A 72,089-nucleotide genomic window follows, 5' to 3' on the forward strand; every position below is an offset into this window, starting at 1 on the left:
AGTCAGTCAGTCAGAGAGAGAAGACGCTCCAAGTTCACAACAATGGCTTCAGTCCAAAGACGCCAATGGTCGGTGAAATGTTTTCTTTACTTTGATTTAGTGCTTGTTATTAACAATAACATATAAACATATAGAACCTAGCTTCTCCACCAGCAACCACAGCAAGAGCAACACGAGGGACAGAAGTGTCAGAGAGCATAGAGAACCTTGTTCAGTAGTTAGTTCAGCAGCCACACCATCAGGACCACAAAAATGTCATCACAAGAGTCAAGTTCATGTTTGCGACCAGATCGTGCCATTTGTCTTCATCATCACGTTCATCATCATCCCAGACATAGTTCTTAGTGCAGTGTGGGGGGTCCAAAGGTGGATCATAGGAATGAAGTCTCATAAGTCTTTTCAAGATCAGAGAAATCAGATAATCATAATCATCTATAGACAGCCAGGTTTAAGCAGAATAAGTCAATGGTTTTATCTGACATGAGTTCATTAATTAGTGCAGCTTTTGAGGATCGGATATTCAACAATCCACACTTAATTCTCCTCTACAATGGTAGTGCAAGTATTTATTTGATTCAGATTTATTTGAATTTTCTTTAACAGCTCTTCTACTGACATTTCTTCTTGTTTTTACTAAGTGGGTCAGATTGACCCTCTCTATGCGGTGAAAGGCAGGTGGCTGTTGTAGGAGCAGAAGAGGGTGAAGATGCAGTTCTTCTGATCTGTGCTCTGAGTCACGTTACACTAAAACTCTCAACACTGCTAGACAAGAGAGATGCTCCTTCCAACGTGGGATGGATCAGTCTCTCCTAAGCAGACCAGGTTTTCCCCAGAAGGTTTTCCAGTTGTTAACAAAGCCAACCCCATTTGCGGGGCAGCACTGCGACAACCAGCCATTAAATGATGAATAGCGACTAAACATATCATCATGTTGGGAAGAATCCAGAAAACACTACGGAGTCCGACATTGTTTGTGCGAACAAACACACCGACGCACTTCATCCAGCTGTGACGGAGAGAAACCAACGTGACGGAGCGAGAGAGAACGAGAAGGAAGACAGAAGAAGAAGTAAAGGAGGTCATTTAAGAACAAATAAAGAAGTGTTGAAGAAGAAATGACAAGAAAGAATGATAAGAAAAGAGAAGCAAGAATAAAAGAAAAATGAAGAATGATAAAGAAGAGAAATGGAACGAAGAAAAAGAAAAAGAAAAGGAGACCAAGAGGATGACGTCATAGAGTCTTCTCACCCTGGTTGAACTTTGACTGCAGCCTCCACACTGTTCCTCACGAACTCCTGTGTTGTTCTCAGTATTATCTTGATCTTTAAAGTATGTACTTTTTTGAGTATTGTTTTGATTGTTTAAGCGCTTTGTGACCCTGGTCTCGAAAAGCGCTATATAAATAAATATTACTTACTTACTTACTTCTCGCCTCCGTCAGGACAATACGCCACTGTGCCTCTGCCGCCCTCTGCTGCCGGCACCGCCACAGTGCAGCCGGACACGGACTGCAGGAAGGACTTGGGAGCGCTGGAGAGAAAGTTTATTTATTCATTTTCAATCATTTAATACTTTATTTAAAGGTTTATTTTTTAATATTTAATCATTTAATACTTTATTTAAAAGTTTATTTTTTAACATTTAATACTTTATTTAAAGGTTTATTTTTTAATATTAAATCATTTAATACTTTTGTTATGTCTCGTGTGTCTTTCTTGGTGTTTCCTGTTTTTATTTTGAAACCTGCTCCCTTCTGTGTCTTTGAGTTTCCTTTCCGGTCCCTTAACCTGCTGATTAGTTATTGTCTTCACCTGTCTTGTGTTCTCCTGCTGATTAGTTATTGTCTTCACCTGTCTTGTGTTCTCCTGCTGATTAGTTGTTGTCTTCACCTGTCTTGTGTTCTCCTGCTGATTAGTAATTGTCTTCACCTGGTCTTGTGTTCTCCTGCTGATTAGTTATTGTCTTCAACTATCTTGTGTTCTCCTGCTGACTGTAATTGTCTTCACCTGGTCTTGTGTTCTCCTGCTGATTAGTTATTGTCTTCACCTGTCTTGTGTTCTCCTGCTGACTGTAATTGTCTTCACCTGGTCTTGTGTTCTCCTGCTGATTAGTTATTGTCTTCACCTGGTCTTGTGTTCTCCTGCTGATTAGTTATTGTCTTCACCTGGTCTTGTGTTCTCCTGCTGATTAGTTATTGTCTTCACCTGTCTTGTGTTCTCCTGCTGATTTTTATTGTCTTCACCTGTCTTGTGTTCTCCTGCTGATTTTTATTGTCTTCACCTGTCTTGTGTTCTCCTGCTGATTAGTTATTGTCTTCACCTGGTCTTGTGTTCTCCTGCTGATTAGTTATTGTCTTCACCTGGTCTTGTGTTCTCCTGCTGATTAGTTATTGTCTTCACCTGTCTTGTGTTCTCCTGCTGATTTTTATTGTCTTCACCTGTCTTGTGTTCTCCTGCTGATTTTTATTGTCTTCACCTGTCTTGTGTTCTCTTGCTGATTAGTTATTGTCTTCACCTGGTCTTGTGTTCTCCTGCTGATTAGTTATTGTCTTCACCTGGTCTTGTGTTCTCCTGCTGATTAGTTATTGTTTTCACCTGTCTTGTGTTCTCCTGCTGATTTTTATTGTCTTCACCTGTCTTGTGTTCTCCTGCTGATTAGTTATTGTCTTCACCTGGTCTTGTGTTCTCCTGCTGATTGTTATTGCCTTCACCTGTCTTGTGTTCTCCTGCTGATTGTTATTGTCTTCACCTGTCTTGTGTTCTCCTGCTGATTAGTTATTGTCTTCACCTGGTCTTGTGTTCTCCTGCTGATTAGTTATTGTCTTCACCTGGTCTTGTGTTCTCCTGCTGATTGTTATTGTCTTCACCTGTCTTGTGTTCTCCTGCTGATTGTTATTGTCTTCACCTGTAAAGGTAGTAGTATGTCTCAAATCAAACTCTGCTGCTACACACTAGCAGGAAATGACGCGACAGCTTCTTCTTCTTCTACTAATTAACGATGATTGCAATCAGCTGTTGGAACGATATCGACACCTGCTGGCAGCACGTTTTGAAACTTTGGTAGAAAAAGAAATGAAGAAAAATATGAATAACGAAATATTCAAGAGTTATTTACGCCGCTATCAGCAGCGAAGACGTCTCATCCTTCTACTGCTGGCAGAAAATGTACCTGTAAGTATATGAATATATATGCATATATAAATTTATATATAGATAGATATGCATATATATGAGTTTTTGTTTTTTTTACCTGATAAACTGTTCTTTGCTAATAAACTTTATGTGAAGGAAGGAAAGAAGGGAAAAGGGAGGACAGACTAGAGGTAGGGAACAGATCAATCGGATAAAAAAAAGAAAAAACGTAGGTCTGTGATAAAGGGAAGGAAAAACTTATTGTGGATGGAAGAAGGAAACAGATTGGGTCAACTTGACCCAGAGGTATAACAGGTAAATATATTGTAAATAGGATATATAGACTTTGGTTATGCTCAAGATGAAAAAATAATCATAACAGGTGTTGGGAAAACATCTTCTAGTCCTACAGCAGTGACGGTGTTAATGTCCTTTGAAAACCAACTAGACAGTAACGTATAACTGCTGCCCTACCAGTCAAGCATAATTGTAAAACACAAGAAGATTTACTTAATATCACTTTATTAAAACATGAACTTTTTTTCCTCCAACAGGCTCCAAACCCCAGGCAGTACTGCCAAATAAATGCCACTTTACTGTACTTCGATAGTGGAGACCTCCGTCCCGACTTCCGCCTCTCCAGGCCATCTTTTAATGCCCTGATGGTTGCCCTCGGCGAGGCGAGTGACCATGGCTGGGGACCCGTCATTGAGGCCTTAATTTTTTTTCTTTGGTTAGCCAGTGGGACCTCTTACCTTGTGGTGGGAAGAGCCTTTGGCATGCACCGAGCCACAGTCCACCGTGCCATACACAAAACGAGCACAAAGGTCCTCACCCTCCTCTCCAAGGTCGTCCGTCACCCATCAGAAGAGGAACTGCCACTGGTGGGAGCTGGTTTTGCCCGTTTGGCTTGGACAGCAGCCTTCCACAATGTTGTTGGCAGCATAGACGGCTGCCACGTCCGGGTGAAGCCACCCACCCCTGGACGCAGACTGCTACCTTCATAGAAAATTGTTTTATTCTATTCAGTTTCAAGCTGTGTGTGACCCCACAGCTAGATTTATAGATTTTTGTGGGGTTCCCAGGCTCTGCCCATGATGTGAGGGTGCTGAAGCACAGCCCTCTTTATTATGAACGGAGGTACCCCCCACCAGGGTACTGCATCATTGGAGACGGTGGCTACCCCTGCCTGCGCCAGCCCGTCGCCCTGTTGACGCCGTACCGCCAGCCTCTCCACAACCATCTTCAGGCCCTCTACAACGCCCGCCTGGCAAAAGCCAGATGTGTTGTGGAGAGAGCCTTTGGCATTCTTAAAACAAGGTGGAGGTCCATCTTCATGAAGGCCTTGGAGGTGGACGTCCGTTATGTCCCGGAGGTGGTCGCCTGCTGCATCATGTTGCACAACATCTGCCTCAGCAACGGCGATGAGCTTGAGCCAGAGGATGCTGATGTGGAGGGAGCAGCAGGAGACCACCAGCCAGAACCAGCAGCCCCAGGTGCCATCTGTGGAGCCGACGACAGGCACAGCCTGAGCACGACGACATCTAATAATAAATAATGTACATAGCAGTCACGACTCCTTATTAAAATGTCTCACAAATATGTCCTTACACTCGCTTAAATGAACATTTATTTTTTTCTATAAAAAAAAATACACAAAATAAAAATTATTTTTTTGAAGATGCCAGAATGTCAAGTAGACGCTCCTCCCTGGCAGCAGTCTCCTTGTCTCTCCTCGCATCCCTCATTTCCATCAATATCCTCTCTTCTCTCTCCCTCATCTCCCTTATCATTCGCTCCTCTCTCTCCACGCTCTCCCTGTACCTCCTCTCCTCTTTCTCCGAATTATCTTTTCTTCTCTTCTCTACCCATAAGTTCTCTTGCGTTGGTTTGCTGGAGCTCCAAAAAGTGTCCATCTTTTTTTTGGAGCTCGTTCAGCGCATCCACAACGCCCTCAACGTACACAACTTCCTCAACGTCCACAACGTCCACAACGTCCACAACGTCCTCAACGTCCTCAACGTCCACAACGTCCACAACGTCCTCAACGTCCACAACGTCCTCAACGTCCACAACGTCCTCAACGTCCACAACGTCCTCAACGTCCACAACATCCTCAACGTCCACAACGTCCTCAATGTCCACAATGTCCAAAACGTCCTCAACGTCCACAACGTCCTCAACGTCCACAACGTCCTCAACGTCCATAACGTCCATAACGTCCACAACGTCCTCAACGTCCACAACGTCAATCGCCTCATCCATCGTCCTCAACGTCCACAACGTCCTCAACGTCCTCAACGTCCTCAACGTCCACAACGTCCACAACGTCCTCAACGTCCTCAACGTCCACAATGTCCACAACGTCCACAACGTCCTCAACGTCCACAACGTCCACAACGTCAATCGCCTCATCCATCGTCCTCAACGTCCACAACGTCCACAACGTCCTCAACGTCCACAATGTCCTCAACGTCCTCAACGTCCACAACGTCCTCAACGTCCACAACGTCCACAACGTCCACAACGTCCACAACGTCCTCAACGTCCACTACGTCAATCGCCTCATCCATCGTCCTCAACGTCCACAACGTCCTCAACGTCCACAACGTCCACAACGTCCACAACGTCCTCAACGTCCACAACGTCCACAACGTCCTCAACGTCCACAACGTCCTCAACGTCCACAACGTCCACAACGTCCTCAACGTCCACAACGTCAATCGCCTCATCCATCGTCCTCAACGTCCACAACGTGCTCAACGTCCACAACGTCCTCAACTTCCACAACGTCAATCGCCTCATCCATCGTCCTCAATGTCCACAACGTCCAAAACGTCCACAACGTCCTCAACGTCCTCAACGTCCACAAGGTCCTCAACGTCCTCAACGTCCACAACGTCCAGCGCCTCATCCATCGTCCTCAACGTCCACAACGTCCTCAACGTCCTTAACGTCCACAACGTCCACAACGTCCACAACGTCAATCGCCTCATCCATCGTCCTCAACGTCCACAACGTCCTCAACGTCCTCAACGTCAACAACGTCCTCAACGTCCTCAACGTCCACAACGTCCACAACATCCTCAACGTCCACAACGTCAATCGCCTCATCCATCGTCCTCAACGTCCACAACGTCCACAACGTCCACAACATCCTCAACGTCCTCAACGTCCACAACGTCCTCAACATCCACAACGTCCTCAACGTCCTCAACGTCCACAACGTCCACAATGTCCTCAACGTCCACAACGTCAATCGCCTCATCCATCGTCCTCAACGTCCACAACGTCCTCAACGTCCTCAACGTCCACAACGTCCACAACATCCTCAACGTCCACAACGTCAATCGCCTCATCCATCGTCCTCAACGTCCACAACGTCCACAACGTCCACAACATCCTCAACGTCCTCAACGTCCACAACGTCCTCAACGTCCACAACGTCCACAACGTCCTCAACGTCCACAACGTCAATCGCCTCATCCATCGTCCTCAACGTCCACAACGTCCACAACGTCCACAACATCCTCAACGTCCACAACGTCCTCAACGTCCTCAACGTCCTCAACGTCCTCAACGTCCACAACGTCCACAACGTCCTCAACGTCCTCAACGTCCACAACGTCCTCAACGTCCTCAACGTCCACAACGTCCACAACGTCCTCAACGTCCACAACGTCCTCAACGTCCACAACGTCCACAACGTCCTCAACGTCCACAACGTCAATCGCCTCATCCATCGTCCTCAACGTCCACAATGTCCTCAACGTCCACAACGTCCTCAACATCCACAACGTCCTCAACGTCCTCAACGTCCACAACGTCCTCAACGTCCACAACGTCCACAACGTCCTCAACGTCCACAACGTCAATCGCCTCATCCATCGTCCTCAACGTCCACAACGTCCTCAACGTCCACAACGTCCTCAACGTCCACTACGTCCACAACGTCCTCATCGTCCTCAACGTCCACTACGTCCACAACGCCCTCAAAGTCCTCAACGTCCTCAACGTCCACAACGTCAATCGCCTCATCTATCGCCCTCAACGTCCACAACGTCCTCACCATCCTCAACGTCCACAATGTCTTCAACGTCCACAACGTCCTCAATGTCCTCAACGTCCACAACGTCCACAACGTCCTCAACGTCCACAACGTCAATCGCCTCATCCATCGTCCACAACGTCCACAACGTCCACAACGTCCTCAACGTCCACAACGTCCTCAACGTCCACAACGTCTATCGCCTCATCCATCGTCCTCAACGTCCACAACGTACACAACGTCCTCAACGTCCACAACGTCCTCAACGTCTACAACGTCCACAACGTCCTCAACGTCCACAACGTCCACAACGTCCACAACGTCCTCAACGTCCTCAACGTCCACAACGTCCACAACGTCCTCAACGTCCTCAACGTCCACAACGTCCTCAACGTCCACAACGTCCACAACGTCCTCAACGTCCACAACGTCCTCAACGTCCACAACGTCCTCAATGTCCACAATGTCCAAAACGTCCTCAACGTCCAAACGTCCTCAACGTCCACAACGTCCTCAACGTCCATAACGTCCATAACGTCCACAACGTCCTCAACGTCCACAACGTCAATCGCCTCATCCATCGTCCTCAACGTCCACAACGTCCTCAACGTCCTCAACGTCCTCAACGTCCACAACGTCCACAACGTCCTCAACGTCCTCAACGTCCACAACGTCCTCAACGTCCACAACGTCCACAACGTCAATCGCCTCATCCATCGTCCTCAACGTCCACAACGTCCACAACGTCCTCAACGTCCACAATGTCCTCAACGTCCTCAACGTCCACAACGTCCTCAACGTCCACAACGTCCACAACGTCCTCAACGTCCACAACGTCCACAACGTCCTCAACGTCCACAACGTCAATCGCCTCATCCATCGTCCTCAACGTCCACAACGTCCTCAACGTCCACAACGTCCACAACGTCCACAACGTCCTCAACGTCCACAACGTCCACAACGTCCTCAACGTCCACAACGTCCTCAACGTCCTCAACGTCCTCAACGTCCACAACGTCCTCAACGTCCACAACGTCAATCGCCTCATCCATCGTCCTCAACGTCCACAACGTCCTCAACGTCCTCAACATCCTCAACGTCCACAACGTCCACAACGTCCTCAACGTCCTCAACGTCCACAACGTCCTCAACGTCCACAACGTCCACAACGTCAATCGCCTCATCCATCGTCCTCAACGTCCACAACGTCCACAACGTCCTCAACGTCCACAATGTCCTCAACGTCCTCAACGTCCACAACGTCCTCAACGTCCACAACGTCCACAACGTCCTCAACGTCCACAACGTCCACAACGTCCTCAACGTCCACAACGTCAATCGCCTCATCCATCGTCCTCAACGTCCACAACGTCCTCAACGTCCACAACGTCCACAACGTCCACAACGTCCACAACGTCCTCAACGTCCACAACGTCCACAACGTCCTCAACGTCCACAACGTCCTCAACGTCCTCAACGTCCACAACGTCCACAACGTCCACAACGTCCTCAACGTCCACAACGTCAATCGCCTCATCCATCGTCCTCAACGTCCACAACGTGCTCAACGTCCTCAACGTCCACAACGTCCTCAACTTCCACAACGTCAATCGCCTCATCCATCGTCCTCAATGTCCACAACGTCCAAAACGTCCACAACGTCCTCAACGTCCTCAACGTCCTCAACGTCCACAACGTCCTCAACGTCCTCAATGTCCACAACGTCCACAACGTCCACAACGTCCTCAACGTCCACAACGTCCAGCGCCTCATCCATCGTCCTCAACGTCCACAACGTCCTCAACGTCCTCAACGTCCTTAACGTCCACAACGTCCACAACGTCCACAACGTCAATCGCCTCATTAATCGTCCTCAACGTCCACAACGTCCTCAACGTCCACAACGTCCACAATATCCACAACGTCCACAACGTCAATCGCCTCATCCATCGTCCTCAACGTCCACAACGTCCACAACGTCCACAACATCCTCAACGTCCTCAACGTCCACAACGTCCTCAACGTCCACAACGTCCTCAACGTCCTCAACGTCCACAACGTCCACAATGTCCTCAACGTCCACAACGTCAATCGCCTCATCCATCGTCCTCAACGTCCACAACGTCCTCAACGTCCTCAACGTCCACAACGTCCACAACGTCCACAACGTCCTCAACGTCCACAACGTCAATCGCCTCATCCATCGTCCTCAACGTCCACAACGTCCACAACGTCCACAACATCCTCAACGTCCTCAACGTCCTCAACGTCCACAACGTCCTCAACGTCCTCAACGTCCACAACGTCCACAACGTCCTCAACGTCCACAACGTCCTCAACGTCCTCAACGTCCACAACGTCCTCAACGTCCACAACGTCCTCAACGTCCACAACGTCCACAACGTCCTCAACGTCCACAACGTCAATCGCCTCATCCATCGTCCTCAACGTCCACAACGTTCTCAACGTCCACAACGTCCTCAACATCCACAACGTCCTCAACGTCCTCAACGTCCACAACGTCCACAACGTCCTCAACGTCCACAACGTCAATCGCCTCATCCATCGTCCTCAACGTCCACAACGTCCTCAACGTCCACAACGTCCTCAACGTCCACAACGTCCACAACGTCCTCAACGTCCTCAACGTCCACTACGTCCACAACGCCCTCAAAGTCCTCAACGTCCTCAACGTCCACAACGTCAATCTTCTCATCTATCGTCCTCAACGTCCACAACGTCCTCAACATCCTCAACGTCCACAATGTCTTCAACGTCCACAACGTCCTCAATGTCCTCAACGTCCACAACGTCCACAACGTCCTCAACGTCCACAACGTCAATTGCCTCATCCATCGTCCACAACGTCCACAACGTCCTCAACGTCCACAACGTCCTCAACGTCCACAACGTCTATCGCCTCATCCATCGTCCTCAACGTCCACAACGTACACAACGTCCTCAACGTCCACAACGTCCTCAACGTCTACAACGTCCACAACGTCCTCAACGTCCACAACGTCCACAACGTCCACAACGTCCACAACGTCCTCAACGTCCTCAACGTCCACAATATCATCAACGTCATCAACGTCCACAACGTCCTCAACGTCCACAACGTCCACAATGTCCTCAACGTCCACAACGTCCTCAACGTCCACAACGTCCACAACGTCCACAACGTCCACAACGTCCTCAACGTCCACGACGTCCACAACGTCCACGACGTCCACGACGTCCTCAACGTCCTCAACGTCCACAACGTCCACAACGTCCACAACGTCCACAACGTCCACGACGTCCACAACGTCCTCAACGTCCTCAACGTCCACAACGTCCTCAACGTCCACAACGTCCACAACGTCCTCAACGTCCACAACGTCCACAACGTCCACAACGTCCACAACATCCTCAACGTCCACAACGTCAATCGCCTCATCCATCGTCCATCGTCCTCAACGTCCACAACGTCCACAACGTCCACAACGTCTATCGCCTCATCCATCGTCCTCAACGTCCACAACGTACACAACGTCCTCAACGTCCACAACGTCCTCAACGTCTACAACGTCCACAACGTCCTCAACGTCCACAACGTCCACAACGTCCTCAACGTCCTCAACATCCACAACGTCCACAACGTCCTCAACGTCCACAACGTCAATCGCCTCATCCATCGTCCTCAACGTCCACAACGTCCTCAACGTCCACAACGTCCTCAACGTCCTCAACGTCCACAACGTCCTCAACGTCCAAATGTCCACAATGTCCTCAAAGTCCACAACGTCAATCGCCTCATCCATCGTCCTCCACGTCCACAACGTCCTCAACGTCCTCAACGTCCACAACGTCCACAACGTCCTCAACGTCCACAACGTCCTCAACGTCCACAACGTCCTCAACGTCCTCAACGTCCTCAACGTCCACAACGTCCACAACGTCCTCAACGTCCACAACGTCAATCGCCTCATCCATCGTCCTCAACGTCCACAACGTCCTCAACGTCCTCAACGTCAATCGCCTCATCCATCGTCCATCGTCCTCAACGTCCACAACGTCCTCAACGTCCTCAACGTCCACAACGTCCACAACGTCCACAACGTCCTCAACGTCCACAACGTCAATCGCCTCATACATCGTCCTCAACGTCCACAACGTCCTCAACGTCCTCAACGTCCTCAACGTCCACAACGTCCACAACGTCCTCAACTTCCACAACGTCAATCGCCTCATCCATCGTCCTCAACGTCCACAACGTCCACAACGTCCACAACGTCCTCAACGTCCACAACTCCCTCAACGTCCTCAACGTCCACAATGTCCACAATGTCCACAACGTCCTCAACGTCCACAACGTCAATCGCCTCATCCATCGTCCTCAACGTCCACAACGTCCTCAACGTCCTCAACGTCCACAACGTCCACAACGTCCTCAACGTCCACAACGTCCTCAACGTCCACAACGTCCTCAACGTCCACAACGTCCACAACGTCCTCAACGTCCACAACGTCAATCGCCTCATCCATCGTCCTCAACGTCCACAACGTCCTCAACGTCCTCAACGTCCTCAACGTCCACAACGTCCTCAACGTCCACAACGTCCACAACGTCCACAACGTCCACAACGTCCTCAACGTCCACAACGTCAATCGCCTCATCCATCGTCCATCGTCCTCAACGTCCACAACGTCCACAACGTCTATCGCCTCATCCATCGTCCTCAACGTCCACAACGTACACAACGTCCTCAACGTCCACAACGTCGTCAACGTCTACAACGTCCACAACGTCCTCAACGTCCACAACGTCCACAACGTCCTCAACGTCCTCAACATCCACAACGTCCACAACGTCCTCAACGTCCACAACGTCAATCGCCTCATCCATCGTCCTCAACGTCCACAACGTCCTCAACGTCCACAACGTCCTCAACGTCCTCAACGTCCTCAACGTCCACAACGTCCACAACGTCCTTAACGTCCACAATGTCCTCAAAGTCCACAACGTCAATCGCCTCATCCATCGTCCTCAACGTCCTCAACGTCCACAACGTCCACAACGTCCTCAACGTCCACAACGTCCTCAACGTCCACAACGTCCTCAACGTCCACAACGTCCACAACGTCCTCAACGTCCACAACGTCAATCGCCTCATCCATCGTCCTCAACGTCCACAACGTCCTCTACGTCCTCTACGTCCTCAACGTCCTCAACGTCCTCAACGTCCACAACGTCCACAACATCATCAACGTCCACAACGTCCACAACGTCCTCAACGTCCTCAACGTCCTCAACGTCCACAACGTCATCAACGTCATCAACGTCATCAACGTCATCAACGTCCTCAACGTCATCAACGTCATCAAAGTCATCAACGTCCACAACGTCCACAACGTCCTCAACGTCCTCAACGTCCACAACGTCATCAACGTCCTCAACGTCCACAACATCCACAACGTCCACAACGTCCTCAACGTCCTCAACGTCAATCGCCTCATCCATCGTCCTCAACGTCCACAACGTCCTCAAGGTCCACAACGTCCACAACGTCCTCAACGTCCTCAACGTCCTCAACGTCCACAATGTCATCAACGTCATCAACGTCCACAACGTCCTCAACGTCCACAACGTCCACAACGTCCTCAACGTCCACAACGTCCTCAACGTCCTCAACGTCCACAACGTCCACAACGTCCACAACGTCCTCAACGTCCACAACGTCCACAACGTCCACAACGTCCTCAACGTCCTCAACGTCCACAACGTCCACAACGTCCTCAACGTCCACAACGTCCACAACGTCCACAACGTCCTCAACGTCCACAACGTCCACAACGTCCTCAACGTCCTCAACGTCCACAACGTCCACAACGTCCACGACGTCCTCGACGTCCTCAACGTCCACAATGTCCACAATGTCCTCAAAGTCCACAACGTCAATCGCCTCATCCATCGTCCTCAACGTCCTCAACGTCCACAACGTCCACAACGTCCTCAACGTCCACAACGTCCTCAACGTCCACAACGTCCTCAACGTCCTCAACGTCCACAACGTCCACAACGTCCTCAACGTCCACAACGTCAATCGCCTCATCCATCGTCCTCAACGTCCACAACGTCCTCAACGTCCTCAACGTCCTCAACGTCCACAACATCATCAACGTCCACAACGTCCACAACGTCCTCAACGTCCTCAACGTCCTCAACGTCCACAACGTCATCAACGTCATCAACGTCATCAACGTCCTCAACGTCATCAACGTCATCAACGTCATCAACGTCCACAACGTCCACAACGTCCTCAACGTCCTCAACGTCCACAACGTCATCAACGTCCTCAACGTCCACAACATCCACAACGTCCACAACGTCCTCAACGTCCTCAACGTCAATCGCCTCATCCATCGTCCTCAACGTCCACAACGTCCTCAACGTCCACAACGTCCTCAACGTCCTCAACGTCCTCAACGTCCTCAACGTCCACAATGTCATCAACGTCATCAACGTCCACAACGTCCTCAACGTCCACAACGTTCACAACGTCCTCAACGTCCACAACGTCCTCAATGTCCTCAACGTCCACAACGTCCACAACGTCCACAACGTCCACAACGTCCTCAACGTCCACAACGTCCACAACGTCCACAACGTCCTCAACGTCCACAACGTCCACAACGTCCACAACGTCCTCAACGTCCACAACGTCGACAACGTCCACAACGTCCTCAACGTCCACAACGTCCTCAACGTCCACAACGTCCACAACGTCCTCAACGTCCACAACGTCCACAACGTCCACGACGTCCTCGACGTCCTCAACGTCCTCAACGTCCACAACGTCAATCGCCTCATCCATCGTCCAACGTCCACAACGTCCTCAGCGTCCACAACGTCCACAACGTCCACAACGTCCACAACGTCCTCAACGTCCACAACGTCAATCGCCTCATACATCGTCCTCAACGTCCACAACGTCCTCAACGTCCTCAACGTCCACAACGTCCTCAACTTCCACAACGTCAATCGCCTCATCCATCGTCCTCAACGTCCACAACGTCCACAACGTCCACAACGTCCTCAACGTCCACAACTCCCTCAACGTCCTCAACGTCCACAACGTCCACAACGTCCTCAACGTCCACAATGTCCACAACGTCAATCGCCTCATCCATCGTCCTCAATGTCCACAACGTCCTCAACGTCCACAACGTCCACAACGTCCTCAACGTCCTCAACGTCCACAACGTCCTCAACGTCCTCAACGTCCTCAACGTCCACAACGTCCTCAACGTCCTCAATGTCCACAACTTCCTCAACGTCCACAACGTCAATCGCCTCATCCACCGTCCTCAACGTCCACAACGTCCTCAACGTCCACAACGTCCTCAACATCCACAACGTCCTCAACGTCCACAACGTCCACAACGTCCTCAACGTCCAAAACGTCAATCGCCTCATCCATCGTCCTCAACGTCCACAACGTCCTCAACGTCCACAACGTCCTCAACGTCCACAACGTCCACAACGTCCTCAACGTCCACAACGTCCACAACGTCCTCAACGTCCTCAACGTCCACAACGCCCTCAACGTCCTCAACGTCCTCAACGTCCACAACGTCAATCGCCTCATCTATCGTCCTCAACGTCCTCAACGTCCACAACGTCCAAAACGTCCACAACGTCCTCAACGTCCTCAACGTCCACAATGTCCTCAACGTCCACAACGTCCTCAATGTCCTCAATGTCCACAACGTCCTCAACGTCCACAACGTCAATCGCCTCATCCATCGTCCTCAACGTCCACAACGTCCACAACGTCCTCAACGTCCACAACGTCCTCAACGTCCACAACGTCTATCGCCTCATCCATCGTCCTCAACGTCCACAACGTCCTCAACGTCCACAACGTCCACAACGTCCTCAACGTCCACAACGTACACAACGTCCTCAACGTCCACAACGTCCACAACGTCCTCAACGTCCACAACGTCCTCAACGTCCTCAACGTCCTCAACATCCACAACGTCCAAAACGTCCTCAACGTCCTCAACATCCACAACGTCCAAAACGTCCTCAACGTCCTCAACGTCCACAACGTCAATCGCCTCATCCATCGTCCACAACGTCCACAACGTCCTCAACGTCCTCAACGTCCACAACGTCCTCAACGTCCACAACGTCAATCGCCTCATCCATCGTCCTCAACGTCCTCAACGTCCTCAATGTCCACAACGTCCTCAACGTCCTCAACGTCCTCAACGTCCACAACGTCCACAACGTCCTCAACGTCCACAACGTCAATCGCCTCATCTATCGTCCTCAACGTCCTCAACGTCCACAACGTCCACAACGTCCTCAACGTCCACAACGTCCACAACGTCCTCAACGTCCACAACGTCAATCGCCTCATCTATCGTCCTCAACGTCCTCAACGTCCACAACGTCCACAACGTCCTCAACGTCCACAACGTCCTCAACGTCCACAACGTCCACAACGTCCACAACGTCCTCAACGTCCACAATGTCCACAACGTCCTCAACGTCCACAACGTCAATCGCCTCATCCATCGTCCTCAACGTCCACAACGTCCTCAACGTCCTCAACGTCCTCAACGTCCTCAACGTCCTCAATGTCCACAACGTCCTCAACGTCCTCAACGTCCTCAACGTCCACAACGTCCACAACGTCCTCAACGTCCACAACGTCAATCGCCTCATCTATCGTCCTCAACGTCCTCAACGTCCACAACGTCCACAACGTCCTCAACGTCCTCAACGTCCACAATGTCCTCAACGTCCACAACGTCCTCAATGTCCTCAACGTCCACAACGTCCTCAACGTCCACAACGTCAATCGCCTCATCCATCGTCCTCAACGTCCACAACGTCCACAACGTCCTCAACGTCCACAACGTCCTCAACGTCCACAACGTCTATCACCTCATCCATCGTCCTCAACGTCCACAACGTCCTCAACGTCCACAACGTCCACAACGTCCTCAACGTCCACAACGTACACAACGTCCTCAACGTCCTCAACGTCCACAACGTCCACAACGTCCTCAACGTCCTCAATGTCCACAACGTCCTCAACGTCCTCAACGTCCACAACGTCCACAACGTCCTCAACGTCCACAACGTCAATCGCCTCATCCATCGTCCTCAACGTCCACAACGTCCTCAACGTCCACAACGTCCACAACGTCCTCAATGTCCACAACGTCCACAACGTCCACAACGTCCTCAACGTCCACAATGTCCACAACGTCCTCAACGTCCACAACGTCAATCGCCTCATCCATCGTCCTCAACGTCCACAACGTCCTCAACGTCCTCAACGTCCTCAACGTCCACAACGTCCTCAACGTCCTCAACGTCCTCAACGTCCACAACGTCCACAACGTCCTCAACGTCCACAACGTCCTCAACGTCCTCAACGTCCTCAACGTCCTCAACGTCCTCAACGTCCACAACATCATCAATGTCCTCAACGTCCTCAACGTCCACAACGTCAATCGCCTCATCCATCGTCCTCAACGTCCACAACTCCCTCAACGTCCTCAACGTCCACAACGTCCACAACGTCCTCAACGTCCACAATGTCCACAACGTCAATCGCCTCATCCATCGTCCTCAATGTCCACAACGTCCTCAACGTCCACAACGTCCACAACGTCCTCAACGTCCTCAACGTCCACAACGTCCTCAACGTCCTCAACGTCCTCAACGTCCACAACGTCCTCAACGTCCTCAATGTCCACAACTTCCTCAACGTCCACAACGTCAATCGCCTCATCCACCGTCCTCAACGTCCACAACGTCCTCAACGTCCACAACGTCCTCAACATCCACAACGTCCTCAACGTCCACAACGTCCACAACGTCCTCAACGTCCAAAACGTCAATCGCCTCATCCATCGTCCTCAACGTCCACAACGTCCTCAACGTCCACAACGTCCTCAACGTCCACAACGTCCACAACGTCCTCAACGTCCACAACGTCCACAACGTCCTCAACGTCCTCAACGTCCACAACGCCCTCAACGTCCTCAACGTCCTCAACGTCCACAACGTCAATCGCCTCATCTATCGTCCTCAACGTCCTCAACGTCCACAACGTCCAAAACGTCCACAACGTCCTCAACGTCCTCAACGTCCACAATGTCCTCAACGTCCACAACGTCCTCAATGTCCTCAATGTCAACAACGTCCTCAACGTCCACAACGTCAATCGCCTCATCCATCGTCCTCAACGTCCACAACGTCCTCAACGTCCACAACGTCCTCAACGTCCACAACGTCTATCGCCTCATCCATCGTCCTCAACGTCCACAACGTCCTCAACGTCCACAACGTCCACAACGTCCTCAACGTCCACAACGTACACAACGTCCTCAACGTCCACAACGTCCACAACGTCCTCAACGTCCACAACGTCCTCAACGTCCTCAACGTCCTCAACATCCACAACGTCCAAAACGTCCTCAACGTCCTCAACATCCACAACGTCCAAAACGTCCTCAACGTCCTCAACGTCCACAACGTCAATCGCCTCATCCATCGTCCTCAACGTCCACAACGTCCTCAACGTCCACAACGTCCTCAACGTCCACAACGTCAATCGCCTCATCCATCGTCCTCAACGTCCTCAACGTCCTCAATGTCCACAACGTCCTCAACGTCCTCAACGTCCTCAACGTCCACAACGTCCACAACGTCCTCAACGTCCACAACGTCAATCGCCTCATCTATCGTCCTCAACGTCCTCAACGTCCACAACGTCCACAACGTCCTCAACGTCCACAACGTCCACAACGTCCTCAACGTCCACAACGTCAATCGCCTCATCTATCGTCCTCAACGTCCTCAACGTCCACAACGTCCACAACGTCCTCAACGTCCACAACGTCCTCAACGTCCACAACGTCCACAACGTCCACAACGTCCTCAACGTCCACAATGTCCACAACGTCCTCAACGTCCACAACGTCAATCGCCTCATCCATCGTCCTCAACTTCCACAACGTCCTCAACGTCCTCAACGTCCTCAACGTCCTCAACGTCCTCAACGTCCTCAATGTCCACAACGTCCTCAACGTCCTCAACGTCCTCAACGTCCACAACGTCCACAACGTCCACAACGTCCACAACGTCAATCGCCTCATCTATCGTCCTCAACGTCCTCAACGTCCACAACGTCCACAACGTCCTCAACGTCCTCAACGTCCACAATGTCCTCAACGTCCACAACGTCCTCAATGTCCTCAACGTCCACAACGTCCTCAACGTCCACAACGTCAATCGCCTCATCCATCGTCCTCAACGTCCACAACGTCCACAACGTCCTCAACGTCCACAACGTCCTCAACGTCCACAACGTCTATCACCTCATCCATCGTCCTCAACGTCCACAACGTCCTCAACGTCCACAACGTCCACAACGTCCTCAACGTCCACAACGTACACAACGTCCTCAACGTCCTCAACGTCCACAACGTCCACAACGTCCTCAACGTCCTCAACGTCCACAACGTCCTCAACGTCCTCAACGTCCACAACGTCCACAACGTCCTCAACGTCCACAACGTCAATCGCCTCATCCATCGTCCTCAACGTCCACAACGTCCTCAACGTCCACAACGTCCACAACGTCCTCAATGTCCACAACGTCCACAACGTCCACAACGTCCTCAACGTCCACAATGTCCACAACGTCCTCAACGTCCACAACGTCAATCGCCTCATCCATCGTCCTCAACGTCCACAACGTCCTCAACGTCCTCAACGTCCTCAACGTCCACAACGTCCTCAACGTCCTCAACGTCCTCAACGTCCACAACGTCCACAACGTCCTCAACGTCCTCAACGTCCTCAACGTCCTCAACGTCCACAACGTCCTCAACGTCCACAACGTCTATCGCCTCATCCATCGTCCTCAACGTCCACAACGTCCTCAACGTCCACAACGTCAATCGCCTCATCCATCGTCCTCAACGTCCACAACGTCCACAACGTCCTCAACGTCCACAACGTCCTCAACGTCCACAACGTCTATCACCTCATCCATCGTCCTCAACGTCCACAACGTCCTCAACGTCCACAACGTCCACAACGTCCTCAACGTCCACAACGTACACAACGTCCTCAACGTCCTCAACGTCCACAACGTCCACAACGTCCTCAACGTCCTCAACGTCCACAACGTCCTCAACGTCCTCAACGTCCTCAACGTCCTCAACGTCCACAACGTCAATCGCCTCATCCATCGTCCTCAACGTCCACAACGTCCTCAACGTCCACAACGTCCACAACGTCCTCAATGTCCACAACGTCCACAACGTCCACAACGTCCTCAACGTCCACAATGTCCACAACGTCCTCAACGTCCACAACGTCAATCGCCTCATCCATCGTCCTCAACGTCCACAACGTCCTCAACGTCCTCAACGTCCTCAACGTCCACAACGTCCTCAACGTCCTCAACGTCCTCAACGTCCACAACGTCCACAACGTCCTCAACGTCCACAACGTCCTCAACGTCCTCAACGTCCTCAACGTCCTCAACGTCCTCAACGTCCACAACATCATCAATGTCCTCAACGTCCACAACGTCCACAACGTCAATCGCCTCATCCATCGTCCTCAACGTCCACAACGTCCTCAACGTCCACAACGTCCTCAACGTCCTCAACGTCCACAACGTCATCAACGTCCACAACGTCCTCAACGTCCTCAACGTCCACAACGTCCACAACGTCCTCAACGTCCACAACGTCCTCAACGTCCACAACGTCCTCAACGTCCTCAACGTCCACAACGTCCACAACGTCCACAACATCCTCAACGTCCACAACGTCCACAACGTCAATCGCCTCATCCATCGTCCTCAACGTCCACAACGTCCTCAACGTCCTCAACGTCCACAACGTCATCAACGTCATCAACGTCCACAACGTCCTCAACGTCCTCAACGTCCACAACGTCCTCAACGTCCTCAACGTCCACAACGTCCTCAACGTCCACAACGTCCACAACGTCCACAACGTCCACAACATCCTCAACGTCCTCAACGTCCTCAACGTCAATCGCCTCATCCATCGAGGTGGACCACTTCCAGGATGCGGCAGTGACTTCACCCCCCTCTGTGCTGACCCCAGTTGACTTCAGCTTCTGTGAAGGAAAGAATTAGAGGGAATGATATTTTTTACATCTCTATCCTTATTGTCATATGAAGCCATTTAACTTCTAATAATGTTTCTGGGAGTAATGTGTTTGCCAGCAGCACATCTTAGCTTGAAAACCAACCTTGTATGCTTGCTTAAGGTTTTCCCACTTCTTTTTGACGTAGGCTGGGGTCACCTTCCCCCCCAGCTCCCGGGCCTTAATGAACACCCTGATTGAAATACAAGTTGACACAACTATGCAATGACACTCCTTACAGTAACATCAATGTCTACAAACATGTAAGTTATGAAAGGTGTCATTCATGTTAGCATGATCAAATATGTTGTTCATTCACTTCCTCATAGCCAGTGATGGCTGCATTGATCGCCACTCAATGAGGGCCCTTGTGTCTTCATCGCCCCCTTAAAAATAAATACATTTTTAAATGAAAATAAATACAATAATATCTATACTCAGAACAGTAAAAACAATATCATTTATATACTGTGTGCTGATACGCTAGCTTCAGCATTTCGGCTGTGAACACACATCTTATAGTACAATAAACGTAACGTACATGTCATGACGTATGTTTAGTGAGTGTTCGCTCACAAGCTAGCGAAATAACATTAGCATTCACGTTTTCATCCAAAATACAAATAAACAAACGTTACTGACGTTTCTATACAACAGCACTAGTGCAAACATATGAAATGAAAAACTTACATCGGTATAAAGTTGAAAAATTGACCGAGGGGGCGTCGCTCTCAACGTGCTCTCTTGCCTCCATTTGACTGGTAGTGACGTAACTTCCGTTCACAACGTCAACGTCATTAATATGGCGGCCATTTAGGGTGGTTAGTGTCCATCGAACCATACTCAGTTCTGTGGGAATGTTAGTACGCCAATTTAGTGTGCGTGGAGCACTTAATTTCGCATACTATGAATACTAACTTTGAGTAGCTAGTATGCGATTTGAGACACAGCACTGCTTCAGTCATTGTCACTAATGAGCAGCACCTGTGAACTGTGAGGTAATGGAGGGTCTCAGTCAGTCAGTCCGTCAGAGAGAGAAGACGCTCCAAGTTCACAACAATGGCTTCAGTCCAAAGACGCCAATAGTCGGTGAAATGTTTTCTTTACTTTGATTGTGTATTGATTGAATGCTTCTGAGATGTTCAAATGGATGTTTAACTGCGTTAAATATTAGTTAAGGAACACATTGCAGCATTATATGGATTTTGTGATCAATGGGTTTTGATAAAATAACATTTCATTTGAGTTCGGAAAATTCAAGAAATTAGATTTAGTGCTTGTTGATTCATTTAAAATATTAGATTAAGATGTTTTAAATTAATTTAAAATATTCGAATGTTTGAATGAATTTAAAATGTTAAATTGTTTGAATTCAAAATGTTTCAATGTTCAAGTTAATTTAAAATGAATTTAGAATGTTTAATCTAAATTGATAATTAAAATGGTTTATCTGTCTTTATAGGTTTACAAACTAATCACTGACAATCCAAAATAAAATAAAAGTGATTGAGTGAAACATTTGAGTTTTCATTGTGTCCTTTGGAACGATACTCACAAGTGCTTTTATTTAGATGTAATTATATAATGTCTTCTGTCACTTTTTGGTTTGTTGTCACTGCTTTTGTTTTGTTGTTCAGTCCCACTAAGAGGGAATAAGAGAGAAATGACATGAAGTTGCAGGAAACAGACACAAGGTGGCAGCACTTGCGTATTCCTGGCAACACGTCACGCAAGTGAAACTCATGATCCAAGAGTTGATGAAAACTTGTGGTCTGGTGTCGTTCATTGCATTTCTAGGTTGGTTAAGAACTCCTTCTTTAATTCCTCTTACTTTAAACTGTATATAAGGATTTGTGTGTGTGTGCGCGTCTGAATTGGGCATGTGTGTGTGTGCGTCTGAATTGGGCATGTGTGTGTGCTATGAAGTGTGAAAAGTGTGCTAGCATGCTACATACACTCAGCATGAATGTGCAGGTTCAGACCAGTTATAGGCGCCGCCCTTGAAAGCGCGCTAAAATAAATATGTTATACGGTTTTGTCTAGTTACACTGCAAAAGATATTCATTTTGTTTTATTTAGTGTACACTCCTCCAGCATTCTCAGCCTATAGCAGCTAAGATAAACAGTTAAGTTAGTTATAGCAGCTAAAGATAAACAGTTAAGTTAGTTATAGGCTTTATCGAAAAGTAAGGTTTTAAGATTGTTTTTAAACATAGAGAGGGTGTCTGCCCTCCGGACTGAAGCCGGTAGTTGGTTCCACAGCAGAGGGGCTTGAAAACTAAAGGCCCTGGCTCCAAATCTACATTTAGAGATTTGTGGTATAACTATAATATATATAATAATAATATATTATATATAAACTAATGTTTTCATGTTGCCAGCATCTCTAACATATTCAGAAAGGTCTGTCCTCGAAGGGGGGTATTGAGAGGCGCGCCCCCAAAAAGTAAGTGTGTGTGTCTTTTAGAAGTCCTTCTTAATGCACGCCTGCAAACCACCACATAATAATAATCTCTATTTATATAGCGCCTTTCTAGACCAGGGTCACAAAGCGCTTTGACAGCCATTCACACATACTGATGATGATCACATCAGGAGCAATCAGGGTAAAGTGTCTTGCTCAGGGACACAATGACACAAGCTGGGATTGAACCTGCAACCTTTTGGACTGCAGGCAACCACTCTACCATCTGAGCTATGACACCCCCATACTGACACAGTCGCAGTAGAAAAAACATGAAGGAAGTTTACCGGCGATATGAAGAAGTGTGATCTATCACCACGGTGACGAGGTATTATATCTGTAGGCCTTTATTTTCTAAAAATATAGAGCATCCCTTTGGGTCACCCTTTCTGTACTTGTACCTTATTTATCTGAAGTACTAGATCACCTGCCAGACAGTCTTTACCAAAGAACTTCCAGGGATTTTAAAGTTGATGGACATGAACTGGTATCAAGAGGGTGAAGATGGCAGTTTAACCCCTTGAGAGTTTTACCCCATCTCTCGTGTACTGGTTTACTGCCACTCGATCCGTCCTTGAATTTGAAACGTTGTTGATTATTGTCGACCGTCTCAACATCTTCATGCTGGTCATCTGCATATTCAGAGGCAAGACCGTCAACTGCTGAACCCACATGGTCGGCATAATCGTCAGCAGTTCCCCCAGGAAGTTGGTCAACGGCGATGACATGAACATCTTTTGTGGGGCTCACTGGCGATGAGAACACCTTCCTGGGTCGTGGCATCAAACGCGACTGTGATGTCTTTGGTCTTCATGCACATGTGTGAAGCTTGAAGATCTGCAACGACACCTGATCCACGAGCATCTGTTCAACAGTCTTGAAACAAAAGTATCATTTGTTTAAATGTAAAACAGTGGATACATAAAGCAAAGTGACGTCGTATTGAATTGATGAACTTCATGAAATCAGGCGGAAGTGACGGAAAATGTCAACATGACTCGTGCGACTCCAACAGGAAACGGCTCCAAAAAAAACGACGTGCGAATCGATCGATTCAGAAGATACTTGGCAGACTGACAGGTAAATATGTACTTTATAATATAACGGGGGTTCAGAATAATATCTTACCCACCTAAGAAGATTCGTGGCACGTGTACTGGACCAAACCGAAAGTTTTAATATTCCACAGAAACCATGTCTTCGACGTCATCAGCATCAATAAATATTGGTGAACGAAGCCGTTTGACGCGAATACATGATCCTGCAGATCTTCAGGTCAAAAGTGACACGTGGACGATCGTTTGAAGAATCTTTGCAAACACACTATTAAAACTAACTTCTCCTCCTTTTTTCAGATGAATGTCATTGGAAACCAAGAAATGGTTGATTAACGTAAGGTTGACGAATGTGTAAAGTGTAGTTCCTCCTCAGGTGTGACACGTGGTAATGTTGAGCTCAATATTAATCCTCACAGTAGAGGATCTTAGGATCTGTGGGAGACACTGTGAAAAAAGGGAGTTGATAGAAGAAAGTGATTCTTTCAAATGATTTCATATGTTGAACATGTACTTTATAATTACTGCAGTACTTTTGACAAGACATCAGGCAAACTTCACTCTTAGTACACACATAGAAACTACATGACAAAATTCACAAAAACACATTAAATCGTGTTTTGAAATTGATTTGTCCCAATAGTTTGACCCCTGACCCTTCAGAAGTGCACCAGTGTGAGGAGATCCTGGAAGTAGGAAAAAGAGACAAAGAGAGGGTTAGAGTTCGGCTTCTGTTATGAAAGACAAATGAATGACAAAGAGACGAATGAGACGCACCTGCCGCCAATCAAAGTGGTCCAGAGGAAGCAGTCCAAGGAGCTCCCGGGTCCACAGGTGGGCGCTCCTCTTCCTGAGATCCTGCCGATGCTCTTAGTCTCACCACCTTCTCTTGGCTCACCAGGGCACCAGGACGGTTCCTTGGGTCGACCCCGAGCACTTCAGTCAGCGGCAGGAGTGCATCAACACCTTCAGCTGGTTTGGCTACATGCCTCTGGTGCACTCGCAGCTGCGCCTGGACCCGGTGCTCTTCAAGGACCAGGTGTCCGTGTTCCGCAAGAAGTACAAGGACCTGGAGAGAGCGTGAACATGGGAGACAGGACTGGAGGCTGGACCAGACGACAGACCCTGGAGGACTGTCTCTGGAGCCACGAGTCCAGATGAAGAAGAACTTCTAGAACTTTCTCTGAAGCCTCGTGACGGTTCTGATGACAATGAAGAGAAGAACCTGATGTTGTGTGTGTGTGTTTGCGTGTGTGTGTGCGTGTGCGCGTGTGTGTGTGTGTGTGTATGTCAGTGAGTGTGGGTGTGTGCACATGTGTAGGATTAAGTGTGTGTGTGTGAGTGTGTGTGTGTGTGAGTGTGTGTCAGAAATGATGGTTGTCGATCAAAAGGAGGTGATTGCACAAAAGGTTCAATGAATAAATAGATTCTAAAATCATGGTGTTTGATTTAACATCTACCTGTCTGACCTCACATGTACCTGTCTGACCTCACATCTACCCGTCTGACCTCACATGTACCTGTCTGACCTCACATGTACCCGTCTGACCTCACATGTACCCGTCTGACCTCACATGTACCTGTCTGACCTCACATGTACCTATCTGACCTCACATGTACCCGTCTGACCTCACATGTACCTGTCTGACCTCACATCTACCCGTCTGACCTCACATCTACCCGTCTGACCTCACATGTACTTGTCTGACCTCACACGTACCCGTCTGACTTCACATGTACCCGTCTGACCTCACATGTACCCGTCTGAGCTCACATGTACCCGTCTGACCTCACATGTACCCGTCTGACCTCACATGTACCCGTCTGACCTCACATCTACCTGTCTGACCTCACATCTACCCGTCTGACCTCACATGTACCCGTCTGACCTCACATCTACCCGTCTGACCTCACATGTACCTGTCTGACCTCACATCTACCCGTCTGACCTCACATGTACCTGTCTGACCTCACATGTACCCGTCTGACCTCACATGTACCTGTCTGACCTCACATGTACCTATCTGACCTCACATGTACCCGTCTGACCTCACATGTACCTGTCTGACCTCACATCTACCCGTCTGACCTCACATCTACCCGTCTGACCTCACATGTACTTGTCTGACCTCACACGTACCCGTCTGACTTCACATGTACCCGTCTGACCTCACATGTACCCGTCTGAGCTCACATGTACCCGTCTGACCTCACATGTACCCGTCTGACCTCACATGTACCCGTCTGACCTCACATCTACCTGTCTGACTTCACATGTACCCGTCTGACCTCACATGTACCCGTCTGACCTCACATGTACCCATCTGACCTCACATGTACCCGTCTGACCTCACATCTACCTGTCTGACCTCACATCTACCCGTCTGACCTCACATGTACCTGTCTGACCTCACATGTACCCGTCTGACCTCACATGTACCCGTCTGACCTCACATGTACCTGTCTGACCTCACATCTACCCGTCTGACCTCACATCTACCCGTCTGACCTCACATGTACCCGTCTGACCTCACATGTACCCGTCTGACCTCACATCTACCCGTCTGACCTCACATCTACCGGTCTGACCTCACATGTACCCGTCTGACCTCACATCTACCCGTCTGACCTCACATGTACCTGTCTGACCTCACATTTACCTGTCTGAACTCACATGTACCTGTCTGACCTCACATCTACCCGTCTGACCTCACATGTACCCGTCTGACCTCACATGTACCCGTCTGACCTCACATGTACCCGTCTGACCTCACATGTACCCGTCTGACCTCACATCTACCTGTCTGACCTCACATCTACCTGTCTGACCTCACATCTACCTGTCTGACCTCACATGTACCTGTCTGACCTCACATGTACCCGTCTGACCTCACATCTACCCGTCTGACCTCACATGTACCCGTCTGACCTCACATGTACCTGTCTGACCTCACATCTACCCGTCTGACCTCACATGTACCTGTCTGACCTCACATGTACCTGTCTGACCTCACATCTACCCGTCTGACCTCACATCTACCCGTCTGACCTCACATGTACCTGTCTGACCTCACATGTACCTGTCTGACTTCACATGTACCCGTCTGACCTCACATGTACCCGTCTGACCTTACATGTACCCGTCTGACCTCACATCTACCTGTCTGACCTCACATCTACCCGTCTGACCTCACATCTACCCGTCTGACCTCACATCTACCCGTCTGACCTCACATGTACCCGTCTGACCTCACATCTACCTGTCTGACCACACATCTACCTGTCTGACCTCACATGTACCCGTCTGACCTCACATCTACCCGTCTGACCTCACATCTACCCGTCTGACCTCACATCTACCCGTCTGACCTCACATGTACCCGTCTGACCTCACATGTACCCGTCTGACCTCACATGTACCGGTCTGACCTCACATCTACCTGTCTGACCTCACATGTACCCGTCTGACCTCACATGTACCCATCTGACCTCACATGTACCGGTCTGACCTCACATCTACCTGTCTGACCTCACATGTACCGGTCTGACCTCACATCTACCTGTCTGACCTCACATGTACCCGTCTGACCTCACATGTACCCGTCTGACCTCACATGTACCCGTCTGACCTCACATCTACCCGTCTGACCTCACATCTACCCGTCTGACCTCACATGTACCGGTCTGACCTCACATCTACCTGTCTGACCTCACATCTACCTGTCTGACCTCACATGTACCCGTCTGACCTCACATCTACCCGTCTGACCTTCTTTCTAACCTTTTATTGTGAAGTGACCTTGAGTCTCTTGAAAGTTTTAAACCAAATGTTTTATTATATCATGATGAACATCATAAGTGACTCGTGCTCCACTGAACTTCAAGTCTTCAGTCGACTCAACAAGTGATGAAAGAGTTTCTTCAACAACATTCAGATCAACACGTTTGTTTCAGGAGCAGATTTCTTCCATCATCACTGTCAGCACTTTAATGATGATTGACAGCAGCAACACAAGTGTGTTGGAGGAACACACTCACACACTCAGGTCACACACACACACTGAGGAACCAGAACCAGGAACCTCTGTGAGTCCAAATCCCAGGTACAAAGGTTCAGTGGAGGTGAAGAAGGATCGGAGGTGTTTCTGTCCATCAGAGGAGACACTGAAGAAGGTTAAATATCCAGGTTCACTAAAGTTCATCAACATTCCTACTCTGTGAGAAACTTCTTGACTCTTGATGACAGTTTCTTTCTTATCGTGACAGAATTTATATCCATCATCATCAGAGCAGCTCAGACTCCAGGAATAACGGTTCTGTCCAAACTCAGACTCGTCTTCTTTCCCTCCGTCTCTTCTGAGAGTCAGTGCGATAGAAGCTCCTCCTCTCCACTCCAGCTCCCAGTAACATGGTCCAGTCACAGCTTCTCTGCTCATCACCTGAAGACACCGGTGGAATCTGTCGGGATGGTCCAGATAATCCTGATCCTGCGTCACAAGTTCCACCGTCCTGTTGTCGTTGGACAGTAGGAGGCGCCGGTGTGCTGTGTCCGGGTCCAGTGAGAGTGGACGGAAGTCTGAGAGAAGAAGACACGAGAGGTGATGATGGTGGAAGAACTTTCTCTTCAACACAATCATGGACTCAGTGTCCCAGCAAGCCAGGGAAGGCTGCTCTGTTTGTTGACATCTAGTGGAGATCATCATCAAAGTGAAGTCAATAGTCTTCTGAGACTGGGACCATCTCCAGAGAAGAACCAGGAGGAACATCCCAGAATCATCTTGTCACATTTGATTGACACCAGTGTGTCCATATCAAGTCAGCAGCTAAACTAGCATGTAGCTAACATGATGTTTCTTCATGTTCTTGAAACATCTCTGTGTTCATCTCCACCATCATCCTGGACTTGATGAAGCTCCATCAGCAGATTCAAGTGTAACAACATCTCAACATCACAACTGCTCCACTAGAAGCTGACAGAGTCAAGGAGTTCTCATCCATCAATCAAATCAAACTTACACTTCTTCCATCCAGATGTTAACCTCTGTGGTCCACAGTGATCCAGCCTGGAGGAGGAAACATTGAGAAGATCAGATTCATTTGACTTCAGATGCTAAGTGGACGTTCTTTCATGACTGTGTTGACCACAACAAAGATGGATCTAGAAACACTCGCTCAGTCTCCACTGTCTCCTTGTTCTTCCACTGGTGTCCAGCAGGAGAACATGGAGAAGCTCTGAGAGTTGGATTCATGTGCTCAGTTCAGATGAAGAGTCTGAGCAGCGTCACACACTCACATCTCTCTGCTTCTGATCACATGTTCAGTCTGAAGATCTTTGGAGCTCAGTCAGTGAGTTCTGCTGCTCCGTCCATACCTGAGAGTCTCCAGCCTCCAGTCTGGACTCTCCAGTCCAGCAGACAGCAGCTCCAGTCCTGGTCCTCCTGGATGATTGAAGCTCAGGTCCAGCTCTCTCAGATGGGACGGGTTAGATGTCAGAGCTGAGGCCAGAGAAGAACAACCTCCTGCTGAGATCTGACACCCTGACAGACTGTAATGAAGGAGAAACAGTTTCATTAAATCAGAAGAACTGAAGACATGATGTTCTGACCTGAGAGTCTCCAGGTGACAGTGTGGACTCTTCAGTCCAGCAGACAGCAGCTCCACTCCTGGATCCTTCAGGTCGTTTCTACTCAGGTCCAGTTGAGTCAGACTAGAGGACGGAGAGCTGAGGACTGAGGACAGAAGTGAACAACTTCTCTCTGACAGTCGACAGTTGATCAGCCTGTGAAAGAGACGGAAACGTCAACAAGAGACTTTTTCTCTATTTTGACTTGAAAGCCTTGATTGGAGGAAACACTGAACTCTTGACGTTCATAAGATCATCACATGATTGTGTGAACATTTGAAGACTTTGATTTCAATCAGGATCAACTTGATCAACACATGAAATAATGAAGTTTTCATCAGTTCAACACTTGATGTATAAATGATCACATGACTCACTGTTGTGAGAGGATTGATGTGTGTTTGTGTTTAATGTCAGTGTTAGTGTTAGTGTTGTGTAACTCCACTCACACTGGTGTTGTGTAACTCCACTCACACTGGTGTTGTGTAACCCGACTCACACTGGTGTTGTGTAACTCCACTCACACTGGTGTTGTGTAACTCCACTCACACTTGTGTTGTGTAACTCCACTCACACTGGTGTTGTGTAACTCGACTCACACTTGTGTTGTGTAACTCCACTCACACTGGTGTTGTGTAACTCCACTCACACTGGTGTTGTGTAACTCCACTCACACTAGTGTTGTGTAACTCCACTCACACTGGTGTTGTGTAACTCCACTCACACTGGTGTTGTGTAACTCCACTCACACTGGTGTTGTGTAACTCCACTCACACTGGTGTTGTGTAACTCCACTCACACTGGTGTTGTGTAACTCCACTCACACTGGTGTTGTGTAACTCCACTCACACTGGTGTTGTGTAACTCCACTCACACTGGTGTTGTGTAACTCCACTCACACTGGTGTTGTGTAACTCCACTCACACTGGTGTTGTGTAACTCCACTCACACTAGTATTGTGTAACTCCACTCACACTGGTGTTGTGTAACTCCACTCACACTGGTGTTGTGTAACTCCACTCACACTGGTGTTGTGTAACTCCACTCACACTGGTGTTGTGTAACTCCACTCACACTAGTGTTGTGTAACTCCACTCACACTGGTGTTGTGTAACTCCACTCACACTGGTGTTGTGAAACTCCACTCACACTGGTGTTGTGAAACTCCACTCACACTGGTGTTGTGTAACTCCACTCACACTGGTGTTGTGTAACTCCACTCACACTGGTGTTGTGTAACTCCACTCACACTGGTGTTGTGTAAGTCCACTCACACTAGTATTGTGTAACTCCACTCACACTGGTGTTGTGTAACTCCACTCACACTGGTGTTGTGTAACTCCACTCACACTGGTGTTGTGTAACTCCACTTTGACCTGTTGTGTGACTCATGTTATTTGACTTGTGTTGTGTGAGTACTGTTGTGTGACTCGTGTTGTGTGACTCGTGTTGTGGGACTTATGTTGTGTGACTTGTGTTGTGTGAGTACTGTTGTGTGACTCGTGTTGTGTGACTCGTGTAGTGTGACTTGGGTTGTGTGACTTGTGTTGTGTACTTGTGTGACTTGTGTTAGTTGTGTAACTCCACTCACACTGGTGTTGTGTAACTCGACTTTGACTCGTTGTGTGACTCATGTTATTTGACCTGTGTTGTGTGAGTCGCGTTGTCTGACTTTTGTTGTGTGACTCTTGTTGTGTTGTGTGAGTCGTGTTGTGGGACTTGTGTGAGTCGTGTTGTGTGACTTGTGTTGTTTGACTCGTGTCAAGTGAGTTGTGTTGTGTGACTCTTGTTGGGTGAGTTTTGTGGTGTGACTTTTGTTGTGTGACTTTTGTGGTGTGACTTTTGTTGCGTGACTTTTGTTGTGCGACTTTTTTTGTGTAACTTTTGTGGTGTGACTTTTGAGGTGTGACTTTTGTTGTGTGCCCTTTGTGGTGTGACTTTTGATGTGTGACTTTTGTTGTGTGCCTTTTGTCGTGTGACTCTTGTTGTGTTGTGTGAGTCGTGTTGTGTGACTTTTGTCGTGTGACTCTTGTTGTGTTGTGTGAGTCGTGTTGTGTGACTTTTGTTGTGTGACTCTTGTTGTGTAAGTCGTGTTGTGTGACTTGTGTGAGTCGTGTTGTGTGACTCGTGTCATGTGAGTTGTGTTGTGTGATTTGTGTTGTGCGACTTGTGTTGTGTGATTTGTGTTTTGTGATTTGTGTTGTGCGACTTGTGTTGTGCGACTTGTGTTTTTTGATTTGTGTTGTGCGACTTGTGTTGTGTGATTTGTGTTTTGTGATTTGTGTTGTGCGACTTGTGTTGTGTGATTTGTGTTGTGCGACTTGTGTTGTGTGACTTGTGTTGTGTGATTTGTGTTTTGTGATTTGTGTTGTGCGACTTGTGTTGTGTGATTTGTGTTTTGTGATTTGTGTTGTGCGACTTGTGTTGTGTGATTTGTGTTGTGTGATTTGTGTTTTGTGATTTGTGTTGTGCGACTTGTGTTGTGTGATTTGTGTTTTGTGATTTGTGTTGTGCGACTTGTGTTGTGTGATTTGTGTTTTGTGATTTGTGTTGTGCGACTTGTGTTGTGTGATTTGTGTTTTGTGATTTGTGTTGTGTGACTTGTGTTGTGTGACTTGTGTTGTGTGACTTGAAATATTATACATGACCTGAAATATTCTTCACCTTCCTGTTGTGTTCATGAAATATCAACTTCTAGAACCAAGTTCATGAGTCGAGGAAAAGTCATTCAAATCCTTCTCAGAGTGAAAAAGGTTTCATGAAGAAACATGAATCCATTCACTGTTTACATCCATGTGTGTGTTTGTGTTTGTTTGAAATGATGTTCTGACCTGAGAGTCTCCAGGTGACAGTGTGGACTCTTCAGTCCAGCAGACAGCAGCTCCACTCCTGGATCCTTCAGTTTGTTGATACTCAGGTCCAGTTGAGTCAGACTAGAGGACGGAGAGCTGAGGACTGAGGACAGAAGTGAACAACTTCTCTCTGTCAGTCCACACCTGCTCAGCCTGTGAAAGAGACGAGTGTCGTCAACAAGAGGATTGATTTGTGTTTATATGAGAAACAAACACAAGATAACATAAGGAAAAATAAAAAGAGTCACAAAACAAACAACAATGACAAATGAAAATAAAAGGTTGTTACATGTATATTGATCATAATAACACATCATTGATTCTTTTTCTATTCACTTACATATCTCAGTGTTTTTGTGTGTTTTCTCTCAATTGTTGTGTCTAATTCTTTTCCAGAGTAAAAATATCTTCAATTTAATCAAGACACTGATTCAATCGTGAAGATTCACTTCAGTCAATTTATTCTATTTGTTTTTTAACCTTCAATTCAATATGAACAGGTTTACAAAGTTATTATTCATAACAGTGTCAGGTGTGAGTGTGAAGGTGTTGCAGGTAATACAAGCTCAAACAATGTGTGTGTGTTTGTCACTCACACTCCTGCACTCTCTCAACATTGTTGTCTTCATTTGAATGTTTACAGTTAGAAAATTCAAGGTGAATTCTCTCCATCTTTGGATCCAGTGGATCTATGTTGTGACACAGATGGAGTTTCAATCATCCTCCGTCACATTCACCTTCATTTCTTCTCCCATGTTTGCTTCACATGCACTGAATTACTTTCAACTTTTGAAACATTTGTCAAGTTTGGAGACTATTTTTAAAGGAGGTTGTTTCTGAATGTTATTTTCTGTTCTATTAACACTGGTTAAACTTTTCATTTTCTTCATTTATGTTCCGTTTTCACGCTGGATTTTGGGGACAATCCTAAAATAAACCCTGTCTGTGCCTGAGGGAGAAACATACAGTTGTTCATTCCCTGTTTGTGTGTTTGTGTTCACGACACATGTTCAAGTGTTTGCTCATGAAATTCAAATATAAGTTGATGTTGTTTCAAAAAGTGACTTTAGAAAATGATGGATTTACAAAACAACGTGAAAGAAAAACCATGAAGAGAGAAAGGAAGTTGGAGTTTCTCAGCCTGAATAAAATGAAGAAGGAAATCAAACATTCATGGTTCATATCAGAGATGTTTCAATGATCCACTTACAGAACTTCATTTGAAGCTTGAACCACCGGCAGAAGCCTCTCAAGAACCTCCTCTGAGGTAGAGTATTTCTTCAGGTCAAACACTTTCAGATGTTCCTCTGAGGACAGTAAGATGAAGGCCAGGCTGGACCATTGAGCAGGAGACAGTTTATCTGTGGAGAGACGTCCTGATCTCAGCTGCTGTTGGACCTCCTCCACCAGAGAAGTGTCCTTCACTTCATTCAGACAGTGGAACAGGTTGATGATTCTCTCTGGAGACACATTCTCACTGATCTTCTCCTTGATGAGCTTTGCTGTGTCCTGATTGGTCCAAGAGCTTCTTCCTGTTTGTTTCAGTAAACCTATCAGGAGACTCTGGCTGGTCTGCAGAGAAAGACCCAGAAGGAAGCGCAGGAACAAGTCCAGATGTCCATTTGGACTTTCTACAGCTTCATTGATGGTTCTCTGGTAGAAACTTTTGATTGGAAGTTTGTTTCTAAACATTCTTGACAGTTTGGATGGTTGTTGTGAATCAAGCAAGTTGACTCCAGACTTGATGAAGTTCTGGTGAACATGAAGAGCAGCCAGAAACTCCTGAAGACTCAGGTGGATGAAGCAGAACATCTGGTCCTGGTAGAGTCCTCTCTCCTCTCTGAAGATCTGAGTGAAGACTCCTGAGTGAAGTGAAGCAGCTGTGATGTTGATGTCACACTCTGTCAGGTCTGATTCATAGAAGACCAAGTTTCCTTTCTTCAGATGCTCAAAAGCCAGTTTTCCCAGAGACTCCATCATCTCCCTGCTCTCAGGATCCCAAACTGTGTCTGTCCCAGCTGCTTCATGGTACTTCATCTTCTTGACTTTGGACAGAACCACCAGGAAGTGGATGAACATCTCAGTCAGGGTGTTGGGCAGCTGTCCTGTCTCTCCTCTCTTCAACATGTCCTCCAGTACTGTGGCAATGATCCAGCAGAAGATCGGGATGTGACACATGATGTGGAGGCTTCGTGAGGTCTTGATGTGAGAGATGATGCTGCTGGTCTGCTCCTCATCACTGGACCTCTTTCTGAAGTACTCCTCCTACTGGAGGTCAGTGAACCCTCTGACCTCTGTCACCATGTCCACACACTCAGGAGGGATCTGATTGGCTGCTGCAGGTCGTGTGGTGATCCAGAGACGAGCTGAGGGAAGAAGATTCCCTCTGATGAGGTTTGTCAGGAGGACGTCTACTGAGGTGGACTCTGTAGCTGCTGTCAGGACCTGACTGTTGAGGAAGTCCAGAGGGAGTCGACACTCGTCCAGACCATCAAAGATGAACAGGACCTGGAGTCCTTCAAAACTGATGAGATCTTTGGTTTCAGGAAAGAAAAGATGAACAAGTTCCATCAAACTCAACTTCTTCTCTTTCAGCAGGTTCAGCTCTCTGAAGGTGAAAGGAAACATGAGGTGGAAGTTCTGGTGGGCTTTGTCTTCAGCCCAGTCCAGAGTGATCTTCCGTGTCAGGAGGGTCTTCCCAATGCCAGCCACGCCCTTAGTCAGCAGGCTCCTGATTGGTGGGTCTCTCTCAGGTGAGGCTTTAAAGAGGTCTTCTGTTCTGATGGTAGTTTCTGGTCTGGTCTGGTTCCTGGTGGCTGCTTCGATCTGTCGGACCTCGTGCTCCTGGTTGACCTGGTCTGTGCCCCCCTCAGTGATGTAGAGCTCCGTGTAGATCTGATTCAGAGGAGCAGAGTTTCCTGCTTTAGCGACCCCCTCAGACACACTGTGGAACTTCTTCTTCAGGCTCCTCTTCAGTCGTCTTTGACGCTTTCCAGCATGACTTCCTGAAGAAGAGAAGTCACATGAAGCTCAAGATTCTAGAAGATCAATCTTCTCATCAGCTGCAGGAACTTCCATCACAAATTTACTTCAAGACGTCATATTCAGCAGGTTGAAGGTTCAAATCCTCTTACTTCCCCACAGGCGACCAGCAAGCTCCTCCTGCTTCATGCTCCTCAGGAAGTTCAGGATGATATTCAGGAAAGCTTCTCTGCTGCTCCTCATCTGCTCCTCTTCACACTTCGACTCCTCCTCTTCCTCATCATCCAGGTGTTTCTGCTCACCTGGTCTGAGAAACTTCTTCACTCTCTCCAGTTCCTCCTTCACCAGGGTCATGACCTTCTCCTCCAGCAGCTGAAACACACACAGACACATATGACTAGAGGCAGGTCTCAACTTTCTTCACGAGCAGGACGTGATATTACGTCTCTTATTGACGTCATAGAAGGAAAAATTATATTTAAATCTCATCTTCTCTCCAGAACCAAACAAGAGTCTCAGCCACACCAGACCTTCTGGTTCATGTAGGAACAGCTCAAGTGTGAAGCTGACAGATGCAGGTGTCCAGTACTCAGAGCTTCATGAAGCAGCAGAAGCAGCTGCTGTAGTTCGCAGGTGAAGCTGAAGAACGTACCTGAATCGTGGACTCCACATCTGTCTGATGCTGCTGGACACACTGGAGAACATCTGAGACCTGCTGATCCTCTCTGTGAAGAACATCAGGTAGTCGATAAGTTCTACTTCTACAATGTCACCAATGATCTGAGCAAGACTTCATGGCTTCAGTTTGTTGCTTCTTCTCTTGGATGTTGACTTTCTTTCACGACTGTCTGCAGCACTTTTGACTAACAGTTCATGAGCAGTTGGTATCAGTGGAGAAAAGAGAGAAGAAAACCTCACCTGTCTCCTGAAGACTCTTGTCCACCTTTGAAATCAATAGGTTGTCCCATTGATGCTTCACTCTTCAGAGACTCACAGTTGAGTTCAGACTCTTCTTGTTTCTCCTGGTAGATCCTGAAAGAGACACAACTCTGATCAACACTTCTGTCGTTCACCATCTGACCAGTAAATGTCATGTTGCTCCTGTTGTCTCTCACCTCTGATGCTTCTGTTCACCTCTGAAGTCAATAAATCTTCCCATAGACACGTCACTCTTCAGAGACACACAGCTGGGAGCAGGTCCAGGTCCTGGTCCAGGTCCTGGTCCAGGTCCTGGTCCTGGTCTTTGTCCAGGTCCAGGTCCAGCAGATGTACGTAGCTTTGATCTGAACACACACAAGTTTCAGTGAGAAGAAGATTCCAGTATTTGTAGGTGTGACAGAGACGTGATCTTCTCACCTCTGAGCTCTGGTCTGACTGTCATGGTCTTCATCCAGAGGAGGTTTAGAGGCAGGATCTTCCTCCTCTGTGTCCACACCTGCACACAAACACAACAGCATCATCACTCGTCATCATTGTGTTGTTACACAAACAACATGTTGTTGCTCAACCACACATTCATGTGTTTACTCTAGTTGTTGCTGATCTTCACATGAACTTTGACTCTTGGTCTCTGAACACTTTTTATTGCTGGAATCAAAAGATGCCGGAACAGAGTTCAGACGTTATCAACAGTCAGGATCAGAGTTCACCTGCTGCTGCCCAACTGTGTTTATAGCCCTCGATTCTTCATCCAGTCACCAGGTTAATGATTGATGCACATGTTGATATGAGAGCAATTTGTTCTTTGACTGACTTTGATCCACTTTATCTTTTTATGTTTTCACTCATTCAATCAACACATGAAGAATAATTTTCTTTTTCACCTCACTCTTGATTAATGTATTCACCTCACTCATGATTAATTTATTCACCTCACTCTTGATTCATGTATTCACCTCACAAACTCACTCTTGACTCATGCATTCACACTCTGGCTGGGGAACATGGCAGCATGAAAAAAGTCACTGACCTGTGAGCAGCTCTCTGCTCTGAAGACTTGTGTCCATGTTTGTAGGTGAAACTTCCAGGTGAGCTGAGCTGCTTGTGATCCAGACTCAGGGAAACACTGATCAACCGTCAGTGAGGAGGTGTGTCCTGTCAGAGACATCAGTGCAACATGTAGTTGACTCACACTTTTACGACATCGTTCAACAACAAAACATTTTCCACGAGAATCACGACGTTTGACAAGTTTAGTCACGATGTTGATCTAGAAGAAGGAATGCAGGAGTTATTTACATGAATATATTAATGTTTATATGAGTAACCTTCAGAGTAACATAGTACTTTACATAAGAAACACTCAGTTAAACAACTGTCTGACCACACCTGTTCAAAGTTCTACTTTATCGCTTGATGATTCATGATTGATTAACAAAACTGTTAGTGTAAGAAGTAACTTCACTGATATAAGAACAACTTTAGTTCTTCACTGTCATCACTTGACTTTTACTAACACATGATCCCATAATGCCATTAGAGTCGGGCGAGTTACAGGCTCCATATTGACCTAAGAGAGGCGTTTAAAGACCATCACCGTCTGCACTCCCCCTCCCTCTCTTCCACTCCCTCCTCCTCCTCCCCCACCTCCTCCTCCTCCTCCTCCTTCTCCTCCATCTCTTCCTCCTCCTCCTCCATCTCTTCCTCCTCCTCCTCCTCCTCCTCTTCCTCCTCCTCTCCTGACCCTTCACCTACGTCATGAGCTTTGACCCTCATCTACGTCATGAGCTTTGACCCTCATCTACGTCATGAACTTTGACCCTCACCTACGTCATGAGCTTTGACCCTCATCTACGTCATGAACTTTGACCCTCATCTACGTCATGAGCTTTTACCCTCACCTACGTCATGAACTTTGACCCTCACCTACAGTCATGAACTTTGACCTTCACCTACGTCATGAGCTTTGACCCTCATCTACGTCATGAACTTTGACCCTCACCTACAGTCATGAACTTTGACCCTATATATATTTTGAAGCAACTTTTTTTTAAGGATGGAAAATATAACTTCTATTGGCAGTAACTGAGTTTTTGATTCAGTATTCTACTGAAGCAACTTAGTTTTCAATTGAAAAACATATTTTCAAAGAAATCTTTAGCAACTGTCGTTCATTTGAAGTAAATATCTGGAGACACAGTTTGAAACCTTGATTCTTAGTTGGCACTAAATAAATCAAACTGTGCTCGAGTCACTGAGTCTCAGTATCTCGTTGCTTCAATACTTACTATCAGAAGTATCTTTAAAATCTAAAGAGCGATAACTGACTTGATAAAACATCAACTATTTGAAAAATAGGTTCAATATCGCAATGAAAACACTTTGTTCTACAATGATACGTCCACGAATGTGAAGCATTGAGTCACATGATCACGGTTCGATGGACAGAAGTCGACGTTTGTGTAGTAGAGCCTGATGACCACTTGGGTGTTCTGTACCGTTGACAGGGTTGGAGGTGTGTGGGGGGATCGGATAAAAAGAGTCTTTAGAATCCCTAATGGCTGTTAGCGTTGTTGTGTGTCTCCCTTAAAAACTAACGAGTTGAGCAACAACATCGTACATTGTGTCAGAAGTTGGCAAAGACAACCGTGAGTGACGAAAACATCTGTAACGTGTCGGGAAGACGTCAGAAGTTGTTCTCCGGGACGCAAGCTAAAGCTAATGCTAAGCAGCTAAACCAGTGAGCTTGTCGGCTTTTTCTTCTGAGTAACGGAAGGAGGAGAGACTGTGTCAGGATGGAACACGTTTTTTCAATACCTCCACAACTTTGACGAGCCAAACAGTTGGACTCAGTGGCGTTTTGAGCGATTCCGGGTTGATCAGGACCTGCAGAGAAGTCAGAGGCACCAGATCAACTTCTAGACGTTACGGGTGAGAAAAGTGACGACGTCTTGAACACTCTCACAATGGCTGATGACCAGAGACACATATATGAAGCAAAGCTCTGACGGAACATTTCATTGGCAGACATAATGTCGTGTATGAAAGAGTTTAACAGCAGATACCAGCAGCTGGAGAAACAGTGGAAAACTTCATCACTGATGTTCATAAGCTGAATTCTGACAATATGGTCATGTGCAGGAAGAGATGATAAGAGATCAGATCGTAGTTGGAATAAGAGATGGAAAATGATCAGAAGGATTACAGCTAGATCCTAACCTCACTTTGACCAAAACAATAACACGGGTCCGACAAAATGAGGAGGTAAAGAAACAACAGCCACTGATAAGACAAAAGTCAGAAATAAAAGAAGCAAATGTAGACGCTTTATCAACAAGAAAACAAGGTGTTTCTCACAACAGAAGAATAAACAAACAGTCCAGAGAACAAAAGATTGCTCAAGATGTGGAAAATGCCCTCAACACCCGTGGAAGCAATGTCCAGCAAGGGAAGCAGAAGGTGCAAGAAAAGTGGTCATTTTGCTGCAATGTGTCGAACAGGACACGGCGTTGAGTCAATAGAAGACGACCAGAAGAATCTGAATGTGCATTCATGGGAACAATACAAAGTCAGAGTCAAAAACAAGACATATGGAAACAAAACATTGAAATGAATGGAGAACTTGTTAACTTTAAGTTGGATACAGGAGCAGCGGTCACAGCAATCCCAGAATCGGAATATTCCAGAGCCAGAGATGGTGAACTGAAAAAGGCACAGAGGATTATATGTGGCCCAATAATCAACCATTGACCGTCCTGGGCACATTCAGGGCGTGTCTGAAAAAGGGTAAACAGAAAACTGAACAAGAAATATTTGTTGTGAAAAACCTAGTGATGCCATTGCTAGGTCTTCCAGCTATTCTGTGTCTACCCTTGCTCCAGCAGGTGGCAGCTGTTATGGAGCAACACCATATGCCCTGCAGCTCCGAGAGGTGTAGCATTGCCTCTTATGGACAAGGTACAATCAGAGCTCCAGAGAATGGAAAATATGGCAGATGTCCGGCAGATCCAAGAGCCAACCGAGTGGTCTGAGTTATGGTGGTCGTTCAAAAACCTAATGGAAACATAAGGATCTGCTTGGATCTGACCAGACTAAATGAAAGTGTGCGTCGAGAAAGACATATACTGCCAGCGGTAGACGAGACTCTCGCAAAACTAGATGGAGCCGTGGTTTTCTGTAAATTGGATGCCACGTCAGGATTTTGGCAAATACCTTTACACAAAGACTCTGAACCACTGACAACTTTCATCACTCTGTTTGGGAGACTCTGAATTTCCTCAGCACCAGAGCATTTCCAGCTGAGAATCTGCCAGATAGTTTCTGGCACACCAAGTACACTGGCCACGCTGATGACATCTTGGTGTTTGGAAAGGATGCAGCTGAACATGATGACAGACTGCGTCAGGTCCTCCAGAAGTTGGAACGTGCAGGTCTCACTCTAAATGAAAAATGTGAGTTTGGAGTGAAGCAAGTGAAATTTCTTGGACACAAAATAAGCTCTGATGGAATAGAGGCTGACCGAGACAAGATCAACGCAATTATGAATATGGCCGAGCCACAAAACATTGTGTGAGGCGCTTCATGGGAATGGTGAATTATGTTGGCAAGTTTTCCCCTGACCTCCCGACTCTTACAAAACCATTAAGAGACTTGCTGAGGAATGACTGCGCATGGACATGGGACTGTCAACAAAAGACGGCTTTTGAAGCTGTAAAGAAAGAACTGAGCTCACCAACTGTCTTAGCACAATACAGCTCAAAGAAAGAAACACTATCAAACAGACAAATCAGAGACTTGCAAAGTAAAGACGATGTTCTAAAACAACTGAAAATGTACACAGACAGAGGATGGCCGGAGCACAGGAAAGCGACTCCTGAAACTCTCCAACAGTATTGGCCCTACAGAACCGATATACATGTTGCAGGTGGACTCCTCTTGATGAAAGAAAGAATCATAATACCAGCACCGATGCGCAGTGAAATGCTTGAAAAGATACATCATGGCCATCAGGGTATGACAAAGTGTTTTGCTAGAGCACAACAGTCCATGTGGTGGCCAGGTTTATCAAGAGACATCCGTGAGCTGGTGGAAAGATGTGAGGTGTGTGGTCAATATTCAGCTTGTCGAACGGAACCATTGATAACAACACCTTTACCAGCTAGACCGTGGCAGAGGTTAGCAGCAGACATCTTCCAGTGGGGGAAAGATCACTACCTGGTAGTGATTGACTACTTTTCAAGGTATATTGAAGTAGCCAATCTGCCAACCCTCACAACAACAACCACAGTGAAGAGACTGAAAGTCATCTTTGCCAGATTTGGAATCCCAGAGTTGCTAGTGACAGACAATGGACCTCAGTTTTCCTCATTAGAGTTTGCTGAGTTCGCTCAAGACTATGACTTTGAACATGTCACAAGCTTCCCCAGGTATCCAAAGAGTAACGGGGAGGCGGAGAGAACAGTCGGTGAAACTGATGCTAAAGAAAAATCAAGATCATCGAAAAGCTCTCTTGGCATATAGAACCACACCATTGGCCCAAGGCAGCTCTCCGGCAGAACTTCTCATGGGAAGGAAGTTGAGATCGACGGTTCCAATTCCGTTAGAAGCACTGAAGACAAAGTGGCCTGATCTTAATGCATTCAAAAGGAAAGACATAAAGCTAAAAGAAGATCAAAAGTAAGCTTATGGAGCAAGACACAGAGTGAAAGAGCTTCCAACACTGGAACCTGGACAAAGAGTTTGGATCAGGATGGCAAAGAACACCGGAACTGTCCAGAACCAGCTTCCACACCAAGGTCATATATGTCCAAACAGAGCTGGGGACACTGAGAAGAAATCGAGCGGACTTGACTATTCTTCCAGAACCTATCCAGGGTGGAACGGTTCAGACAGACTCTAACGGAACAGTGACAAAATCTGGTAGAGTCTCTCGACCTCCACAAACATTGGATTGGTAATATAGATCACAGTTTAGTTCAGAGTGCCTGCTGTGAAGGAAAGGGCAGAATAAATCCCTTCAGCAGAGCAAGAAGGTTCAGGTGGTCTACCCTGTCCTTCAGTTAAGATAGATGTTGTTAAGTGTACATGATTGATGGGAAATTGTTTAGTTTCACAGTACAGTGTGATAGAAAATAAAAGTAAGTTCATTGAATACTTTAACAGCTAAAAGAGGGGGATGTAGTAGAACCTGATGACCACTTGGGTGTACTGTACTGTTGACATGGTTGGAGGTGTGTGGGGGGATCGGGAGAGAATAAAAAGAGTTTTTGGAATCCCTAATGGCTGTTAGCGTTGTTGTGTGTCTCCTATAAAAACTAACGAGTTGAGAAACAACATCGTACAGTTTGAAGTATTTTTGCAAATATATTTATTGTTGTTTTATGTTCAATTCTCACGGGATACGTATGACCTCGGGTCATTTGTAATAATTGTAGAGAATGTGTGAGTTTTAATCCCGTGTGGATGTGTGTGTTTGTAATTGTGAAGCATATATGTCACTGTAACACACTTCATTGTGTTCATATTTACTTCCGCTGTTTTATTTTGAAGGGCTTGAAAAGGAAGTAGATGGAGTTCGTTGTTGTACCAAATGACGAAAGTAAAGAAGATGCTCCACAGATACAAACTAAGTTGTCGTTGTTTCACACACGAATACACTCGGTTACACAACTGTAACTGTGTCTCTTCTGTCAGAATAATGTTGGGGCACATTTATGTGCAGCTCTCGCTGTTGAGCGTCAAGTTGGGAAATAAAGACTTGGTTACACTAACTTTCTCTTCCAGTGCTTTTTACATGTGTATCTCTAGGTAATGTTTATACATGTGTATCTCTAGGTAATGTTTTACATGTGTATCTCTAGGTAATGTTTTTACATGTGTATCTCTAGGTAATGTTTTTACATGTGTATCTCTAGGTAATGTTTTTACATGTGTATCTCTAGGTAATGTTTTTACATGTGTATCTCTAGTTAATGTTTTACATGTGTATCTCTAGTTAATGTTTTTACATGTGTATCTCTAGGTAATGTTTCACATGTGTATCTCTAGTTAATGTTTATACATGTGTCTCTCTAGGTAATGTTTTTACATGTGTCTCTCTAGTTAATGTTTATACATGTGTCTCTCTAGGTAATGTTTTACATGTGTATTTCTTCTTTTTTTAAACATCTTTTTATTGATTTTCAGATATTAAGACATACATTTTGAAACACACACACAAAATAAGTAAAATAAAAGCTATAATACAAAAACAAAGGAAGATCCCACCCCCGTAGAAAACCACCCCGCGGTCTCAGAAATCCAGACTCCCACCCAAACAGACAAAAAAAAAAAGAAAAAAAGAAAAAAGAATACTCCATACATATGGTGGTAAAAATAAAAATAGAACCCAAACTGTTAAAGTATTATGTAAGGTTCAGCTCTTTAACATGCTGCATGAACGGAGACCAGGTTTCATGGAACTTCTCCAGACAATTTGACCGACTGTATTTTATTTTCTCTAACTGCAACATAGAGAGAAGTTCTTGAATCCAACTCTTAAATGATGGTGGCTTGTCTGACTTCCACTGCAGAAGAACACGTCTGCTGCCATCAGTGAGGAAAATGCATTTGCGTTTGCATGTGCTGTATTTACAGAGAGGTCAGGTGGAGGTACTCCAAATATACACATGTGTGGAGAAGGTGTTATTACTTTTTTACACATGTGGGAAATACATTCAAATATTCTACTCCAGAAACCTTTGAGTGATGGACAATGCCAGAAAATATGACCCAAAGTAGCTGGTCTGTGAGAACATATTAAACAATGTGGACTGACGTCTGGGTAGATTTTAGCAAGTCTCTCATTTGAATAATGCAAACGATGTAACACTTTAAATTGTATGAGACGTTGCTTTATGCAGTAAGATGACGAATGGATACACTCTAAGCTACGCTGCCAGAAACTTGCAGATCATTTAATGTTTAAATCTTGTTCCCAGGCTTAGTTTTGTCCCATGACAGAGGTTTGACATTTTGCATGATCCTATATATTTTGGAAATATTACCTTTTATGTGTGGATTTAAGGAAAGAATCTCATTGCATGTGTTGTTGGATTGCACAAGTGGAAATTTAAGATATTTATTGGCAAAACTCCTGACTTGGAGATATCTGAAGAAATTACTTTTATGCAGATTGTGTTTTTGTTGTAAATACTCAAATGTTAGAAAATTATTCTTTTGATCAAGTCTTTTAGAAATACCAGTCCACTACTGTGCCAGACCTGGAAACCAGTGTCCATCTCCATCCGTTTTTCCCACCATGCACCAACACAAAATGCAAATTTGCACACATTTGCTGCCCAGTAATAGAACATAAAGTTAGGAAGACCAAGTCCTCCCTCCAACCTTGGAATTTCCAGAAAACATTTTTTCATTCTTGGCACAGATCGGTTCCATATAAATGCAGAAATTAAACTGTCAAGTTCCTTAAAAACAGATTTGGGTAAATAATATGGAATCATTTGAAAGAAATAGAGGAAACGGGGAAGAACAGTCATCTTTATAGTGTTCACCCTTCCTGCTAATGAGATTGGTATGTGGCTCCACCTTAAAAGGTCATTTTTGGTTCAAACAGAGTTTTGAAGTGATTGTGGAAGAAATCTTGGTATACATGTGTAATCTTTAAACCCAAGTAGGTACATTTGTTTGTTAACTGAAAGGGGAAGATATTAGAGGTGATTGATTTTGCCAGATCATTGATTGGAAATACAGCACTTTTTGAAAAATTTAATTTGTAACCTGAAATGTGACCAAATATTTTTAATATTTCAATAACTCCAGGTATTGAAACTACTGGATTAGACAAATAGAGCAAAAGGTCATCAGCATATAGTGAACATTTATGAATTTCCTTGTTCCTCAACACTCCAAAGATTTCCTCCTCTTTCCTCAGAGCCAGAGGCTCAATAGCTAAATCAAAAAGAAAAGGTGAGACAACAACCCTGTCTTGTTCCTCTGTAAAGTTTAAAATACGTTGATGTTATTGAGTTAGTGTGTACTGCAGCCACTGGTGTGGAATATATTATTTTGATCCAAGATATAAAGTTCGAACCAAAACCAAATTTTCCCAACACTGTAAATAAGTATTCCCACTCAACCGATCAAATGCTTTTTCAGCGTCAAGTGAGATAACAACTTCTGGCATTTCAGTGGAATGGGAATTATATAAAATATTAAGTCAACGTCGCATGTTAAAGAAAGATTGCCTACCTGGAGCAAAACCAGTCTGGTCAGGGTGGATTATTTTGGTCACTGTTTCCAGACGACGAGACAGAACTTTAGTGAGAATTTTATAGTCGCAGCAGAGAAGGCTTATGGGCCGGTAAGGTAAGGTAAGGTAAGGTAAGGTAAGGTGAGGTACGATAAGGTGAGGTAAGGTAAGGTAAGGTAAGGTAAGGTAAGGTACGAGCCACATTCTCGCGGGTCTTTTCCTTTTTTAGGTATAACTGTAATAGTCGCCTGATTCATTGTTGGTGGTAGTTTTAAAGTTATTTTTAAGTGTTTCTTCAAATAATTTACTTAAAATAGGTGAAAGTTTATTGAAAACATTTTATAAACTTCAGTGGGGAATCCATCTGGACCAGGTGCTTTTACGCTTTGTATTGAGTTTATAGCTAGTTATTTCCTCTGTTGTTATTCTGGAGTCTATAACAGATTGTTCTTGTTTATTAATTTGGGGAATTTGCATATTTTATAAAAAGTCCTCAATCTCCAATGATGTTGCAGAAGTCTCAGAGGTATAAAGGTTGCTATAACATTTTCTGGTCATTAATAGTTTGTGGATGTACGGATGTCAAACCCTCAGCTGTATTAATTTCAGAAATGATACGATTTGCTGCCGATTGTTTGATTTGGTGACAGTAGTCGAGCCACTTTGTCACTGTGTTCATAGTAGGTTTGTTTTGTTTTCAGGAGGAGTCTCTCAATTTGGACAGTGGTTAAATGATTGTATTCGGCTTGTAATAATTGTCTTTCATTGAATAAGGAGGGATTAGGCTGAGATGCACATTTTTTATCTAATTGTAATCATTTCTGCTGTATCTCATTGAGGCGTTTAGTTCTTTCTTTCTTGACATTTGCTGAAAATCAAATAATTTGTCCCCTTAGATAAGCTTTGAGTGCCTCCCAGATTGAAGTGTAGGACATTCCGGGAGAAATATTGATGTCAAGAAAGAAATCAATTTGATCCGAGAGAAAATGTTGAAAGTTTTTGCTTGACAATAAGAGATGGAAATGCTATGTCCAGTTGAACTGGTGCACTGTCTGGAAATGCTATGTCCAGTTGAACTGGTGCACTGTCTGGAAATGCTATGTCCAGTTGAACTGGTGCACTGTCTGGAAATGCTATGTCCAGTTGGACTGGTACACTGTCTGGAAATGCTATGTCCAGTTGGACTGGTGCACTGTCTGGAAATGCCTTGTCCAGTTGGACTGGTGCACTGTCTGGAAATGCTATGTCCAGTTGAACTGGTGCACTGTCTGGAAATGCTATGTCCAGTTGAACTGGTGCACTGTCTGGAAATGCTATGTCCAGTTGAACTGGTGCACTGTCTGGAAATGCTATGTCCAGTTGGACTGGTGCACTGTCTGGAAATGCCTTGTCCAGTTGGACTGGTGCACTGTCTGGAAATGCTATGTCCAGTTGAACTGGTGCACTGTCTGGAAATGCCTTGTCCAGTTGGACTGGTGCACTGTCTGGAAATGCCTTGTCCAGTTGAACTGGTGCACTGTCTGGAAATGCTATGTCCAGTTGGACTGGTACACTGTCTGGAAATGCTATGTCCAGTTGGACTGGTACACTGTCTGGAAATGCTATGTCCAGTTGGACTGGTGCACTGTCTGGAAATGCTATGTCCAGTTGGACTGGTGCACTGTCTGGAAATGCTATGTCCAGTTGGACTGGTGCACTGTCTGGAAATGCCTTGTCCAGTTGGACTGGTGCACTGTCTGGAAATGCTATGTCCAGTTGGACTGGTGCATGATGGGAAATCACAATACTGTGGTATTGGCATTTTGTTACACACGTCAAAATTCTGTTGTCTATCAGAAAAAAGTCAATCCTCGAAAAACGATTGGTGGACATGTGAAAAAAAAGAATATTGTTTGGTAGTGAGGTTTAATTTCCTCCAGGGGTCAGTAAGTGCATAAGATTGTTTAATGAGATTTACTGTATTTGCTGATTTTGATAAATTATTTTGAAGTTTAGTGGAGGATCTAACGTTGGCTCTGGTACGAGATTAAAGTCACCTCCTAAAATGATGTTATATTTGTTAGGATCTGGAATAGTTGCTATTAGTCTAGAGAAGAAGTGAGGATCAGTTAGGGCCATAAACATTAACTAGTGCCACCTCAGTTCCAGACAATCTACCCACGACTATGACATATCTTCCCTTGTTATCAGATGTGACATTGGTGAGTTGAAAACAGACTCCTTTTCTAATAAGTATGGCAGCTCCTCTTGAACTATCCCAATAATTAGAGTGATAAACATGTTCTATCATCCCCTCTTTAACTTTGAGTGTTCTTCTGGACGTAAGTGTGTCTCTTGTAAGAACATTATCTCTCCACTTAATGACTTCAGGTGTGTAAGAACCTTGTTACGCTCAATAGGATGTTCACTCCTTTTACGTTCCAGCTTATAAAAGGTGTTGAACCTAAAGACAGTGGGTTGTGACTCATATTTTAACATGGGTGTAAATACAGTATACAGTATACAGTAACTGTATGGAGTAAACAAAACAAACAAAAACAACAACAACACATAATGCCCTTGAACAAAAGAGAACAACACACACACGTGACAATCTTCTCCAAAAAAAAAGGAGAGATCGCACAACCTACCGTAAAAGGTATCTGCACTAACATGCTCAGGAAGCTAAAGTTGCTCCAACAGAAGTTAATACAAGTAAGGCTCACTTCAATTATAGTATTATTTATCATAAACATCTAATGACAATAAGAAGGACTCACATGATTGGTATTTAAATAACCAGCATCAACAAGGATAAAGGAGAACATCAAAATAACATTAACTTGTATTAAACGTGTAGAAAAAGTTGAATCAGTTGCTATAATGTTGTTAAATCACTGTCTCACCGGAGTGTCTTCACGCGTCACGTGTCTCCACTGATGTTTTTGTTGACATACTCGCGCCTCTGCAGCAGTAGAAGGATTTCTACACGTTCTTGTACGTGATTCTGAAGCGCGCAGGATAAGCAAATCCGAACCGAACCCCGTCCACTCCACGTAGCTTTCATGGCGGAGAGTTCAGAGGTCGTGGACCTGTATTCTTTGAGCTGCGCTCGCGCTGCAACAATATCCGCTCGAATCACCGCCATCTCACTCTCCAACACTGCTCGAGCTTCTGTTTGAAGAAGCTAAATCCTTGCGCACCGAAGATAGTAGCTCCATCTTGAGCGACTCGGTGACGCGTCGGGTGTCGAGACACTCTTTCAGGAAAGCTACTTCAATGGAGCTCGAGGCTAAAGTCGAAGGCCTCGTGGCTTGAGTCGTTGTTTGCCTACCTTTGCTTGATTTACCAGCCATTTCGCAGTTTCCATTTTTAAGGTATATGGCTTAGCAAAGGTAAAATTCGAATATTTTCCAAAAAGTGCCCTGAAAAAATTACTTTTATTTATTCGTTCTGTGGAGCTCCAAAAAACTTGTCTAGTCCATTGCTATGCTCAGCAGCGCCCCAAAGGTTTATTTTTTAATATTCAATTATTTAATACAGTATTTATATAAAGGTTATTTTTTTTAATACTTTATTTATTTAAAGGTTTATTTGTATAATATTCAATCAGTTAATACTTTATTTATTTAAAGGTTTATTTTTAAATATTCAATCATTTAATACTTTATTTAAAGGTTAATTTTTTAATATTAAATAATTTAATAATTTATTTAAAGCTTGTTTTTTTTTTCATTTTGAATCATTTAATACTTTATTTAAAGGTTTAATTTTAATATTCAATCATTTAATCCTTCTTTTATTAAAGGTTAATTTTTTAATATTCAATCATTTAATACTTTATTTAAAGGTTTATTTTTTTTAATATTCAATCATTTAATACTTTATTTATTTAAAGGTTTATTTATAAATATTCAATCATTTAATATTTTATTTAAAGGTTTATTCTTTTAATATTCAATCATTTAATACTTTATTTAAAGGTTTATTTTTTTTAATTCAATCATTTAATACTTTATTTAAAGGTAATTTTTTTAATATTCAATCATTTAATACTTTTTTATTAAAAGTTTAATTTTTAATATTCAATCATTTAATACTTTATTTAAAGTTTTCTTTTTTTAATATTCAATCATTTAATACTTTATTTATTTAAAGGTTTATTTATAAATATTCAATCATTTAATACTTTATTTATTTAAAGTTACATTTTTTAATATTCAATCATTTAATACTTTATTTAAAGGTTTATTTTTTAATATTGAATAATTTAATACTTTATTTAAAGGTTTATTTTTTAATATTCAATCATTTAATACTTTATTTATTAAAGGTTTATTTTTTAATATTCAATCATTTAATACTTTATTTAAAGGTTTATTTTTTAATATTCAATCATTTAATACTTTATTTAAAGGTTAATTTTTTAATATTCAATCGTTCAGCTGGATCTCAGTGTGTGAAAGAACCACATTTCCCAGAGTGCACCAGCAGCAGCTGCTTCAGTCATTGTCACTAATGAGCAGCACCTGTGAACTGTGAGGTAATGGAGGGTCTCAGTCAGTCAGTCAGTCAGAGAGAGAAGACGCTCCAAGTTCACAACAATGGCTTCAGTCCAAAGACGCCAATGGTCGGTGAAATGTTTTCTTTACTTTGATTTAGTGCTTGTTATTAACAATAACATATAAACATATAGAACCTAGCTTCTCCACCAGCAACCACAGCAAGAGCAACACGAGGGACAGAAGTGTCAGAGAGCATAGAGAACCTTGTTCAGTAGTTAGTTCAGCAGCCACACCATCAGGACCACAAAAATGTCATCACAAGAGTCAAGTTCATGTTTGCGACCAGATCGTGCCATTTGTCTTCATCATCACGTTCATCATCATCCCAGACATAGTTCTTAGTGCAGTGTGGGGGGTCCAAAGGTGGATCATAGGAATGAAGTCTCATAAGTCTTTTCAAGATCAGAGAAATCAGATAATCATAATCATCTATAGACAGCCAGGTTTAAGCAGAATAAGTCAATGGTTTTATCTGACATGAGTTCATTAATTAGTGCAGCTTTTGAGGATCGGATATTCAACAATCCACACTTAATTCTCCTCTACAATGGTAGTGCAAGTATTTATTTGATTCAGATTTATTTGAATTTTCTTTAACAGCTCTTCTACTGACATTTCTTCTTGTTTTTACTAAGCGGGTCAGATTGACCCTCTCTATGCGGTGAAAGGCAGGTGGCTGTTGTAGGAGCAGAAGAGGGTGAAGATGCAGTTCTTCTGATCTGTGCTCTGAGTCACGTTACACTAAAACTCTCAACACTGCTAGACAAGAGAGATGCTCCTTCCAACGTGGGATGGATCAGTCTCTCCTAAGCAGACCAGGTTTTCCCCAGAAGGTTTTCCAGTTGTTAACAAAGCCAACCCCATTTGCGGGGCAGCACTGCGACAACCAGCCATTAAATGATGAATAGCGACTAAACATATCATCATGTTGGGAAGAATCCAGAGAACACTACGGAGTCCGACATTGTTTGTGCGAACAAACACACCGACGCACTTCATCCAGCTGTGACGGAGAGAAACGAACGTGACGGAGCGAGAGAGAACGAGAAGGAAGACAGAAGAAGAAGTAAAGGAGGTCATTTAAGAACAAATAAAGAAGTGTTGAAGAAGAAATGACCAGAAAGAATGATAAGAAAAGAGAAGCAAGAATAAAAGAAAAATGAAGAATGATGGAACGAAGAAAAAGAAAAGAAGGAGACCAAGAGGATGACGTCATAGAGTCTTCTCACCCTGGTTGAACTTTGACTGCAGCCTCCACACTGTTCCTCACGTCCTTCTCGCCTCCGTCAGGACAATACGCCACTGTGCCTGTGGCGCCCTCTGGTGCCGGCACCGCCACAGTGCAGCCGGACACGGACTGCAGGAAGGACTTGGGAGCGCTGGAGAGAAAGTTTATTTATTCATTTTCAGTCATTTAATACTTTATTTAAAGGTTTATTTTTTAATATTTAATCATTTAATACTTTATTTAAAAGTTTATTTTTTAACATTTAATACTTTATTTAAAGGTTTCTTTTTTAATATTCAATCATTTAATACTTTTGTTATGTCTGGTGTGTCTTTCTTGGTGTTTCCTGTTTTTATTTTGAAACCTGCTCCCTTCTGTGTCTTTGAGTTTCCTTTCCGGTCCCTTAACCTGCTGATTAGTTATTGTCTTCACCTGTCTTGTGTTCTCCTGCTGATTAGTTATTGTCTTCACCTGTCTTGTGTTCTCCTGCTGATTAGTTATTGTCTTCACCTGTCTTGTGTTCTCCTGCTGACTGTAATTGTCTTCACCTGGTCTTGTGTTCTCCTGCTGATTGTTATTGTCTTCACCTGTCTTGTGTTCTCTTGCTGATTAGTAATTGTCTTCACCTGTCTTGTGTTCTCCTGCTGATTAGTTATTGTCTTCACCTGTTTTGTGTTCTCCTGCTGATTAGTTATTGTCTTCACCTGTCTTGTGTTCTCCTGCTGACTGTAATTGTCTTCACCTGGTCTTGTGTTCTCCTGATGATTGTTATTGTCTTCACCTGGTCTTGTGTTCTCCTGCTGATTAGTTATTGTCTTCACCTGTCTTGTGTTCTCCTGCTAATTAGTTATTGTCTTCACCTGTCTTGTGTTCTCCTGCTGACTGTAATTGTCTTCACCTGGTCTTGTGTTCTCCTGCTGATTGTTATTGTCTTCACCTGTCTTGTGTTCTCCTGCTGATTAGTTATTGTCTTCACCTGTCTTGTGTTCTCCTGCTGATTAGTTATTGTCTTCACCTGTCTTGTGTTCTCCTGCTGACTGTAATTGTCTTCACCTGGTCTTGTGTTCTCCTGATGATTGTTATTGTCTTCACCTGGTCTAGTGTTTTCCTGCTGATTTTTATTGTCTTCACCTGTCATGTGTTCTCCTGCTGATTAGTTATTGTCTTCACCTGTCTTGTGTTCTCCTGCTGATTAGTTATTGTCTTCACCTGTCTTGTGTTCGCCTGCTGATTAGTAATTGTCTTCACCTGGTCTTGTGTTCTCCTGCTGATTAGTTATTGTCTTCACCTGTCTTGTGTTCTCCTGCTGACTGTAATTGTCTTCACCTGGTCTTGTGTTCTCCTGCTGTTTGTTATTGTCTTCACCTGTCTTGTGTTCTCCTGCTGATTAGTTATTGTCTTCACCTGTCTTGTGTTCTCCTGCTAATTAGTTATTGTCTTCACCTGGTCTTGTGTTCTCCTGCTGATTAGCTATTGTCTTCACCTGGTCTTGTGTTCTCCTGCTGATTAGTTATTGTCTTCACCTGGTCTTGTTTTCTCCTGATGATTGTTATTGTCTTCACCTGGTCTTGTGTTCTCCTGCTGATTAGTTATTGTCTTCACCTGTCTTGTGTTCTCCTGCTAATTAGTTATTGTCTTCACCTGTCTTGTGTTCTCCTGCTGACTGTAATTGTCTTCACCTGGTCTTGTGTTCTCCTGCTGATTGTTATTGTCTTCACCTGTCTTGTGTTCTCCTGCTGATTTTTATTGTCTTCACCTGTCTTGTGTTCTCCTGCTGATTTTTATTGTCTTCACCTGTCTTGTGTTCTCCTGCTGATTAGTTATTGTCTTCACCTGGTCTTGTGTTCTCCTGCTGATTAGTTATTGTCTTCACCTGGTCTTGTGTTCTCCTGCTGATTAGTTATTGTCTTCACCTGTCTTGTGTTCTCCTGCTGATTTTTATTGTCTTCACCTGTCTTGTGTTCTCCTGCTGATTTTTATTGTCTTCACCTGTCTTGTGTACTCTTGCTGATTAGTTATTGTCTTCACCTGGTCTTGTGTTCTCCTGCTGATTAGTTATTGTCTTCACCTGGTCTTGTGTTCTCCTGCTGATTAGTTATTGTTTTCACCTGTCTTGTGTTCTCCTGCTGATTTGTATTGTCTTCACCTGTCTTGTGTTCTCCTGCTGATTAGTTATTGTCTTCACCTGGTCTTGTGTTCTCCTGCTGATTGTTATTGCCTTCACCTGTCTTGTGTTCTCCTGCTGATTGTTATTGTCTTCACCTGTCTTGTGTTCTCCTGCTGATTAGTTATTGTCTTCACCTGGTCTTGTGTTCTCCTGCTGATTGTTATTGTCTTCACCTGTCTTGTGTTCTCCTGCTGATTAGTTATTGTCTTCACCTGTAAAGGTAGTAGTATGTCTCAAATCAAACTCTGCTGCTACACACTAGCAGGAAATGACGCGACAGCTTCTTCTTCTTCTACTAATTAACGATGATTGCAATCAGCTGTTGGAACGATATCGACACCTGCTGGCAGCACGTTTTGAAACTTTGGGAGAAAAAGAAATGAAGAAAAATATGAATAACGAAATATTCAAGAGTTATTTACGCCGCTATCAGCAGCGAAGACGTCTCATCCTTCTACTGCTGGCAGAAAATGTACCTGTAAGTATATGAATATATATGCATATATAAATTTATATATAGATAGATATGCATATCTATGAGTTTTTGTTTTTTTTACCTGATAAACTGTTCTTTGCTAATAAACTTTATGTGAAGGAAGGAAAGAAGGGAAAAGGGAGGACAGACTAGAGGGAGGGAACAGATCAATCGGATAAAAAAAAGAAAAAACGTAGGTCTGTGATAAAGGGAAGGAAAAACTTATTGTGGATGGAAGAAGGAAACAGATTGGGTCAACTTGACCCAGAGGTATAACAGGTAAATATATTGTAAATAGGATATATAGACTTTGGTTATGCTCAAGATGAAAAAATAATCATAACAGGTGTTGGGAAAACATCTTCTAGTCCTACAGCAGTGACGGTGTTAATGTCCTTTGAAAACCAACTAGACAGTAACGTATAACTGCTGCCCTACCAGTCAAGCATAATTGTAAAACACAAGAAGATTTACTTAATATCACTTTATTAAAACATGAACTTTTTTTCCTCCAACAGGCTCCAAACCCCAGGCAGTACTGCCAAATAAATGCCACTTTACTGTACTTCGATAGTGGAGACCTCCGTCCCGACTTCCGCCTCTCCAGGCCATCTTTTAATGCCCTGATGGTTGCCCTCGGCGAGGCGAGTGACCATGGCTGGGGACCCGTCATTGAGGCCTTAATTTTTTTTCTTTGGTTAGCCAGTGGGACCTCTTACCTTGTGGTGGGAAGAGCCTTTGGCATGCACCGAGCCACAGTCCACCGTGCCATACACAAAACGAGCACAAAGGTCCTCACCCTCCTCTCCAAGGTCGTCCGTCACCCATCAGAAGAGGAACTGCCACTGGTGGGAGCTGGTTTTGCCCGTTTGGCTTGGACAGCAGCCTTCCACAATGTTGTTGGCAGCATAGACGGCTGCCACGTCCGGGTGAAGCCACCCACCCCAGGACGCAGACTGCTACCTTCATAGAAAATTGTTTTATTCTATTCAGTTTCAAGCTGTGTGTGACCCCACAGCTAGATTTATAGACATTTTTGTGGGGTTCCCAGGCTCTGCCCATGATGTGAGGGTGCTGAAGCACAGCCCTCTTCATTATGAACGGAGGTACCCCCCACCAGGGTACTGCATCATTGGAGACGGTGGCTACCCCTGCCTGCGCCAGCCCGTCGCCCTGTTGACGCCGTACCGCCAGCCTCTCCACAACCATCTTCAGGCCCTCTACAACGCCCGCCTGGCAAAAGCCAGATGTGTTGTGGAGAGAGCCTTTGGCATTCTTAAAACAAGGTGGAGGTCCATCTTCATGAAGGCCTTGGAGGTGGACGTCCGTTATGTCCCGGAGGTGGTCGCCTGCTGCATCATGTTGCACAACATCTGCCTCAGCAACGGCGATGAGCTTGAGCCAGAGGATGCTGATGTGGAGGGAGCAGCAGGAGACCACCAGCCAGAACCAGCAGCCCCAGGTGCCATCTGTGGAGCTGACGACAGGCACAGCCTGAGCACGACTACATCTAATAATAAATAATGTACATAGCAGTCACGACTCCTTATTAAAATGTGTCGCAAATATGTCCTTACACTCGCTTAAATGAACATTTATTTTTTTCTATAAAAAAAAATACACAAAATAAAAAATATTTTTTTGAAGATGCCAGAATGTCAAGGAGACGCTCCTCCCTGCCAGCAGTCTCCTTGTCTCTCCTCGCATCCCTCATTTCCATCAATATCCTCTCTTCTCTCTCCCTCATCTCCCTCATCATTCGCTCCTCTCTCTCCACGCTCTCCCTGTACCTCCTCTCCTCTTTCTCCGAATCATCTTTTCTTCTCTTCTCTCTCCATAAGTTCTCTTGCGTTGGTTTGCTGGAGCTCCAAAAGGTGTCCATCCTTTTTTTGGAGCTCATTCAGCGCATCCACAACGTCCTCAACGTCCACAACTTCCTCAACGTCCACAACGTCCACAACGTCCTCAACGTCCACAACGTACTCAACGTCCTCAACGTCCTCAACGTCCACAACGTACTCAACGTCCTCAACGTCCACAACGTACTCAACGTCCTCAACGTCCACAACGTCCTCATCGTCCTCATCGTCCTCAACGTCCACAACGTCCACAACGTCCACAACGTCCTCAACGTCCACAACGTACTCAACGTACTCAACGTCCACAACGTCCTCATCGTCCTCATCGTCCTCAACGTCCACAACGTCCACAACGTCCTCAACGTCCACAACAGCCACAACGTGCTCAACGTCCTCAACGTCCACAACGTCCTCAACGTCCACAGCGTCAATCGCCTCATCCATGGTCCTCAACGTCCACAACGTCCTCAACGTCCACAACGTCCACAATGTCCTCAATGTCCTCAACGTACACAACGTCCACAACGTCCTCAACGTCCACAACGTCCACAACGTCCTCAACGTCCACAACGTCCTCAACGTCCTCAACGTCCACAACGTCCTCAACGTCCACAACGTCCACAACGTCCTCAACGTACACAACGTCCACAACGTCCACAACTTCCACAACTTCCACAACTTCCTCAACTTCCACAACGTCCTCAACGTCCTCAACGTCCACAACGTCCTCAACGTCCACAACGTCCTCAACGTACTCAACGTCCACAACGTCCTAAACGTCCTCAACGTCCACAACGTCCTCAACGTCCTCAACGTCCTCAACGTCCTCAACGTCCACAACGTCCTCGACGTCCTCGACGTCCACGACGTCCTCGACGTACACAACGTCCACAACGTCCACAACGTCTTCAACGTCCTCAACGTCCACAACGTCCTCAACGTCCACAACGTCAATCGCCTCATCCATCGTCCTCAACGTCCTCAACGTCCTCAACTTACACAACGTCCTCAACTTACACAACGTCCTCAACGTCCACAACGTCCACAACGTCCTCAACGTCCTCAACGTCCACAACGTCCTCAACGTCCACAACGTCCACAACGTACACAACGTCCACAACGTCCTCAACGTCCTCAACATCCACAACGTCCTCAACGTCCACAACGTCAATCGCCTCATCCATCGTCCTCAACGCCCTCAACGTCCACAACGTCCACAACGTCCTCAACGTCCTCAACGTCCTCAACGTCCTCAACGTCCACAACGTCCACAACGTCCACAACGTCCTCAACGTCCTCAACGTCCACAACGTCCACAACGTCCACAACGTCCTCAACGTCCTCAACGTCCACAACGTCCACAACGTCCACAACGTCCACAACGTCCACAACGTCCACAACGTCCTCAACGTCCTCAACGTCCACAACGTCCACAACGTCCTCAACGTCCTCAACGTCCTCAACGTCCTCAACGTCCTCAACGTCCACAACGTCCACAACGTCCACAACGTCCACAACTTCCACAACTTCCTCAACTTCCACAACTTCCACAACTTCCTCAACTTCCACAACGTCCTCAACGTCCACAACGTCCACAACGTCCACAACGTCCTCAACGTCCTCAACGTCCTCAACGTCCACAACGTCCACAACGTCCACAACGTCCACAACGTCCACAACGTCCTCAACGTCCACAACGTCCACAACGTCCTCAACGTCCTCAACGTCCTCAACGTCCACAACGTCCTCAACGTCCTCAACGTCCTCAACGTCCTCAACGTCCACAACGTCCACAACGTCCTCAACGTCCTCAACGTCCTCAACGTCCACAACGTCCTCAACGTCCTCAACGTCCACAACGTCAATCGCCTCATCCATCATCCTCAACGTCCTCAACGTCCTCAACGTCCTCAACGTCCACAACGTCCTCAACTTACACAACGTCCACAACGTCCTCAACGTCCTCAACGTCCACAACATCCTCAACGTCCACAACGTCCACAACGTACACAACGTCCACAACGTCCTCAACGTCCTCAACGTCCACAACGTCCTCAACGTCCACAACGTCAATCGCCTCATCCATCGTCCTCAACGTCCTCAACGTCCACAACGTCCACAACGTCCTCAACGTCCTCAACATCCACAACGTCCTCAACGTCCACAACGTCCTCAACGTCCACAACGTCCTCAACGTCCACAACGTCCACAACGTCAATCGCCTCATCCATCGTCCTCAACGTCCACAATGTCCTCAACGTCCACAACGTCCTCAACGTCCTCAACGTCCACAACGTCCGCAACGTCCACAACGTGCTCAACGTCCACAACGTCCTCAACGTCCACAACGTCCACAACGTCAATGGCCTCATCCATCGTCCTCAACGTCCACAACGTCCACAATGTCCTCAACGTCCACAACGTCCACAACGTCCTCAACGTCCTCAACGTCCACCACGTCCACAACGTCCACGACGTCCACAACGTCCTCAACGTCCACAACGTCCTCAACGTCCTCAACGTCCACAATGTCCACAACGTCCTCAACGTCCACAACGTCAATCGCCTCATCCATCGTCCTCAACGTCCTCAACGTCCACAATGTCCACAACGTCCTCAACGTCCACAACGTCCTCAACGTCCACAACGTCCTCAACGTCCACAACGTCCACAACGTCCTCAACGTCCTCAACGTCCACAACGTCCTCAACGTCCTCAACGTCCACAACGTCCTCAACGTCCTCAACGTCCTCAACGTCCTCAACGTCCACAACGTCAATCGCCTCATCCATCGTCCTCAACGTCCACAACGTCCTCAACGTCCTCAACGTCCACAACATCCACAACATCCACAACGTCCTCAACGTCCTCAACGTCCACAACGTCCACAACGTCCACAACGTCCTCAACATCCTCAACGTCCACAACGTCCTCAACATACACAACGTCCTCAACGTCCACAACGTCCTCAACGTCCTCAACGTCCACAACGTCCTCAACGTCCACAACGTCAATCGCCTCATCCATCGTCCTTAACGTCCACAACGTCCTCAACGTCCACAACGTCCACAACGTCCTCAACGTCCTCAACGTCCACAACGTCCTCAACGTACACAACGTCCTCAACGTCCTCAACGTCCACAACGTCCACAACGTCAATGGCCTCATCCATCGTCCTCAACGTCCACAACGTCCACAATGTCCTCAACGTCCACAACGTCCACAACGTCCTCAACGTCCACAACGTCCACAACGTCCACAACGTCCTCAACGTCCTCAACGTCCACCACGTCCACAACGTCCACAACGTCCACAACGTCCACAACGTCCTCAACGTCCACAACGTCTACAACGTCCACAACGTCCTCAACGTCCTCAACGTCCACAACGTCCTCAACGTCCACAACGTCCACAACGTCAATCGCCTCATCCATCGTCCTCAACGTCCACAACGTCCTCAACGTCCTCAACGTCCACAACGTCCACAACGTCCTCAACGTCCACAACGTCCACAACGTCCTCAACATCCACAACGTCCTCAACGTCCACAACGTCCTCAACGTCCTCAACGTCCACAACGTCCACAATGTCCACAACGTCCTCAACGTCCTCAACTTCCACAACGTCCTCAACGTCCACAACGTCCACAACGTCCTCAACGTCCTCAACGTCCTCAACGTCCTTAACGTCCTCAACGTCCACAACGTCAATCGCCTCATCCATCGTCCTCAACGTCCGCAACGTCCTCAACCTCCTCAACGTCCACAACTCCACAACGTCCACAACGTCCTCAACGTCCACAACGTCCTCAACGTCCACAACGTCCACAACGTCCACAACGTCCACAACGTCAATCGCCTCATCCATCGTCCTCAACGTCCACAACGTCCTCAACGTCCTCAACGTTCACAACGTCCTCAACGTCCACAACGTCCACAACATCCACAATGTCCACAACGTCCTCAAAGTCCTCAACGTCCACAACGTCAATCGCCTCATCCATCGTCCTCAACGTCCACAACGTCCACAACGTCCTCAACGTCCACAACGTCCACAACGTCCACAACGTCCACAACGTCCTCAACGTCCTCAACATCCACAACGTCCACAACGTCCACAACGTCCTCAACGTCCACAACGTCCTCAACGTCCACAACGTCCTCAACGTCCTCAACGTCCACAACGTCCTCAACGTCCACAATGTCCTCAACGTCCTCAACGTCAATCGCCTCATCCATCGTCCACAACGTCCTCAACGTCCACAACGTCCTCAACGTCCACAACGTCCACAACGTCCACAACGTCCACAACGTCCTCAACGTCATCAACGTCCACAACGTCATCAACGTCCTCAACGTCCACAACGTCCTCAACGTCCACAACGTCCACAACGTCCTCAACATCCTCAACGTCCACAACGTCCTCAACATCCTCAACATCCTCAACGTCCACAACGTCCTCAACATCCTCAACGTCCACAACGTCAATCGCCTCATCCATCGTCCACAACGTCCACAACGTCCACAACGTCCACAATGTCCACAACGTCCACAACGTCCTCAACGTCCACAACGTCCACAACGTCAATCGCCTCATCCATCGTCCACAACGTCCACAACGTCCTCAACGTCCACAACGTCCACAACGTCCACAACGTCCACAACGTCCTCAACGTACACAACGTCCACAACGTCCACAACTTCCACAACTTCCACAACTTCCTCAACTTCCTCAACTTCCACAACGTCCACAACGTCCACAACGTCCACAACGTCCACAACGTCCTCAACGTCCACAACGTCCACAACATCCTCAACGTCCTCAACGTCCTCAACGTCCTCAACGTCCACAACGTCCACAACGTCCACAACGTCCTCAACGTCAATCGCCTCATCCATCGAGGTAAATCACTTCCAGGATGCGGCAGTGACTTCACCCCCCTCTGTGCTGACCCCAGTTGACTTCAGCTTCTGTGAAGGAAAGAATTAGAGGGAATGATATTTTTTACATCTCTATCCTTATTGTCATATGAAGCCATTTAACTTCTAATAATGTTTCTGGGAGTAATGTGTTTGCCAGCAGCACATCTTAGCTTGAAAACCAACCTTGTATGCTTGCTTAAGGTTTTCCCACTTCTTTTTGACGTAGGCTGGGGTCACCTTCCCCCCCAGCTCCCGGGCCTTAATGAACACCCTGATTGAAATACAAGTTGACACAACTATGCAATGACACTCCTTACAGTAACATCAATGTCTACAAACATGTAAGTTATGAAAGGTGTCATTCATGTTAGCATGATCAAATATGTTGTTCATTCACTTCCTCATAGCCAGTGATGGCTGCATTGATCGCCACTCAATGAGGGCCCTTGTGTCTTCATCGCCCCCTTAAAAATAAATACATTTTTAAATGAAAATAAATACAATAATATCTATACTCAGAACAGTAAAAACAATATCGTTTATATACTGTGTGCTGATACGCTAGCTTCAGCATTTCGGCTGTGAACACACATCTTATAGTACAATAAACGTAACGTACATGTCATGACGTATGTTTAGTGAGTGTTCGCTCACAAGCTAGCGAAATAACATTAGCATTCACGTTTTCATCCAAAATACAAATAAACAAACGTTACTGACGTTTCTATACAACAGCACTAGTGCAAACATATGAAATGAAAAACTTACATCGGTATAAAGTTGAAAAATTGACCGAGGGGGCGTCGCTCTCAACGTGCTCTCTTGCCTCCATTTGACTGGTAGTGACGTAACTTCCGTTCACAACGTCAACGTCATTAATATGGCGGCCATTTAGGGTGGTTAGTGTCCATCGAACCATACTCAGTTCTGTGGGAATGTTAGTACGCCAATTTAGTGTGCGTGGCGCACTTAATTTCGCATACTATGAATACTAACTTTGAGTAGCTAGTATGCGATTTGAGACACAGCACTGCTTCAGTCATTGTCACTAATGAGCAGCACCTGTGAACTGTGAGGTAATGGAGGGTCTCAGTCAGTCAGTCAGTCAGAGAGAGAAGACGCTCCAAGTTCACAACAATGGCTTCAGTCCAAAGACGCCAATGGTCGGTGAAATGTTTTCTTTACTTTGATTGTGTATTGATTGAATGCTTCTGAGATGTTCAAATGGATGTTTAACTGCGTTTAATATTAGTTAAGGAACACATTGCAGCATTATATGGATTTTGTGATCAATGGGTTTTGATAAAAATAACATTTCATTTGAGTTTGGAAAATTCAAGAAATTAGATTTAGTGCTTGTTGATTCATTTAAAATATTTGATTAAGATGCTTAAATGAATTTAAAATATTCGAATGTTTGAATGAATTAAAAATGTTAAATTGTTTGAATTCAAAATGTTTCAATGTTCAAGTTAATTTAAAATGAATTTAGAATGTTTCATCTAAATTGATAATTAAAATGGTTTATCTGTCTTTATAGGTTTACAAACTAATCACTGACAATCCAAAATAAAATAAAAGTGATTGAGTGAAACATTTGAGTTTTCATTGTGTCCTTTGGAACGATACTCACAAGTGCTTTTATTTAGATGTAATTATATAATGTCTTCTGTCACTTTTTGGTTTGTTGTCACTGCTTTTGTTTTGTTGTTCAGTCCCACTAAGAGGGAATAAGAGAGAAATGACATGAAGTTGCAGGAAACAGACACAAGGTGGCAGCACTTGCGTATTCCTGGCAACACGTCACGCAAGTGAAACTCATGATCCAAGAGTTGATGAAAACTTGTGGTCTGGTGTCGTTCATTGCATTTCTAGGTTGGTTAAGAACTCCTTTAATTCCTCTTACTTTAAACTGTATATAAGGATTTGTGTATGTGTGTGTGTGCGTCTGAATTGGGCATGTGTGTGTGTGCGTCTGAATTGGGCATGTGTGTGTGTGCGTCTGAATTGGGCATGTGTGTGTGCTATGAAGTGTGAAAAGTGTGCTAGCATGCTACATACACTCAGCATGAATGTGCAGGTTCAGACCAGTTATAGGCGCCGCCCTGTTGAAAGCGCGCTAAAATAAATATGTTATACGGTTTCGTCTAGTTACACTGCAAAAGATATTCATTTTGTTTTATTTAGTGTACACTCCTCCAGCATTCTCAGCCTATAGCAGCTAAGATAAACAGTTAAGTTAGTTATAGCAGCTAAAGATAAACAGTTAAGTTAGTTATAGGCTTTATCGAAAAGTAAGGTTTTAAGATTGTTTTTAAACATAGAAAGGGTGTCTGCCCTCCGGACTGTAGCCGGTAGTTGGTTCCACAGCAGAGGGGCTTGAAAACTAAAGGCCCTGGCTCCAAATCTACATTTAGAGATTTGTGGTATAACTATAATATATATATATAATAATGATATATAATATATAAACTAATGTTTTCGTGTTGCCAGCATCTCTAACATATTCAGAAAGGTCTGTCCTCGAAGGGGGGTATTGAGAGGCGCACCCTCAAAAAGTAAGTATGTGTGTGTCTTTTAGAAGTCCTTCTTAATGCACGCCTGCAAACCACCACATAATAATAATCTCTATTTATATAGCGCCTTTCTAGACCAGGGTCACAAAGCGCTTTGACAGCCATTCACACATGCTGATGGGAGTAGGCTGCACCACATGGCGCCGAATCTCCCATCAGGAGCAATCAGGGTAAAGTGTCTTGATCAGGGACACAACGACACAAGCTTGTCTGGAGCTGAGATTGAACCTGCAACCTTTTGGACTGCAGGCAACCACTCTACCATCTGAGCTATGACACCCCCATACTGACACAGTCGCAGTAGAAAAAACATGAAGGAAGTTTACCGGCGATATGAAGAAGTGTGATCTATCACCACGGTGACGAGGTATTATACCTGTAGGCCTTTATTTTCTAAAAATATAGAGCATCCCTTTGGGTCACCCTTTCTGTACTTGTACCTTATTTATCTGAAGTACTAGATCACCTGCCAGACAGTCTTTACCAAAGAACTTTGTTCACTTCCAGGGATTTTAAAGTGGATGGACATGAACTGGTATCAAGAGGGTGAAGATGGCAGTTTAACTCCTTGAGAGTTTTACCCCATCTCTGGTGTACTGGTTTACTGCCACTCGATCCGTCCTTGAATTTGAATCGTTGTTGATTATTGTCGACCGTCTCAACATCTTCATGCTGGTCATCTGCATATTCAGAGGCAAGACCGTCAACTGCTGAACCCACATGGTCGGCATAATCGTCAGCAGTTCCCCCAGGAAGTTGGTCAACGGCGATGACATGAACATCTTTTGTGGGGCTCACTGGCGATGAGAACACCTTCCTGGGTCGTGGCATCAAACGCGACTGTGATGTCTTTGGTCTTCATGCACATGTGTGAAGCTTGAAGATCTGCAACGACACCTGATCCACGAGCATCTGTTCAACAGTCTTGAAACAAAAGTATCATTTGTTTAAATGTAAAACAGTGGATACATAAAGCAAAGTGACGTCGTATTGAATTGATGAACTTCATGAAATCAGGCGGAAGTGACGGAAAATGTCAACATGACTCGTGCGACTCCAACAGGAAACGGCTCCAAAAAAAACGACCTGTGAATCGATCGATTCAGAAGATACTTGGCAGACTGACAGGTAAATATGTACTTTATAATATAACGGGGGTTCAGAATAATATCTTACCCACCTAAGAAGATTCGTGGCACGTGTACTGGACCAAACCGAAAGTTTTAATATTCCACAGAAACCATGTCTTCGACGTCATCAGCATCAATAAATATTGGTGAACGAAGCCGTTTGACGCGAATACATGATCCTGCAGATCTTCAGGTCAAAAGTGACACGTGGACGATCGTTTGAAGAATCTTTGCAAACACACTATTAAAACTAACTTCTCCTCCTTTTTTCAGATGAATGTCATTGGAAACCAAGAAATGGTTGATTAACGTAAGGTTGACGAATGTGTAAAGTGTAGTTCCTCCTCAGGTGTGACACGTGGTAATGTTGAGCTCAATATTAATCCTCACAGTAGAGGATCTTAGGATCTGTGGGAGACACTGTGAAAAAAGGGAGTTGATAGAAGAAAGTGATTCTTTCAAATGATTTCATATGTTGAACATGTACTTTATAATTACTGCAGTACTTTTGACAAGACATCAGGCAAACTTCACTCTTAGTACACACATAGAAACTACATGACAAAATTCACAAAAACACATTAAATCGTGTTTTGAAATTGATTTGTCCCAATAGTTTGACCCCTGACCCTTCAGAAGTGCACCAGTGTGAGGAGATCCTGGAAGTAGGAAAAAGAGACAAAGAGAGGGTTAGAGTTCGGCTTCTGTTATGAAAGACAAATGAATGACAGACGAATGAGACGCACCTGCCGCCAATCAAAGTGGTCCAGAGGAAGCAGTCCAAGGAGCTCCCGGGTCCACAGGTGGGCGCTCCTCTTCCTGAGATCCTGCCGATGCTCTTAGTCTCACCACCTTCTCTTGGCTCACCAGGGCACCAGGACGGTTCCTTGGGTCGACCCCGAGCACTTCAGTCAGCGGCAGGAGTGCATCAACACCTTCAGCTGGTTTGGCTACATGCCTCTGGTGCACTCGCAGCTGCGCCTGGACCCGGTGCTCTTCAAGGACCAGGTGTCCGTGTTCCGCAAGAAGTACAAGGACCTGGAGAGAGCGTGAACATGGGAGACAGGACTGGAGGCTGGACCAGACGACAGACCCTGGAGGACTGTCTCTGGAGCCACGAGTCCAGATGAAGAAGAACTTCTAGAACTTTCTCTGAAGCCTCGTGATGTGTGTGTGTGTGTGTGTGTGTGTGTGTGTGTGTGTGTGTGTGTGTGTGTGTGTGTGTGTGTGTGTGTGTGTGTGTGTGTGTGTGTGTGTGTGTGTGTGTGTGTGTGTGTGTGTGTGTGTGTGTGTGTGTGTGTGTGTGTGTGTGTGTGTGTGTGTGTGTGTGTGTGTGTGTGTGTGTGTGTGTGTGTGTGTGTGTGTGTGTGTGTGTGTGTGTGTGTGTGTGTGTGTGTGTGTGTGTCAGAAATGATGGTTGTCGATCAAAGGAGGTGATTCCACAAAAGGTTCAATGAATAAATAGATTCACAAAATCATGGTGTTTGATTTAACATCTACCTGTCTGACCTCACATCTACCCGTCTGACCTCACATCTACCCGTCTGACCTCACATCTACCCGTCTGACCTCACATCTACCCGTCTGACCTCACATCTACCTGTCTGACCTCACATCTACCCGTCTGACCTCACATCTACCCGTCTGACCTCACATCTACCCGTCTGACCTCACATGTACCCGTCTGACCTCACATGTACCCGTCTGACCTCACATGTACCTGTCTGACCTCACATGTACCTGTCTGACCTCACATCTACCCATCTGACCTCACATCTACCCGTCTGACCTCACATCTACCCGTCTGACCTCACATCTACCCGTCTGACCTCACATCTACCCGTCTGACCTCACATCTACCCGTCTGACCTCACATGTACCCGTCTGACCTCACATGTACCCGTCTGACCTCACATCTACCTGTCTGACCTCACATCTACCTGTCTGACCTCACATGTACCCGTCTGACCTCACATCTACCTGTCTGACCTCACATGTACCCGTCTGACCTCACATGTACCCGTCTGACCTCACATGTACCGGTCTGACCTCACATCTACCCGTCTGACCTCACATGTACCGGTCTGACCTCACATCTACCTGTCTGACCTCACATGTACCCGTCTGACCTCACATGTACCTGTCTGACCTCACATGTACCCGTCTGACCTCACATGTACCTGTCTGACCTCACAAGTACCCGTCTGACCTCACATGTACCCGTCTGACCTCACATGTACCTGTCTGACCTCACATGTACCCGTCTGACCTCACATGTACCCGTCTGACCTTCTTTCTAACCTTTTATTGTGAAGTGACCTTGAGTCTCTTGAAAGTTTTAAACCAAATGTTTTATTATATCATGATGAACATCATAAGTGACTCGTGCTCCACTGAACTTCAAGTCTTCAGTCGACTCAACAAGTGATGAAAGAGTTTCTTCAACAACATTCAGATCAACACGTTTGTTTCAGGAGCAGATTTCTTCCATCATCACTGTCAGCACTTTAATGATGATTGACAGCAGCAACACAAGTGTGTTGGAGGAACACACTCACACACTCAGGTCACACACACTGAGGAACCAGAACCAGGAACCTCTGTGAGTCCAAATCCCAGGTACAAAGGTTCAGTGGAGGTGAAGAAGGTGTGGAGGCGTTTCTGTCCATCAGAGGAGACACTGAAGAAGGTTAAATATCCAGGTTTACTAAAGTTCATCAACATTCCTACTCTGTGAGAAACTTCTTGACTCTTGATGACATATTCGTTCTTATCGTGACAGAATTTATATCCATCATCATCAGAGCAGCTCAGACTCCAGGAATAACGGTTCTGTCCAAACTCAGACTCGTCTTCTTTCCCTCCGTCTCTTCTGAGAGTCAGTGCGATAGAAGCTCCTCCTCTCCACTCCAGCTCCCAGTAACATGGTCCAGTCACAGCTTCTCTGCTCATCACCTGAAGACACCGGTGGAATCTGTCGGGATGGTCCAGATAATCCTGATCCTGCGTCACAAGTTCCACCGTCCTGTTGTCGTTGGACAGTAGGAGGCGCCGGTGTGCTGTGTCCGGGTCCAGTGAGAGTGAACGGAAGTCTGAGAGAAGAAGACACGAGAGGTGATGATGGTGGAAGAACTTTCTCTTCAACACAATCATGGACTCAGTGTCCCAGCAAGCCAGGGAGGGCTGCTCTGTTTGTTGACATCTAGTGGAGATCATCATCAAAGTGAAGTCAACAGTCTTCTGAGACTGGGACCACCTCCAGAGAAGAACCAGGAGGAACATCCCAGAATCATCTTGTCACATTTGATTGACACCAGTGTGTCCATATCAAGTCAGCAGCTAAACTAGCATGTAGCTAACATGATGTTTCTTCATGTTCTTGAAACATCTCTGTGTTCATCTCCACCATCATCCTGGACTTGATGAAGCTCCATCAGCAGATTCAAGTGTAACAACATCTCAACATCACAACTGCTCCACTAGAAGCTGACAGAGTCAAGGAGTTCTCATCCATCAATCAAATCAAACTTACACTTCTTCCATCCAGATGTTAACCTCTGTGGTCCACAGTGATCCAGCCTGGAGGAGGAAACATTGAGAAGATCAGATTCATTTGACTTCAGATGCTGCTAAGTGGACGTTCTTTCATGACTGTGTTGACCACAACAAAGATGGATCTATAAACACTCGCTCAGTCTCCACTGTCTCCTTGTTCTTCCACTGGTGTCCAGCAGGAGAACATGGAGAAGCTCTGAGAGTTGGATTCATGTGCTCAGTTCAGATGAAGAGTCTGAGCAGCGTCACACACTCACATCTCTCTGCTTCTGATCACATGTTCAGTCTGAAGATCTTTGGAGCTCAGTCAGTGAGTTCTGCTGCTCCGTCCATACCTGAGAGTCTCCAGCCTCCAGTCTGGACTCTCCAGTCCAGCAGACAGCAGCTCCAGTCCTGGTCCTCCTGGATGATTGAAGCTCAGGTCCAGCTCTCTCAGATGGGACGGGTTAGATGTCAGAGCTGAGGCCAGAGAAGAACAACCTCCTGCTGAGATCTGACACGCTGACAGACTGTAATGAAGGAGAAACACTTTCATTAAATCAGAAGAACTGAAGACATGATGTTCTGACCTGAGAGTCTCCAGGTGACAGTGTGGACTCTTCAGTCCAGCAGACAGCAGCTCCACTCCTGGATCCTGCAGGTTCCAGTTGTGACTCAGGTCCAGTTGAGTCAGACTAGAGGACGGAGAGCTGAGGACTGAGGACAGAAGTGAACAACTTCTCTCTGACAGGAAACAGTTGATCAGCCTGTGAAAGAGACGGAAACGTCAACAAGAGACTTTTTCTCTATTTTGACTTGAAAGCCTTGATTGGAGGAAACACTGAACTCTTGACGTTCATAAGATCATCACATGATTGTGTGAACATTTGAAGACTTTGATTTCAATCAGGATCAACTTGATCAACACATGAAATAATGAAGTTTTCATCAGTTCAACACTTGATGTATAAATGATCACATGACTCACTGTTGTGAGAGGATTGATGTGTGTTTGTGTTTAATGTCAGTGTTAGTGTTAGTGTTGTGTAACTCCACTCACACTGGTGTTGTGTAACTCCACTCACACTGGTGTTGTGTAACTCCACTCACACTGGTGTTGTGTAACCCGACTCACACTGGTGTTGTGTAACTCCACTCACACTGGTGTTGTGTAACTCCACTCACACTTGTGTTGTGTAACTCCACTCACACTGGTGTTGTGTAACTCGACTCACACTTGTGTTGTGTAACTCCACTCACACTGGTGTTGTGTAACTCCACTCACACTGGTGTTGTGTAACTCCACTCACACTGGTGTTGTGTAAGTCCACTCACACTAGTATTGTGTAACTCCACTCACACTGGTGTTGTGTAACTCCACTCACACTGGTGTTGTGTAACTCCACTCACACTGGTGTTGTGTAACTCCACTCACACTGGTGTTGTGTAACTCCACTCACACTGGTGTTGTGAAACTCCACTCACACTGGTGTTGTGAAACTCCACTCACACTGGTGTTGTGAAACTCCACTCACACTGGTGTTGTGTAACTCCACTCACACTGGTGTTGTGTAACTCCACTCACACTGGTGTTGTGTAACTCCACTCACACTGGTGTTGTGTAAGTCCACTCACACTAGTATTGTGTAACTCCACTCACACTGGTGTTGTGTAACTCCACTCACACTGGTGTTGTGTAACTCCACTCACACTGGTGTTGTGTAACTCCACTTTGACCTGTTGTGTGACTCATGTTATTTGACTTGTGTTGTGTGAGTACTGTTGTGTGACTCGTGTTGTGTGACTCGTGTTGTGGGACTTATGTTGTGTGACTTGTGTTGTGTGAGTACTGTTGTGTGACTCGTGTTGTGTGACTCGTGTAGTGTGACTTGGGTTGTGTGACTTGTGTTGTGTACTTGTGTGACTTGTGTTAGTTGTGTAACTCCACTCACACTGGTGTTGTGTAACTCGACTTTGACTCGTTGTGTGACTCATGTTATTTGACCTGTGTTGTGTGAGTCGCGTTGTGTGACTTTTGTTGTGTGACTCTTGTTGTGTTGTGTGAGTCGTGTTGTGGGACTTGTGTGAGTCGTGTTGTGTGACTTGTGTTGTTTGACTCGTGTCAAGTGAGTTGTGTTGTGTGACTCTTGTTGGGTGAGTTTTGTGGTGTGACTTTTGTTGTGTGACTTTGTTGTGTGACTTTTGTGGTGTGACTTTTGTTGCGTGACTTTTGTTGTGCGACTTTTTTTGTGTAACTTTTGTGGTGTGACTTTTGAGGTGTGACTTTTGTTGTGTGCCCTTTGTGGTGTGACTTTTGATGTGTGACTTTTGTTGTGTGCCTTTTGTCGTGTGACTCTTGTTGTGTTGTGTGAGTCGTGTTGTGTGACTTTTGTCGTGTGACTCTTGTTGTGTTGTGTGAGTCGTGTTGTGTGACTTTTGTTGTGTGACTCTTGTTGTGTAAGTCGTGTTGTGTGACTTGTGTGAGTCGTGTTGTGTGACTCGTGTCATGTGAGTTGTGTTGTGTGATTTGTGTTGTGCGACTTGTGTTGTGTGATTTGTGTTTTGTGATTTGTGTTGTGCGACTTGTGTTGTGCGACTTGTGTTTTGTGATTTGTGTTGTGCGACTTGTGTTGTGTGATTTGTGTTTTGTGATTTGTGTTGTGCGACTTGTGTTGTGTGATTTGTGTTGTGCGACTTGTGTTGTGTGACTTGTGTTGTGTGACTTGTGTTGTGTGATTTGTGTTTTGTGATTTGTGTTGTGCGACTTGTGTTGTGTGATTTGTGTTTTGTGATTTGTGTTGTGCGACTTGTGTTGTGTGATTTGTGTTGTGTGATTTGTGTTTTGTGATTTGTGTTGTGCGACTTGTGTTGTGTGATTTGTGTTTTGTGATTTGTGTTGTGCGACTTGTGTTGTGTGATTTGTGTTTTGTGATTTGTGTTGTGCGACTTGTGTTGTGTGATTTGTGTTTTGTGATTTGTGTTGTGTGACTTGTGTTGTGTGACTTGTGTTGTGTGACTTGTGTTGTGTGACTTGAAATATTATACATGACCTGAAATATTCTTCACCTTCCTGTTGTGTTCATGAAATATCAACTTCTAGAACCAAGTTCATGAGTCGAGGAAAAGTCATTCAAATCCTTCTCAGAGTGAAAAAGGTTTCATGAAGAAACATGAATCCATTCACTGTTTACATCCATGTGTGTGTTTGTGTTTGTTTGAAATGATGTTCTGACCTGAGAGTCTCCAGGTGACAGTGTGGACTCTTCAGTCCAGCAGACAGCAGCTCCACTCCTGGATCCTTCAGGTCGTTGATACTCAGGTCCAGTAGAGTCAGACTAGAGGACGGAGAGCTGAGGACTGAAGACAGAAGTGAACAACTTCTCTCTGACAGTCGACAGTTGATCAGCCTGTGAAAGAGACGAGTGTCGTCAACAAGAGGATTGATTTGTGTTTACATCAGTATGGTTTTCATACAAGTCATGAGTTCATTGAATCTTCTGGTGTTTTTCATTTTAGCTTCAGACGAACTGATGTCGAAACTTGTTTCTACGTTGAATAGTCTTTGTATTATTGTGAAGTTTGCAGTGGATTTAAATTGTGTTTGTGTTATTTATTTTCTTGTGAAACGTTTTTAGTTTTATTTTGAAAGTCCACTTCCTCTCTGTTTATCTCACAAGAGTTCAAAAGTCTAAGAATCAAATGTGTTTGAATGGATCTGAGATCAGTAAATATGTGTCAACATACTGAACAGCACGACCCAGCAGAAGAACAAATCAAGTTCAAGTGTGAGAACCTGCTGAAGACTGAGGTCACTTAGAATCATCTGCTTCATTGAAGAACTCACTGGAGACTCAACTTTGACTCTCTGGAGTCTCACCTCTGACTTTCACATGTTCTGAAGCTGAAGACATGATGTTCTGACCTGAGAGTCTCCAGGTGACAGTGTGGACTCTTCAGTCCAGCAGACAGCAGCTCCACTCCTGGATCCTGCAGGTAGTTGATATTCAGGTCCAGTTGAGTCAGACTAGAGGACGGAGAGCTGAGGACTGAGGACAGAAGTGAACAACTTCTCTCTGACAGTCCACAGTCGATCAGCCTGTGAAAGAGAC

General features: G+C 45.7%; 4 protein-coding genes and 1 pseudogene across 4 annotated transcripts in view; all 5 read right to left on the reverse strand.

Moving 5' to 3' along the window:
• Positions 1 to 27,708: 27,708 nt before the first annotated feature.
• On the reverse strand, positions 27,709 to 34,640 carry LOC148064554 (NLR family CARD domain-containing protein 3-like). The gene is made up of 6 exons (XM_087808556.1): positions 33,585 to 34,640; positions 32,354 to 32,527; positions 29,505 to 29,678; positions 29,271 to 29,444; positions 28,916 to 28,962; positions 27,709 to 28,475 (listed from the first exon to the last, which is right to left on the reverse strand). Exons 1-6 carry the CDS (start codon positions 34,550 to 34,552, stop codon positions 27,934 to 27,936), a joined length of 2,079 nt encoding a protein of 692 aa, XP_087664682.1. The 5' UTR covers positions 34,553 to 34,640; the 3' UTR covers positions 27,709 to 27,933.
• On the reverse strand, positions 34,611 to 35,898 carry LOC148064555 (NLR family CARD domain-containing protein 3-like). The gene is made up of 3 exons (XM_087809716.1): positions 35,887 to 35,898; positions 35,509 to 35,728; positions 34,611 to 35,379 (listed from the first exon to the last, which is right to left on the reverse strand). The coding sequence occupies exons 1-3, from the start codon at positions 35,896 to 35,898 to the stop codon at positions 34,640 to 34,642; spliced, it is 972 nt and encodes a 323-aa protein (XP_087665842.1). The 3' UTR covers positions 34,611 to 34,639.
• Positions 35,899 to 36,210: 312 nt separating this feature from the next.
• LOC148064556 (uncharacterized) lies at positions 36,211 to 37,382 on the reverse strand. Its single transcript, XM_087808547.1, has 4 exons — positions 37,326 to 37,382; positions 36,713 to 36,791; positions 36,472 to 36,639; positions 36,211 to 36,388 (listed from the first exon to the last, which is right to left on the reverse strand). Exons 1-4 carry the CDS (start codon positions 37,360 to 37,362, stop codon positions 36,271 to 36,273), a joined length of 402 nt encoding a protein of 133 aa, XP_087664673.1. The 5' UTR covers positions 37,363 to 37,382; the 3' UTR covers positions 36,211 to 36,270.
• Positions 37,383 to 67,000: 29,618 nt separating this feature from the next.
• Positions 67,001 to 67,599, reverse strand: LOC148064557 (stonustoxin subunit alpha-like; annotated as a pseudogene).
• Positions 67,600 to 67,952: 353 nt separating this feature from the next.
• The window catches only part of LOC148064558 (protein NLRC3-like), a 10,287-nt gene continuing 6,150 nt past the window's right edge, over positions 67,953 to 72,089 (reverse strand). Inside the window, exons 6-10 of the mRNA XM_087809718.1 lie at positions 71,903 to 72,076; positions 71,214 to 71,387; positions 68,571 to 68,747; positions 68,337 to 68,510; positions 67,953 to 68,025 (exon numbers count right to left, since the gene is read on the reverse strand). Coding sequence (XP_087665844.1) covers positions 67,953 to 68,025; positions 68,337 to 68,510; positions 68,571 to 68,747; positions 71,214 to 71,387; positions 71,903 to 72,076 — 772 coding nt within the window. The remainder of the gene's footprint in view (positions 68,026 to 68,336; positions 68,511 to 68,570; positions 68,748 to 71,213; positions 71,388 to 71,902; positions 72,077 to 72,089) is intronic.

The sequence above is a fragment of the Callionymus lyra genome, chromosome 15 (genome assembly GCF_982586985.1).
Source record: "Callionymus lyra chromosome 15, fCalLyr1.hap1.1, whole genome shotgun sequence".
NCBI lineage: Eukaryota > Metazoa > Chordata > Actinopteri > Syngnathiformes > Callionymidae > Callionymus > Callionymus lyra.

Excerpts from the sequence above, each read along its gene's own strand:
- LOC148064554 (XM_087808556.1), bottom strand. The coding sequence starts at position 34,552 with ATGTGTCACATCCCGATCTTCTGCTGGATCATTGCCACAGTACTGGAG. Across the intron at positions 29,445-29,504 it reads TGTCACCTGGAGACTCTCAG|TCTGTCAGGGTGTCAGATCT; the intron begins GTCAGAACATCA and ends CCTTCATTACAG. Across the intron at positions 28,963-29,270 it reads TGGAGGCTGGAGACTCTCAG|GCTGGATCACTGTGGACCAC; the intron begins GTATGGACGGAG and ends TTCCTCCTCCAG.
- LOC148064555 (XM_087809716.1), bottom strand. Across the intron at positions 35,380-35,508 it reads TGCTGGTCGCCTGTGGGGAA|GAAGTCATGCTGGAAAGCGT; the intron begins GTAAGAGGATTT and ends TCTCTTCTTCAG.
- LOC148064556 (XM_087808547.1), bottom strand. The coding sequence starts at position 37,362 with ATGGACACAAGTCTTCAGAGCAGAGAGCTGCTCACAG. Across the intron at positions 36,792-37,325 it reads GAGCAGAGAGCTGCTCACAG|GTGTGGACACAGAGGAGGAA; the intron begins GTCAGTGACTTT and ends GTTTGTGTGCAG. Across the intron at positions 36,389-36,471 it reads GGTGAACAGAAGCATCAGAG|GATCTACCAGGAGAAACAAG; the intron begins GTGAGAGACAAC and ends TGTCTCTTTCAG.